The following is a 71853-nucleotide window of genomic DNA, read 5'->3' on the forward strand; positions in this document are numbered from 1 at the left end:
TATTAAAACGGTACGTCTCTGGATCTATTCATATTTATATTTAATTAATTCAGCCAAAGTAAGCAGGTACATGTATTGTAACTTCTAAGCTCTTCGAAACTTTTCTCTACTATACTCACTTAGTCACTTTAAAGGGACTGGGTAACATTGTTCAGATGAGAGATAGTGGTGCTAAGGTAGTGACTTCAATGCTAGATGTACAATTAAAGATAATCTAAAATTTTGAGTGAAAACGGACCATTATTAATGATACAAATTGGGAAAAACTGATCTGATCGATTCCTTAATTCTCCCAACTATATTATTACAATTTATTTACATTTTAGGTGAATGTAAATTGTCACAAAGCAATAAAATGGCTCTACATACCATTCCAGACCTTTAAGTGTTTTAATAGCCTGGTTTGTGTCTTTTTTTCATGGAAAAACGGTTGGGAAAATTCAAAAATGGTTGGGAGAATTTACTGTTAATCATTGTAAGAGGGTGTTGCACAGTGACGCCTTCAAAGAAAACCATAGATATCTTCATGGTTTGAGAATTTTTCAGGATGTTTTGCATGTCAGAGGGGTAGTACAGAAGAAGGAATATAGTAAGTAACATTTTGTACACAAATTAAGCAATCTTTGCATCAACCTTCAGCAATGTTACCGAGTCACTTTAATTCTAAAGTGTAAAAATCAGAAGTGCACTGAAAATTACTTTCAAATTGAGTGGCTACCAAACAGTATGACTCCAATAGACATGGTTTACATAAACATATGCAACAGTCCATAACGATATAGATCACAGATTTGGCATATTTGGCACATATGGTTACTTCAAAGCACCAACAAATTAAAGTTTTTAAACCCCCCCCCCCCGGGGGGGGATATTCAGATTTGATTTAAATGAGGGTGTGCCGCTCAAGCCTCGCCAAAGCAGGTTGTAAGAAGAAGTCCAAGAATTCGGAAAGAACCGAGTTACCTGAGAGATTATGAGAAATTCTGAGTTACATAATTCATGTCAGGTGGCCAGAAAAGTTACATAGAAAGGGAGCAAGAGTTAGAATAGTCATGCTTTTCAGATCAATATGTCACATGAAAATATGATTCAGAACAAGAAGTATGTTTAAACACAGATAAGTTCATGCAAGTTCAACAAAGTTATTCATTCTGAAGTTGGTCATTACATTGCATATGTTTATGTACGTCAGAGTATTTGTAATGTGAAACAGTTTTGAAACCTTTCGGGGGTACAAAGTGAACAATATAGAAATAGATTGTTTCATTACAGTTCATTGCATATAAGCAGTTAGCAAAAGGTTTTGGAACTTGTGAAATTTATTGAAATGAGAAATCAAAAGTTTTAGAAGTAAACCTTGATATTGGTACAGTTGTATTTACTATTCACATCTCAAGAGTTTATTGTAAAGGGTACAGGCATGAATATTAGACTTCATATGAATGCTCACGTTTGAAGTTGTTGAAGTTGCGAAATTTCAAGTATAACAGTTTTACTCTTAAAAACATTTGTTCGATCAAATCAATTTCGACAAGGCACAGCTCATTGTTATTCGTATTAGATGCATACACACAATTCAAGTGTATGCAAGGGTCTTATGTTCACTACACAGATTGATGCATATGTAAAAGCACATGGATATTGAGTTTGGATTAAACTACCAAAGCAACCACACGTGTTTCTGCAGGCTCCATTTTGTTTGTCTTTATACTTACATTCATTTAGCTTAATAGTTATTACTTTCTAACCTACAACACAAACATGAGCACAGAGATTCAGCACTCGCAGTAACACAGAAGTGCATACGATGAATAAAACTTGGACAGTTTGCAGGAATAACGAGAGATAAGCCCACTCAGAATAACCCAGACCTTAGCAGTAACACAAATAACAATGCATGGGACTGTAGTGTAAACAACTGGGCCAACAGTCATGCGACTAAAACCTGATGAATACTTTAATGTTTAATCATAAAAATGCTTTTGGAATATTTTTGAAATGACAGCAATAAATAACCTTTATGTACCGATCTTCTTTGCTTCTTCTTGGCCATCTCAATCTTAGTTTTGTCGGTGTATCGCATGTAGACATGTGCGATTATATTGCTGCAGTAGGAGCACTGTACTCGCTCCATGACAGCAGACACTGCATGCATATAAACATTCAGAGTACAGAGACTGTGATTGGTCATTTGCACACTGGCCTCTAAGACCACAGCTGTGATTGGTCAATTAAGGAACATCTATGACATCATCGTAGCAAAATGGATGTCTGCTACATACAGTGATGTTTGCAACTTAATATCAAAACTGTGACAAAATGTACACATTTTTGAGATAGGAAATTTCTTAGATATATGTTCATTAATCATTTAGGAAAAAATAAAGTACTTCCCAGAGGGAGACCAAGGAACTATGGTCCATCATACGAATCATACGAACTGAATTCGTAATTTTAACCCTAGATCAAACACTATTCAACCTTTAATCACACCAAAACCCAAATTCAGGCCCAACTGCCATTACTACCTCAACTCTATAGGAATGATATTCAATTTAAAAAACGAGCTATTTTCGTCGAAGCAAATATCGGATCACCGAAAGGCAAAGGTCAAGTTAAGGGCCCGGATGTAGTCCAGAATCTGCCCTTTCCGATATAATACACCAGTTTACAGTTGTGTGCGCCATTTTAATTGGCGAGTAAACAAAGCCAATGACCTAGAGGTCATTTGGTTTGTGCGTAAATTAAGATTGCGCCCATGCAAATTATGATGTGAGCGCACAACGCAGCGCGCAGGCAGTGATGTTATCATAATTTGCATGGGCGCAATCTTAATTTACGCTTAGCCTAAATACCACTGACGTGACCTCGGGTCATTGGCTTTGTTTACTCACCATTTAAAATGGCGCCCATGTCTGCGCATGCGCACTGATACAACTGTAAACTGGTGTATTCCCTACCCACTCGATTCAAGCCGGTGAAGATGGCGTTATCAACATAATCATAATTACGTCACCAACCCAGCCTGGCGTCCTAATTTAATGATCACGCCATCATCGGCTGGTAGCGAGTGGGTACTAGGAAGTAGCGCTGGTATGATGGGGGTCAAAACTAAATAGGCCAGATTCTGGACTTGCCCGGATGCTGTAAGTTGAGTGCTTTTCCTGAACTTACCCCAAATCTGTCAATTCATGGACCTAGTTTTTACTTTCACAGTGATATGTGTTATATTCACTTTTATCAAATTGCATTAACGGGTGGTGTCGTTTGTCTTGGTATTCTTGAATCGGTGCAAGTGAGAGGCCTGAAACCTGAAGTAGCCAGTCTTCTACACCATTGACGTGAGTAAAACTGCTACGTTCAATAACTTTTAACATTTGAGAAGATAGAATTTGAGGATTACTTTGAAAGAGGGAAAGAAAGAGTCAGTCAGATAGAGAAAAAGACAGCGAGCGACAGAGAAGATATTTATATATAGAGAGGCTTTATACACGATGCCTATATAGAGTTCAAACGTTTAGGCCAAAATTGAGAAACAATCTGCATGTTTTGATTTGTACCATGTATACAAGTCGTCAGCAGCCTAAAAGTAATTGTTTTCTACTCATTTTGTTCAGGTTCGTAATCTTCAAGTATCCTTAGGAGGATACCGTACCCATTAAGGGGGAGGGGGCGGGGTACGTGGCATCGGTCTCACTGAGAAAATTCTGCATCTATATATCTCTTCTTGAATGTTAACATATGTGAACGACATTATTTAATAAAGGGAACTAGTGGAAGGGAAAAAAAGAAGAAGAAAAAAGGTTCAAATCTAAATTTTGGTCTCAGAACCTAAATAAATCGCAAGGAGATCGAATATTTCATTCCCGAATGAAGATTAAAACTTGCATCTCAAGTCGGCTATTGAACATTAGCTTTTAACCCTTGTAAAGTGGCTGCATGACTATTTATAATCTCTAAGAGGTTTTGTTTTGTAAAGGTCTTATAATATTTATAATTGATGGCACGTTGTACTAGTTAGCGATGACACTATGTACTAGTTGTATTTCTACTTTTAAAAATTGTGCTTTGCCCAATTAGTGGTCATTTCAATGCCATTAGACGGATAGAAGAAATTATAGGAAATGCCAACAAACGAACAAAATAACATTGAAGCAGAAATTTGAAAATTTATTGAAAAATAGAGGGCCAGGCCATTTATCGAATTTTCGTTCAGCAAAGTTGCAGCGATAAAAGTCGCGAAAGCTCGCCTCTTCTTTTTGTTTGTGTGTCGTTCTTTCATTGCACGTTGATTCCATTCTGAGCAGAATTGTTCATTTTATATCTCACGGCAAAAAGGGAGAAACATGACTCAGTGGGGAACGGAGCAGATTGATTGTATTGAATCGAAGGTCCATCCAGTTCAGAATATTCCTCTCAGAGTACAATTTTATCATAACCTGGCTGTACTTGATGAAGCAACAATTATGGTAGATAATTTCAGGTTTTTTTCAAATTAACGATTCAAGCCCGAATTGTGTCGGTCGGGTACAAAAGACTGAAACATAATTGATATGTGATTTTACCTTTGGACAGTTTGTCCAAGTGTATAGAAATTGGTTGTGAGTGGTGTAACGTCTAGATAAGGCAATATATATATTGTTTGTTGGTTGGTTAGTTTTTAAGTTTTAGGGTTGCAGTTATTGATTTTAATATTGTTCTTGATAAAGGGGGGGGGGGAATTAAATCGGTTCGCGGGAGGGCAAGGTTATGTTTATTCATTAATGCATCGAATTGTCATCATGCTCTATTCTTTTATATAATAGGAGGTAAGCTTAAAGTGACTTGGTAACATTGTTGAAGGTTGATGACAAAATTGCTTAATTGTTGTATACAATGTTACTTACTATATTACTTCTACTGTACTAACCCTCTGACATGCAAAAAATCCTGAAAAAATTCTCAAACCACGAAGATATCTATGGTTTTCTTTGAAGGAGTCGATGTATGACACCCTCTAACAGTGATTAACAGTAAATTCTCCAAACCATTTTTGAATTTTCCCAACCGTTTTTTCCATGAAAAAAAAAATAAAACAGGCTACAAAAAATCTGTGAACACTTAAATGTCTGAAATGGAATTTAGTGGCATTTTCTTGCTTTGTGTGATTTCCATTTACCTAAAATGTAATCAAATTGTAATAATATAGTTGGGAGAATTAAGGAATTGATCAAATCAGTTTTTCTCAATTTTTACCATGAATAAAATGGTCCGTTTTCACTCAAATTTTCAGATTATCTTTAATTGTACATCTAGCATTGAAGTCACTACCTTAGCACCACTATCTCTCATCTGAACAATGTTACCAAGTCCCTTTAACTATAACAGAGATTGTACGATTCTTCCCATATGATATTACACACAGCTGGCATTTGTCAAGATGGCTCCTCAAATCGTCCTCATGACCGGTTGTTCGAGCGGAATCGGTCTCGCTATGGTTCAACGTCTCGCTCGAGACCCCGATCAGCGATTTATCATCATTGCCACGGTGATTGCGATGTCGGAGAAGAACGACCTCGAAGCTGCAGTCAAGGACGACCTCGGTAGTAAAGTTTTCATAAAAGAGTTGGACATCACAAAGGATGAAAACATCACTGAAGTAGTCGCAGATGTCATCAAGAGTCATGGACGTATCGATGTCTTGCGTAAGAAAACACTCCTGAATCATCTTCTTCTTCTCTTCTTTTTCTTCCTCTTCTCTTGTTATTATTATTTTTATTATCATTATTTTCTTTTTATTATTACTATTATTGTCATCATCATCATCATCATCTTAATCTTGTTCTCCTTCTTCTACTTCTTTTTATCAAGATATATTATAAAAAACAAAAAAGAGGGCGAAAACTTCATGCATGGCTGATCGTCAACAAAACGGAATTTGTTGTTTGTTGCTACAGCAGGCATCCAGTGAAAACGAATTCGTGTAATAAAATTATGGAAATGCAAGCATTACTTTAAACAAACAGACTTTGTATTTTAGGCTCATTTTTTTTCCTGATTGAGGTGTCATAAAAAGGGAAGAAAATGATCTTTCTAGAAATGTGAAAGTCAGATACATTCGCCAAATTACTTTTTGGTTCCCTTTCTTCAAACTGTTTTTAATCTCTTATGCGTAAAATATGCGTCATATGAAAGATGAGGAACTAAGCTTTACAAATATGTGTCATTTTTTAATTATAATTCTGATTAAGTTAGGATAAAAACGTAGATAATTCTTGGTTTCCTTTTTTCTAGGACACTCTGTATAATGATCCTAGATTTATTCAAACGTGGGTCTTGACTTTTCATTTCTCCTGTTTTGTTTCAGTCAACATTGCCGGAGTTGCTTTTTACGGAGTCCCCGAAAGAATCACGCGGAAACAGATTGACCTCAGCTTCAACGTGAATGTGATCGGACCCATCATACTTACCCAGGCAGTGCTGCCTCACATGAAAGAGAAACAATCGGGAAAGATTATCACCTTTTCAAGTGTTGCAGGCAGGATAGGTGAGTATTCGATGGGAAAACTTTACTGAATGTTTCTCCTATCATCAGGGACCGTGCCTGTGTATATTTACGTGGTGAACTTGTCTTCAAAAAAGGGGTTTGGCCAGCCTCCGAAACGAACCGAACCAACCAAACATACGAAATGGTTCTTTGTGTATGTTTTGTTTTCTTTCTTTTTCCAAGATGCAACTTCAGAAAAAATGTCAACAATATATGATAGTTATATACAGATGCAAAAACAAAAACATTTAATTGGCAAGTCGTATAGGGAAGCTTTGTTTGGCACCTACGCCACTCTGTAAGTAAAACGCTCCGCCTCTATTTCATATCAGAATCCTGAGGCAAAGAGACGGTTGATATAACAAAAAATGTTGTTCTCTTTCGTTATGTCGTGGTCTGTAACACGTCAGTATCAAAGAGAGAGGGGATAGTTACCCTTTTCCCCACGCTTACTTCAATGTTTCAATTGATCAGAAGGGAAGCACTATGTTTATATCGTATGCTTTACTTAAAGACCGTCAATACTCCTAAGCCAGAAGGGATTAGACCACACAGCGAGGTCACTGACAGATGGCTATCTCATTAACTCAGCTCTTAACTTACATAAGAAAAAGAGGATAATGGGGGACCAACGGGCACCGATTGGGGAAGTTTTCTATATAGAGGGAGCAAGTAGCTTCAAGTAGAACAGTGGGGCTTTAAAATTATATCAAACATTCGTCGTTTTTCTATTATCTTTTTTCCTCTGCCTTTCACTCCCCATTCCCTTTTGCTCTCTTCACTCCTTACCACTCCCGTTCCCCCCCCCCCCATTCAAACCATTACCGCAATCCCATACCCGTCTGTTCTTATTCACAACCTCACGTGACGTTGTTTTATTTCGTGGATGATAATTATGCAACAGGTTGTCCATACTCTGAAGTGTACAACGCTTCAAAGTTTGCTGTCGATGGTTTCTTTGAGGCTCTAGCAGCAGGACTCCGTGCATTCAATATCAGGTAAATTGTATTTGTATTGTATATTGTGTATGATTTTATTTTTTCCACAGTTGTGTTGAGTCTAAGATAATATCAGAATTATTAAAGGTCGTCTGTACTAGTTTGGCTAGAAGGGATTATACCACCCAGGGAGGTTACTGACAGGTGGCTATGTCAACAACTGAGCTCTCAATTAACATAAGAAAAAGAGGATCATCAGGGGACGACCAATGGTCACCGATTATCCATTGTGTTTTATATAGATGGAGCAAGTAGCTACAAGTAGTACTGTGGGGCTTTAAAAAGATCAATATTTAAAATGTATTATTCATAGTGTGTGATCCAGGTTAAGATTGACTTCAGAAAATACTAAATTCCATGGAAGATTACCACGAACCATATAACCTGCCCTGACCATAACGTTTACGTCTTCTTTAAAAGGGTGTGCTTGATTGAGCCCAGGCAAGTCGACACGGGCTTTTGGGGCGGAGTTCTGAAGCAGATTGAAGCAGGCGCTAACGATGAGACCATCACGGAAATCGACCGCCGTCAGCTTCGCAACAGGCACGCTAACATACAGGTGTCCACAATACTCAAAGTAGTCGAAGTCGTGGACGTGGTGATGACGAAGTGTCTGGACGTCGACGAACCCGTACTCAGACAAATGATCGATGGGGAATCCGGTGAAACCTTCACAAAAACCGCCGGGGAGTTGACGGGAGAAGCTGGACTGGCTGCTTTCGGACTCGATTCAATTGCAGACATTGACTAATTAATCCCCCCCCCCCCAACGAAAAAAAGGAAAAAGGAAGAATAATAATGATAATAAAAATTGTCCGAAAATACACTCTTCCTTTTTGTCATAGTTTTAAGTCACATATGAGGATGAGGAAGGGATCGAGGGCTGTATAAACATTGACCCAAAAAGCTGACCTTACCCCCCTCCCCCCCCCCTCCCCCCAACGACACGAAATAGCGATTGGCCAAATTTTCAAATGTTAAGACACAACAACAACAAAAATCGTTAGCGATAGATAATGTGGACAGAGAGGTAATAAACTTCACAAAAATAAGATATGTTGGCGAAATCGAATTTGAGAGATATATCTACTATAGCTTCACTCTCCCATTTCCCCCACCGTTTACCATCCATTGATTTTGTTTTTACTTTGTTACTGTTTGTAATGTGCTAATGATTTTCGTTTCGTTTTTAGCTTTGTTTCTATTTTGCATTTGTTGTTTTCATTACTCTGATTGTAAGGATAATTGCTGGGTTTTATTGCAAGCCATTGGTTTTTAATGCGATTTTATAGGCACAGTTTTATTGAATATTATATCTTTGTATTTTATGAAATCAATAAATTTAATTGAGTTGAATATACTTCCCATGTATGTATCCCCGTGTTATTTCAAAGTTAAAGATCAATTATAGGATCCTTCTAGTTTGTTCCAACCATTCTGTGAGTCACGTATGAGGAGTTTTTCATCCATTATTATGTAATTTAACAAAAATATAATTATTATATACAATTGTTATTATTACCATCGACCTAAGTTAATACCAAAAACGAGCCATTTGTGGGCGAAATGTATAGATAAAGGACACATGATGCTCATGACCCATTGCACATAATCCTGGAGGCCAATATATCAGCTTATTTGGTAGATCTGCATTGGCGATGTGACAGATGTTTCTTTGTATGACAACATTCCGTAAAGTCATTAGAAATTTTCTCATTTCCTTTGACTTGAAGTCAGATAAGGCCAGGACGATTTGGTACATCCGCTTTCCTTGGTGCTGGTCAACACTAACGTTTATCTACGGAAACTCTAACAATCGAACATTCCAAAGTATGCAAAGGCTGACCCGTTGATGCAGGGTGAACAGGAGCCGGGCAACCACCCCCCCCCCCCCCCCATATCAAAATAGTGAGGGAAACATGAGAGAAGAGCTGAGAGTGAGTTTAGGAGAAAAGGTAATGAGAGGGGGAGCTCGGATACGCCTCCCTTCCGCCCCGCACTCGATTGCCTTGTTTGCTCGCATTTCCTATACCAAGTTAGACCCAAAACCCTCCCTCTCAATTTTTGCACGCAGGCCCCGTTAGTTTTTTGTCTCAGATTCTGAAACAACATCCTGGATTTAGCTCATGCAATGATAAGTATAAAACTTTAGGTCAGTCAGGAGCCCCATGACGTTTACCAACCAATCGCCTGTCTGATTATCAAGATATTTATGATAGGAAATCGGAATCAAATGTTGCGTTTTCCTAACGTTTTTCATAACACTCCAGTCTTTTGGGGGAAACGAGTATGGTAAAACTGGTCACTCAAAGATTTTTACTCTTTTGGAGGCACTTCATGATCATTTTGAAGCGCAGTTGTTTTAGGGCTTCAATATTACACCATGTCATATACACTGATAACGCGTAGGACCATGCATCTCAGAGTTAACATTGTTAAACGATGCCTTTAGTATTGTTACACAAAGACACATATCTGAGACGAACATAGTTATCATATTCCCTCTTTATTGCAAGCATAGCATACTAAGTGTTAGGAAAATGCCTTACTTACCGAATGTTGAAGTGCTATAGAATAAAGAAATCATAAATAATTTTGATTTCAACAAAAGGGAGTATTCCAGCTAAGCGCCAATTGACAAGCACAACAAGAAGCAAAATTCGGCAATTAAAGATTCCTTGCGTTATAAGAACGTATTACATCGACCGGTTAGTTCTTGAGCACATGCTGCATCCATGATAATGACAGCCTTCTCCGTGAATGGACCTATGGTAGAGCAATGGACTATGAATGAATGATCTCGTACCGCATGCCCCCCCCCCCCCCGTGTCCGATGCACATGATAGAGTAGAAGGCAATTTGCAGTATAACAAGTATTTTCATAATTTATTTTAAAAATACAACACATTTTCTTCAGTGTAACAGGAATCTAATTTAAGTTACAAAAAACCGACATCCTGTTCTTGATTAAAGTTATTATTGATTTAAACAAAAAATGAGTCCTACAGAAATTTGTTAGGGCATAATGATAAAGGTTTTCTGGTTCGGTCATGGAAGGGATGGGGGCACAGTGTTCAAACATTGAACCATCTGAGCTGGTTCGTGACTAAAGGTTGCCTATATATGGTCATTATGAATATTAAAACAAAAAATCAAGATATCATTATCCTCCCGTCAGATCAAGAGGCGAAGTCGAAATCCTCTCGGGCGTAGTTGAGTGACTCCTCTAGATTCACGTTCTACGAAGCCGATCGGTCCTTTTCTCTGACAGGTATATACCAATAAAAAATACCGAATAAAAAAATTACTGTCTCCTTCACATGGCTAATAGTCTCCACCAAGGCGCTAGTACATAAATATATATATATATATATATATATATATATATATTATATATATATATATATATATTTAACTAAGTATAGTCTCTTTTGAAGTTGCAGAGGCAGAATTTGTTTTCATGGCGGCATTTGGAGATGAGTTCTGGTCTTTTGTTCAGGAGTGTCTGTTTCTCGGCGTTGATGATGGCAAGCTTCTCAATTAGGCACAGGTTGCATTTCTTCGTTTCGCTGGAGTACTCCTAAACAAAAGACCAGAACTCATCTCCAAATGCCGCCATGAAAACAAATTCTACCTCTGCAACTTCAAAAGAGACTATACTTAATTAAATATATATATATATATATATATATATATATATATATATATATATATATATATATATATATTTATGTACTAGCACCTTGGTGGAGACTATTTTGCGATACCCCCTCCCATATTTAAAATTCCATCGCATTACCTGAGCAATTACAATAGCCCCTTCACCCATGAGTAGATCTTATTGTTTTGTATTGTATTGTATTAGTTAAGCCTTATTTTGAATGTATTGTAGATTGTAGAGTAATCATGCTACCAGTTGCCTGATTATCGCTCGCAAGGCGTGAAACTCGGAGTTGCAACCATGTTCCATTAGTCTGCCTTATCCAATATATATTTTGCTCTGCCCATAAGCATTGAGCAATGTACGGAGGAATAGACCAAATCTAAGTATATATATATATTTGTTTATGTTGGCAGAGATAAAAGTAAAATGTGACTAAATCACGCTGCGAGTAGGGTTCGAACCTACGCGGGAAGATCCCATTGGATTTCAAGTCCAACGCCTTAACCACTCGGCCATCACAGCTCTACGTAAAAGAGGACAACCATATTTAAATAAAATTTGTACTTTTTCATTTAATCAGTATGGACTATATTGCACCAAATTAGCCCGTGCTGCACTGTCAACATAATGTTACATTGGATTGTTTTGTTCAAACACATGTCAAATTAGGGTTTTTTTGTAAATCATTAGAACAACAAAACCTGTAATGAATCTATATATGATACTTGGTGAACGCAATTTATTATCAAAATACAATGCAATTATCACATCCCAAAAATATTATCTTACAATAGCATTCATTGTAAAAAGAAATATTTACCAACATGACATTGACAGAGATAAAAGTAAAAGTAACCAGAACACGCTGCGAGTAGGGATCGAACCTACGCGGGAAGATCCCATTGGATTTCAAGTCCAACGCCTTAACTACTCGGCCATCACAGCTCTACTATTACATAAGAGTCTTTTTCTGTTTCTTGCTAAAATCAACCTGTCATAGTATTCTCAACTGGACCGTTAACTGTATGCAGTTCGAATTTTGTCTATTGAAATACTACTTTTCTTATCAGGTGAATTAAATAATTTGTATTGAGGCACTTCACAAAGACCTGTGTATTAAATGTTGTTACATTACGAAAATAGCCCAAGTAATTGCGGCTGACTTCCGTGTTCATCTCTCCAAATCGGTGAATACATTTCAAAGGATTATTGGGAATTATTGCTATGGTCGCGGAGATTCTTGAAACCTAAAGCATCAATACCAGCTTCTCCAGTCAAATCCAAAGCAGTTTTCTGAATAAGATCATTTGTTTCTCCAGCGATCAGGTGTCTGAGCACTGGTTTATCGACGTCCAAGCAATTCGTCATCACAGCATCTACGACGTCGTTTACAGTTAGAGCAGCGCCTTCACGTGATCGAGCCAGGGTAATACGTAGTTGACGGCGATCAACGTCCGAGGTAGTTTCATCGTTTGCCAATAATTCCATGTCTTGTTTCATTCCGTCCCAAAGGCCTGTGTTGACCTCCTTTGGTTCGATCAAGCAGACTCTGTGAATAAAGACATTATCCCTGGTTATAGATGGTGTTCGAACTAAAATGGGAATCGTATGATTATTTTCAAAGGTTGGTTAGATCCCCCCCCCCCCCCCCAAAAAAAAGAAGCCTGATTAGCACCAAGTTGCCTGAGGTATGGAGTCGTCAAACTCCTGATAGTTTTATATAAGCGTTTTGTTAACCCCTTAAAGTTCCTCTAAACATTTGTGTTTGTCTCCTGCGAATATGGCTGTCTGTACGAACTTGTTAATATTCTCAAAAAGAATAGGGAAACCATTTAAAACATTTAGTAAATGTAGGACAGATGGCAAATCTACCCCGACGAGTATGGAAGAGAGCCAACAAATTTCCTTCAATCTGCTTCTACAAGGGATATCACTTTCCCATTCATAAACTTGTATTGCAAATTCACGGTAGTATTCAATATTATTTGTTGATAATCACAAAGTTTGTTCAGCCTTCCACACAGAAACAGTTCTGATTTTAACCCGGTGGGGTCACTCTCCCTCCGCAGAGGGTGACACGTATGACCGTCACCACAAATGCAAATAACCCCCTTTAGCGGTCAATTTCAAGAACATTTTGGGGGATTTTACGCTATTGATCACGTTTGGTTTAATACCGTTGACATTGAATTCCAAATAGCGTGTATGTCAATGGTTTTATCACTACAAGTGTACACACAAATAATTAAGCAATTCGTAAGCAAAACAAAATAAGTTCACCTAATGTTAAAGCTACGTAAACCCGCAGCAAGTGACTCGAAGAAACCCTCGATGGCGAATTTCGATGCGCAATAAAACTCAGAATATGGGAAACCTGCCAGATATTAATAGAACACGTAACGAAAGATAAGTTCGAATGCGATGACGGTCAAAGAGGAGAAGAGATGGGGTTTATAATAACGTTTCTTCAATAATCTATCTATAAGAGGAGTGATGGAGAGAGTCAGATAGAGCGAAGGAGAGAGGGGAGGGGCGTAGGACGAGTTTCTTAAACGAAGAAAGACTTAAATCCAATGACTAGTGAAGTGTATCATTAACCATAGGCTTAGAACAGGTAGGTCTACCACTCACAGGAACCACCCGGTTCATGTAAGCAACGTGTTAGTGGAGGATTTTTTTTCTTCTTTTTTAATTCAATTGTTTGGATCCTCCGACAGGCCATTTTATTGGAAATAAATCTCTGAATGACATATTTGAATAAATGTACAAATACATATCATATAATACTTAAGAATAAGATAAACATGATGAATATCAACCCCAATAAGTGATTACTAAAAGGTCTCGTTGACCTCCTCTCTAGCATTTTCCTGAGGATTCACTGGACAGATATTTTAGGTTTGGTTAGCTGTCGTTTTACTCGTATTGTCAGTGAAAAGACTTACCAATTCTACCTGCGAAGCTTGAAAAGGTGATAATCTTTCCGGATCGTCGCTTCTTCATGTGGGCAAGGACTGCCTGGGTAAGTCTGATAGTCCCCGTCACATTCACACTGAAAATACGGTCGATCTGTTCCCGCGGGACTCTTTCGGGAATCCCTACAAAGCTCATTCCAGCGATGTTAACTAGGAATATCAATCATCCAAGGTGGAAAGAAAATATGAGTATATTTGAAAGTAAGATTATGTTGTTAAAAGTCACCGTCCTGCCTTGCCAAGCCCCAGGCGCGCTGCTCTAAAAATGTTTCGGGGGAGGAGTGCTTTGCCTCGGGGCTTGAGCCCGGAAGCCCCCTCCGGAACCTCTAGAACTACCAAGCTCCATAATTTTTGAAAAAGCCACGATTATTGTGCCACATGTTTTGAGAACATTAAAATGCCTGCTTGGCGTGAAATGTTTACAGGTCATTATCTTGATAGGGCTTTATTAACTGCTCTAGCGAAATGAAATGCTCGACCATTATTGTCGACGGTGTGAAAAAAAAAGATAATGCATATTTTATAATAACATGGAATTTGCAAGGAACAGTGGTGTTAACATTCCTAAAGGTTAAATTGCTCACCAATATTGACTAAATAATGTGGGTACCGAAATCGGTCGACAAACTCTAAAGCAGAGGTACTATTTGGCTTGGCTTGAGCACTTTGCGTGGTGATTATCAGCGCTCTAGAAATCATTATTTTCTTACATAATACATCAATGCGACCGTGACTGTTGATGACGTCTGCGACCACCTCAGCGATGTTTCTATCGTTTGTGATGTCCAACTCTTTGATGAAAACTTTACTGTCAATGTCGTCCTTGACCGCGTCCTCGAGATCGTTCTTCTCCGACATCGAAATCACCGTGGCAATGATGATGAATCGCTGATCGGGGTCTCGAGCGAGACGTTGAACCATGGCGAGACCGATTCCGGCCGAACAACCGGTCATGAGGACGATTTGAGGCGCCATCTTGGCAAATACCTATATAGGGTTATAGAAACACTGAAATACTATAAATTATTTATTATTACTAAATTCATATGATTTACATCACTCGCTAGTAGTTTTCTAAATGTATAATAATATTTCATACCTTTTTCCTCTTTTTTGCAATGGCTGAAGTCACCATTAAAAGAAAAGCAATGCAAAATCATTTAACGTATTTACAAATTCTACGAAATCGTCACTACTTCACAATTGTACACTATTATCCTAACACTCGTCTGCATTGTATTTAATCTTGAAGCAGAGACATTTCGCGTTGTATTATTACGATGGCTGGTTGACTGGCGTACACACACATAACTCAACAACGCTACTCACCTGCTAAATATTGTCGATATTTTCCCGATCCTATGGTAAAATAGTGACCTTATGCAATAATGCAATGGTTTTTTCATTTATTTTAGCGGCTTCTAGGGTGATCATGTATATTCCCACACAATCGCTTGGCAAATTCTAACACAGTTTATCGTATTGCTATATGCTGTGGATGAAATTCAGAATGGACCTTGGAATGCGAGTGTAATTGATTTATCAAATCGATCTTAGTCCCCGGCGCCCATATGGAGACATATCCACAACGACGTTTATTTTTCATAAAGGAAAATATAATTGGATTGCGTTTGCGGTGTGAGTGATATGCTTATTAAGCCAGTGAATGATGACATATTAGGTATTGCAAATCACTTAAACATTTTTGCTATACGGTGCAATTTCACTCAATATGTTCGATTAAAGAAAAAGCCCATCATATTCATGGGCATTACAAATATTATTTGTTAAATGCAATCTCTATCTGAGATGCAACGTTAGGATGAAAGACATTAATTCTCATTTTCTCTCATTTTTTTCTTATAATGACTAAAACTGGAAAATCATTGTATTTATACCAAAAGGGTGAATAATACCCCATTCACAGTGGTTTTGAAATTTGTAGCGGCGTTGTAGCGGAGCGGCGACACCGCCATAACACCGCTACAAATGCATTCACAGTAGAAAAGTTATCCCGCTGCAGCAGCGGGATAAATATCATGTATCCATTCACGCTGCAGCGGGTGATTTTTATTACCTCCGTAACAAACACGTGTATGCATGGCTCATGACCCGCGAGTGACCCCGATATGACCGGAAATACTTCAGCGCGTAAACATGTCAAGTTGCTTTTTGTATCCTCGATCATATTACTTTTTAAAAAAATAGCATTTTTATTGCTTCCAGTCAGAATATTTTAATTTTTTGAAGTGTGAAATATTTTTATTTGGATAATTATAATATCTACATAATAATAAAATCAATTTGAATCCACTGGTTACTTTATTTCTATTTCACTTTATGTTCCCCATTGCTGGAGAAAAGAGGTCAGTGATAGGTAAGTAAACAAATCACACGTGTTTGTCGCGGTGTTATAGCGGAGAGCCTTCACACTGAGTAAACACCGCGACAGCAGCGGGACTGTCCCGCTGCTGTAGCTAGGCGAACCTAGCGATAGTTTGTCGCGGCGTTATCGCGAGGCGGTGTTATCCCGCGATAGTTTATAACGGGTCCGAGCCTTCACACTGAAGACAACACCGCGACAGCAGCGGGACAGTCCCGCTGCTGTCGCGGTGTTTGAGGCCACTGTGAATGGGGTATAAGTAGGCGATATTTTTACCCTTTGATCTACACTTAATGCAAATAGAAGACGAAAAAAAAAACACGATTATATTCATAAGAGTGTATATATATATATTTATACAACACCTACGTGGATCCCTGTCATTTGATTGGAGGATTGTTGGTCACATGATATTCAATAGATGGTATATTGCACGGTCGTGCATTTTTGGTTATATGCGCCGTGCATTTTTGGTTATATGCAGACTGCGTACCTCTCTGCCGTGCGCGCGCGTATCCCTGCGTGTATCTGACGCGAAGGCAATCTGAATGTAATCGAGAAGGCTTGAATCCAACTTGAATTTTTCTTTAATATAAGGAGTAAAGCATAATTTGTTGATTAACGTTCTATTAGATCTTCTTCGATGTTGTATAAAACAAATAATGAATGTTTTTCATTCGTTCAATGGTGCGAATATTTTCATTCGTTGAAAATGTTCGCACTATTGAACTCATAACCATTCATTATTTGTATGATATATAATTATATTGTATGTATTTATATTGTTTTAAATAATGATTTGTTTGTATATCTTTTAATGTGTTTTTTTAAAGAGATGTGAAATAAAATTGAATACTTGAATACTTGAATAACCCTACATGGTACATTAAGTGGACATCATACAATTCCTAACCCTAACCCTAATGTCTACTTAATGACTCATTTGCACTTCAAATGTCCCTCTAATGATATAGAGATCGATATATATGTATATATATACAAAAAATGACCTTCTATGAGAAATATAAAGTAAACAATGTTAAGAGGACATCAAATTGTCCTGTAATGACAATGTCTACTTAATGACTCAATTACTTTTCACTCCAAATGTCCTTCCAATAACGCCTTTATATATCTATATATCTATATACATTATATAAACAGGTTCACGCCTGCTGCCAAAGAGATCGAACTTGGATGCAGAGTAAACATGTGGAATATGGAAAACCTGACACATATCAATAAAATAAACAGTTATAGTTAGAGATCAGTGTGGGTTCATATTATTCGTATAATTGGAGAGGGTTAGTTGTGGGGAAGTATGTTGGGAGGGGGTAGCAAGGGGCAGAAGACAAACGGACAGGGAGTGGATGAGGAATTCGAGATAGAAAAGAGGGAGATAGAAGGGAGAGATCGAGACAGGGAAATTGATCAACTGATAGGAGAAGAATATATAACAATCACACACACACACGCGCGCGCACACATACACACGCATACACCCATCTGGCCACCTACATGCTCTAAGCCCACCCTCGCCCACGAAGCCTTTTTAAAATTATTTTCATCTTCCCTTTTTTACTCTCTCTCTCTTTCTCTCTCTCCTTTTCTTTGTCTCTGTTTTCTCTTATTTTATTTGCTCCCAATTTCTCATTTCTCCCTATATATATATCTCTCTCTTTTCTCCCTTGTTTTCTTCTCTGCTCCTCTCTTTCTCTCTCTCTCTCTCTCTCTCTCTCTCACACTTTCTATATCTCTTTTTTTTGGCAATCATCCGTCAGTCAGGTATACTTTGTTTGTTCGTGAAGAAAGGTCTTTTCCTTCTCTCTCTCTCTCTCTCTCTCTCTCTCTTTTCCCCCACTCTCTCTCTCTCTCTTTCCCTCCCTCTCTTTCTCTCCCTCACTTGGTCCAGAATCTGTAAGGTGGGATTTTTATTTCGCGATCTCTCTCCCATCCCCTGCCGGGCGTTAAAGTTTAGGGATCACGCAAAAAAAATCCGCTTGCAGCAAATAGAGGCCGTTGGTGAAAAAGATTAGATTAGCTAGATTCTGGACTATTCCTCTTTATAAACTAGCGGAAACAATGTAGTTCATTTTATTCGTCCATAAAACACAACATAGAAATTTGACATAGGATTCTGTTTTATAAATCATGTTATCACATTGAAACAAAGAGAATAAGAACAATAATGATGAAATATCATTTTAATTTAAAAAATATGTATTTTAATATTCATTTTAAAGAAGACTGGTAATATTTACAAAACAGATTTGATAGATGATAGATGGAGAATGAGCAAAGCAAATCAAGGAAAGTTAACTGGGGTCATCGTCATACAGCATGCATGGAAATCTAGGACGAGATCACCTGCTAGAACCATGAGAACGTTGTATGGCCCCATATTGCTCAGAGTCGTGTATCATTTCAACAAATAACATATCGTCTAAAGGAACTGTTGGCCACTTCTTTCCTCGCTGCATGATACATATATGAAAATGAATGCCAGTAAGTCCAAATTTAGATTCCATTATCTTGCTTTATCCAAAAAAAAAGCACCATTACCCGACCTTGAATGTAATCAGAATAACTTTTAAACGGGCAGTGTCATTATTTCAACAAATTATTACTTTCCTATTGAATTTTGCATAATAGCTTGGCCGGTTTCCCCCGTGACGTCGCCCGCCGCTGCCCTAACGACATCGTGGAGCTCCTCTGGTAGAAGATGTCCGAGGACGGGTTCATCGACGTCCAAACACCCCGTCGTTATCGCATCAGCGACATCGTCTGGCCATGCAATCTCATTCTTCGTAATCGTCTCTCTTAAACATTGAAGCTGACGTCGATCAATGTCGTCGATGGACTCGTCTTGAAGTCTGGCGTCGATGGAATTATTGACGACAGTAGTAAGTCCGGTATTAGTCCCACCAGGCTCAACCAAGCAAACTCTAAGGAGGGGTCGAACCAAACATGAAAATCAAAACAATTATCGAAGTGTCAAAATCATGATGATTGTATCCCCATTTAATTCAGACTGGTGGATATTAGAAGGACATTGGTATGTAATAAATGTATTTCGTTAGTGAAAATAAATGAGTAAATACTACGAGCCGTGAGTGAGGCTTTAATCTGGTATTGTTCGAATGCTATATTATTTTACTTATATCTTGACAAGGAAGTGAAAATGCTCAATGAGGGGAGAAACTTCAGGTAGAACTAGAAGGTGTTTGCATAATTACAACATACCTTGGAAAGACCATTAAATAGTGATTAGAACCCAATGGTCTTCTTTATCAATCCACGTATTATGTTAACTTTGTGGACCTTACCAATGTTCTTGGCTACCGCTTTGAGGGTAAAATACGACTACGGACAACGCGACCGCAGTTTTCACGTGCGTGCAATATACGCGAAACCAAAACGTGAGGAGAACTTAGGTCTGTTTCGCGAACGATATAGCGCGCTGACTGTTAGGCGAGTCCATTCGTCTACTAACGATTGTCCAAAAGAAGTCGTAGATGGCGTTAACCAGTATTTGCAATGCTACACCCCCTTTAAGAAGGATATGTTTCTTCTGCCAACTTTAACAAAAGTAAACATCATATTCAAGGATCCTTACCTGACATTGAATGAGCGTAACGAAACCGCCAGACTCTGAAAGAAACCCTCGAGCGCAAATTTAGTGGAGCAGTACATATCCAAATACGGGTAACCTATGGAAGTAGTGAAAAAAACATAATCAGGATGGTTCTGGAAAAATTGGGTATGGGTATACAGAGGAGTTCTAAAAGTTATAATCGAAAAACCTCGATAGAAATTGTGTAAGTCACAAGCTGTGAGCTGGACGATAGATCATTTATTCGAGAACAAAGGCTAGAAATTGTAAAGATGAAAAAGTTGGGAGGTATTTCAGACCTAATTTTCCACCTGTGCTCGAGATAGTGATGATCTTTCCAGCTCTCCTCTGTTTCATCTGAGGTAGAACGGCTTGAGTGAGTCTTATGGCCCCGAATACATTCACACTAAAAATGGTCTCGATCTGTTCCCGCGGGACTCGTTCAGGAATGTCAGCAACACCGATCCCAGCCACATTGACTTGGAGAGACGAAGAAGAAGAAAAAAAGAAAGGAAAGGGTAAATTAAAAAAGAAGAATATAACATTGCCAAAATATTAGAGGAAGGAGGAGAAGAGGAAATAAAAGAAGATGATGTAGAAGGGTAGGCAGAAGAGGAGAAGAGATATTTGATGAAAGAGAAAAAGATGATGAAGAAGAAGAAGAAGTAAAAGAATAAATGGATATAGAAAGATCATATAAAGCAAAAGGAATAGTATTTTAGGATAGTTATATGAAAAAATGGAGAATAGGAAAGAAGGAGAAGAAGAAGAAGAAGAAGAGGACAAATAAGGGGGAAATAAGGGAGGTTCAAATAAAAAAGAAAGAATGTTAAAATAGTTAAAGGGATAGTTGAGTTCTGTTTTCAGACCGCAAATGCCTTCAAAGTGCATGGTTATTGCTCTTATTCTTATCTATGACATTTATAGTGCCCTTTAAGAACCTAAAATTGCTATGAAGGTAATTTTAGACCCCAAAATGTGTGGAATTTAGCCAATACAATCATACCAATTTAGCTCCACTTAAAACAAAAACACGGTGACCGTTAATTCATTATTTAATTAAAAATAACAATACATAAGCCGGCTAATTGTGGGTAATATAAGCAACACGAAAATGCCAACAAAAAAGCCAACATCGGCATTGGCTGAAATACGACGTAAAAGTCGTTATTTCGTTTTTTCAACGGTTTTTTCGAATTTTTCAAAATATCTAATATTTGTGGAGGCCCGGTACACAAGTATTATAAATTGTAATATTTCAGCGTCTCTGAACCGATTTTGATCAAACAAAGATGATTTTGTCATTTAAGTATTATGTTCTTCCAGATTTGACACTCAGTTTTTCATTATCTCACAAACAAATATTTTTTGTAGCACCCTCTGCAATAGAACTCAACTATTCCTTTAACAAAAACGGTCATAACAGAACACGAATTATACGTGAACCGACTTAATGTTGGATATTACATTACCGATCCCCTTTGAACTTTGGTCATAAACTAAGATTTACTTACATCTGTTGACAGACGAGTTATCAGTGTTAGCATTAACGGTAAATAAATCGATCAGTATTGGATAAGGATGTATGTTTTATTATTTTGGTATTGTATACAGCAAATAGAATTAGCTCAATATGACGTCATTTTCGGAATCCCCCCCCCCCCCTCCTCTTGTTTTATTTATTATTCTCTCTTACAAAACCATTCATACGCTCCTGACGGCCAGTATGACGGACTGATATTAGCCAAAGAAAAAGTGTACTCACTAAGGATGTCAATACATGTCATACAACTACTCAACTATCCGACTCTTTCACGCTGTAACAAGTTTCTCTGCCCTTAAATACCCCCATATGGGCATTTAAACAGCTTGAATTACTTTCTAGACAGATAAGACATATATGTGGAACACATATATATTCTGGTGGTGAAGTTTGTGTTGGAATTCTGTTGTGCTTTTGAGTGTTTTTGAGCGCTCTGCGATGACATTGAACTATCGGGTGACATACACAAATGTGCTTAGTCCCACATACGGATATACAGTTAGGAGTATATATATATCTCACGCGATTGAACTACGTTATTGGATCAGTTCCTCTTCGATTGTCAGCATCATTATCATCATGCTGTAATATATATTGCTCTTAGACGTTATTCTGGAATGCATCAATAACACTTGGAAATGAAAATGTGGAACTTTGAGATGGACTTGTGAGTAGGTATTTTGTATTTATGATCTGATAACATTTCAAAGCTCAACGACGAGAAGTTTATAAATACTGAATTATATATTGGTTATTACCATCACGCATCATCAACATTAAAACTGTTTGATAAAACAAGATTTATTTGAATTCCGTGGTTGTTATCACGCCATTTTCTACGGGGTCGACCTGTTTTTTTACATTTTATCATGTACTCACAATCTACCATCACACCGAACAATGTCGACAACATTGCCGAAAATGCAATCAATTCCTTTATCAAAGGAGAGCTTTTCTTGAAAACAATTCGCCAAGCAGTGCGTGAAGGCGTACAAAAGGAAATAGGCCTAATCATGGGTCGTCTCGACGCCCATGAAGCAAGGATTATGGTTTTGGAGAACAAGGTCGATTCTCTGTCGAAAAATATCGATCACTTTCACAAAGACCTAGAAAGAAAACAAAACAAAGTGGAAACTCTTACAAGGGAACTCAATGCACAAGAACAGTACTCTAGACGTAATTGCCTCCGTTTCTATGGTGTGCCGGAATCTACGAACGAAAACACGGATGACTTAATCCGAGAGATTGTGAACGACAAACTAAAGATCCCAATTAACAATGGAGACATTGAGCGTTCGCATCGCATCTCTTTCAAGAAAAAGGAGGGGGCCAATGCTCAAGAAGGGGTGAAAACCCGATCGTCAACGCGCACTGCCACTCCCAATCCCAAGGACTCCAAGGATCCCAGCCCACGCCCTATAATTGTGAAGTTCGTGAGCTATCGCATGCGGAGGTCAATAATTCTAAACCGTCGCGAACTCAAAGGAAAAAAACTTGGTATTGACGAAGATCTGACAAAGGCAAATGCTGCCCTCTTACGAAAAACAAAAGACTGTGCGAAGGTTCTGTCTGCCTGGACGTCAGACGGTAGGGTCATTGCCCTACTCCCTGCGTCTGGGGGAAAGACTATGAAAAAACTCATCACCTGTGAAGAGGACTTGGACTTAATTTGACATATTTTTTAATACAAAACATTAACTCCATACCTTCATGCTCCAGTTTTTTTAGGTAATGGATATTTTGATATTCGAATTAATATAATATACACGAGTAATGATGATATTGATGCATTCCAGGACTACTCTGCTCTTATTTATAGTTTCAGTTTATTGGAATCTTATCTCTCTTTTTTAATATTGTAAATTGTTTTTATAAATTTCTAATGCCAATATGTTTACTGTAATATGTTTTATGATGATTTCTTTCTTACGTTGCTCTACTATTTCCACTATTCTATGTGTAAAAAGTGTGTTTACTCGACACCATGACGGAATCTCGTGATGTCTAATAATACAAACATTTTTGGAGAATCTACATATTTCACAGTTGGAAAATTTAATGAATGTATTTCAGCATTTGATTGTAAAACAAATATATCAATTATACACCTAAATTGTCGTAGTTTAACGAAGAATTTTGACAATCTATCTCTATATTTAAATGGTTTTGATAGACAATTTAGTATTATTGCTTTGTCGGAAACATGGTTGAAAAAATCACATCCTAATCTATGTCAACTCAATAATTACTCTTTTATCAGTCAGGAAAGAGAAAATAGACGCGGTGGTGGCGTTGGTTTTTTTATCTTGAATAATCTGAATTACAGTATAATGCATAATCTCAATATAAACAATGAATATTGTGAAGCTATATTTTTGAAAATCAATGAGAATGTTATTATCGGCTGTGTATATAGACCACCTGGTCAACCAATTAATGATTTTTTGAATATTTTACAAAATACTCTCCAACATATTCCACGTTCCATGTCATGTTATTTCTTTGGAGACTATAATATAAATCTTTTATCGTCTGAGGGCAATCTTTTCAATAATGAATTCATAGATATGTTTTGTTCTTTTTCATTTTACCCAGTTATTGATAAGCCCACCCGCATAACGAAAGATTCTGCTACATTAATTGACAACATGTTTACAAATAAGCCTGATACGGTCAGGGAAAGTGGTATTCTCTTTGGAGACATTAGTGATCATTTGCCCATATTTAGCGTTATTTCACCAAGTTGTATATTTTCTAACTCTGACAATGTAAACAGTTTTAAACGTGTAGTTAATGATTATAATATTGCAATATTTTGTAGACATTTAAGGGATTTTGACTGGAATCTTCGTGTGACAAATGTAAATGACATGTTTAAAGACTTTGTGGATATTTTTCTATATATATACGACAAGTGTTTCCCTCTCAAAAAATCAAAAAATATGAACAATCGGAAGAACAAGGCTTGGTTCACAAAAGAACTAAAAAAAATGTGTAAAAAAAGACAAACTTTATACAAAAAATTTATATCACGCCGAACAGTAATTGATGAAAGAATTTACAAGTCATTCCGTAACAAATGCACAAAGGCAATACAAAAAACAAAACAACGATATTTTCAATCCAAATTTTGTGCCGTTACAGGGAATTCCAAGGCTACTTGGAAAGAAATTAATACGGTTTTAAATAGAACTAAAATTAAAAAAAATATCCCTTCCAAAATTGTAAATGACAATAATGACATATCTCACCCAAGGGAAATGGCTAACGAATTTAATAAATATTTCATTTCAATAGGCCCCAATTTACAAAAGAAACTGGATGATCCCCATGATACATGTAATAAACATTTCTCCAAATATCTTTCAAATCCTTGTTCTTCTTCAATATTTTTTCAACCGATTGTTGAAAGTGAAATTATATCCATTGTTGACAAATTTAAAAATGATACTTCTTCTGGTTTCGACCACATAGATGTAAAAGTAGTTAAGAAAGTAATACCGTTTATTTGTAAACCATTGAGTCAAATTTTTAACATGTCAATGTCGACAGGTCTTGTTCCAGATAATCTCAAAGTAGCTAAAGTTATACCAGTTTTTAAATCGGGGTCAAAAGAATGTATGTCGAATTATAGACCGATTTCTGTACTTACTGTTTTCTCAAAAATAATCGAAAAATGTGTTTTCAGTAGAATTTCCAATTTTTTATCTTCCAACAACTTATTAAATAGCACTCAATATGGATTTAGAGAGGGTCTGTCAACATCATTAGCAATTACAAAATTCACTCAAGATATTACAAATTCCATTGAAATTAAAAAAACAACAGTCGGTGTATTTTTAGATATGTCAAAAGCATTTGATACAATAGACCATAATATTTTAATGCACAAATTATATCATATTGGCATACGAGGTGTTCCCCATAAATGGATTGAAAATTATCTTAGCAATAGAAAACAATATGTTACAATTAATTCTACAGACTCAAATATGCTCAATGTTGTTTGCGGGGTTCCACAGGGTTCTATCCTCGGCCCATTATTATTTCTAATTTACATAAATGATATTCAGTGTTCATCAAATGTCCTAAGTTTTATACAGTTTGCCGACGATACAAGTATTTTTTTTACCCATAAAGATATTCCCCTTATTAATACCACGTTTAATAAAGAATTACAGAATGTATATCAGTGGTTAAAATGTAATAAGTTAGTTATAAATATGTCTAAAACTAACTATATGGTTTTTAGCAATATGAATTATAATATTGATGATATAAGAATCCATATGGACAAATCCCAACTATTACATACAAATCATACCAAATTTTTAGGTGTTCATATAGATGAATCCATGTCTTGGAAATATCATTTAGGAGATGTTTGTTCTAAAATTTCTCAAGTTGTTGGTATCCTATATCGCCTGCGCAATTTATTACCCGAAAAAATTCTTCTTACTATTTACAATACCCTTTTCCTACCCCACATATCATACTGTAATATAAATTGGGGTGGCTGTCCTAAGTCATATTCTGATAGAGTCTTTAAACTACAAAAAAAAGCCATTCGCCTGATATCAAAATCCTCGTATAACTCTCATTCTGCTCCGCTATTTCATAAGCTCAATGTATTAAGCCTATCCGATATTTGTAAGCTACAAACTGGTATGTTCATGTATAAATGTAAAAATCGCTTATTCCCTCGTTATATTACTGATCTATTTCCTATAAATGCAAGTATTCATTCTTATCAAACTCGGTCTTCTAATGATTTTCATTTCCCCAAAATACGTACATCCTATGCAAAATCTACTTTATTTTTTACCGGCCCAAAACTGTGGAGTTCTTTACCAAATGAAATAAAAAACTCAGTGTCACTCCAATCTTTCAAACGCAAACTAAAAAAACACTTGATAAATTCATACCGTAATCAACTACAACGTTAGTAAAGCTTCTTAACCCGTCCTTTCTTTCTTTATATTCAAATTTACTTTGCTTTTTTTTTTTTTTTTTTTTTTAACGCAATTATTCAATTGTTATTTAATGTATTAAGATTATATTTAATTGATCATGATGGGTGCCAACGCACTTAAGACTATTTTCCTGTCTTCCAGTTGGCTCCCTCCGCAATAATAACATGTTCTATATCATTACACTTTAATCAATCACTTATGCTCTTTATCAATGTTACTGTAAATGTTCACATTTTGTTTTGGTATTTGTTGTTGTTATTGTATATACATGTATATATCTGTTATATGTAATGTACATCTTTGTACTTTTATTATTGTGGAAAATAAATGAACTGAACTGAACTGAACAATTTTCCCATGCGTTTTGAGTGTTCCATCCACTACAGCTGTGATGTCATCGTCCTTTGTGACGTCCAACTCCTGGATGAAAATTGTTTTGTTGAGAGCGTCCCCTACGGCAGTTTCCAGATCACTTTTCTCCGATGTCGCTATGACAGTAGCGATGACGATGTATCGCCGTTCGGCGTCCAGAGCGAGACGTTTAGCTGTAGCGAGACCGATACCCGACGAGCAGCCAGTCATCAGCACTATTTGAGGAGACATGTTTTAAACTGGATTTCGTGAAAATAACCAGGGGAAAAAAAAGAAACAAATAGTCATAGACTTGACTTATTCAAAAACAAATCATTGGAATAGAACTTTTGTTTTTATACACAGTTTTCCCGTAATGAAGTCTTTATTACGAGGCCTAAAAGTAAGAATTCTTCACATTGTTTATGTTGTAGTGACAGAACGTTTTTAACAGGCTTCTCGATCTGAAACCGCGGAATATAGACTACCCAGGATTCTCCGCAACCAATAGTCTCTCAATATCATTTAATTCATAAGCCTATCATGTAATGTCAGGCATGTTCAACTGACTAAACCGTGGAATATATAAACTAACACAAATTCTGCGCAACCATATACTTATCTGTATAGACATGTAAAAGAACTTATTTATTCTCCATTTAATTGTGAATGGAAAATCATATTATAACGTTTGTGTGTGGTAGAAGCGCGGAAATGCGCGGAAATGCTTTAATGATATATTCTTAATGTAATAATTATATTCAACATAATTTGACCTTACCTGTCACACAACAGACACACCTGCATGTATAATTTTTCAGTCTATGGATCTCATGTTAACAATTGCAATATAATAATTTCCTCTCTCTCTCTCTCTCTCCCTCTATATATTATGTATATATATTTTTTTAAATAGCTGTTAAATTTAAAGATTATTTGTACTTGCAATAACTGGTTCAACATTTATTATCATCCATCTATTATCATTTATTTATATATGTATATAACTTTAGGTATGAGTAATAATTTTAACTTTATCTTTTATCATTTTTATTGTACATTTATATGATCATTCCTGTTTTTATGCACATTTTATGTAAACATTGCATTATTGGTCCCTGGACTACTGCATTGTACATTGTATATGTTGATATTAATAAACCGAAATTGAATTGAAAAAAAAATTGAATTGAAATGTCTATGAGATACACAGCGCCCAGTACATACTGTGCATTCGGCCAATGGGTTGCCACATGCACATACAATATGAAATCTCGTTATTAACCGTATTTGGTATTGTTTATGTACGGTAATATATAATGTACCTACCTGTTATGATGGAGGTTTCTCTTTTACTGATCAATCCTACAATTTCTTCCACGTTCAAATAAATAGGTCGTAAATTACTGTACAGGCCGAATGAGAAGCGATCATCGTTCATCGCGTAGGCTGCATGCAATTGACCGGTCTCTGTTTATAATACACAGGTATTACACATTGATAAAGAATAAACATCGTACCGTACCCTCATTTTCGACAACAATGCTACCCAAAGCCTTGACCGCTATCGGTCTGCGTGTGTTGAATAGTTCAAACAGGATACTAGGGGCAATAGGGCAGGGCATTCAAATAGTAGGGCATTCTGATTTCAGGCCTGTCCTTGCCGGTTCCTAGTTCACAATAGACCACTTCACGGTTAGCACATGGCTGCAATGGCCCTGAATATCCACATATCTTCAAAACATAAAAATGTCCCACTTTGTATATTTTGAAATAATCACTCCTACAGCGGTAGAGGTGCTACATAAATAACATTTGTTTCCCCTTTTCAAAAAAATACTTCCACCTCATAGAGTGCACCGATTGTGCATGAATGAATAATGATTACTTAACTTTCATGAGCACTATCCAGTATTTCTTTTCCGTGTATTTCACAATTCCTTCTGCAATGACCTTTATCTGCTCATGCTTAGACTGCAACCGTGATATAACTCAAATATTGCGTGATTCTCGAACTCGTACATCTATTGCACAAAACGAATATGTTTTAAAATTTACGAAAAATCATCCAGCGGACAATGAGGGGCTCCATCTTCGGCGAACAGCAAATAAGGGGAGATTGCGTAATATAGTCAGAACAAACCTTTCATCACCTTTATAATCATCACCCTCCCCCGCCCCTTCTCTATCTATATATATATATATATATATATATATATATATATATATATATATATATCTCTCTTTCTCTCTCTCTCCCTTTTATTAATATGGTAAGGGCAGGTTTTGAGATGATGAGAGATTTTCATTTCTTTTCAATTCGCCTAATTAATATCATCAAATAATTTGACGTACTATATATATAGCTTTAAAGCTTTCAAATCCTCACTAAACCGCTATTCGATCGATCTTCATGCCAATGAATATACACATACATGTATATCTTGATATAAGTAGTACATACCTCTTCTAGATGAACAAAATTTTATCATATTTTCTCTCATTATTGTATTGAAATACAGTATTTAGATACAATAATGAGAGATGAAATCTCGTGTGTAGCGGGTGTGATTAATTAACAAACAAAACAAATGATAATGAGTATTAATAATGATAATAATAATGGTGGAGTCTTGTATAGAGATAATGTCTGGCACATTGCCACTTCTTCTGCTTTACTCTTATTACTTGTGGTTGGGTAAGTGGTTCTTCGAGGTGAGTTCCCTTCAACGTTGTTAATGGCGTTATTTTCATTTACCTAATAAGGAAATAATTACAGAAAAACACTTCAGGTTCTGTACAATACTGAAATACTATCTACGCCACGCCTACTTTCTAAGAGAAAGTTTCGATGTTGGTAATTATATAACTAATCATCTTTAACAATACATATTACAATGCTGACAAGATACTTTCTATGCATTCAATTTTGGTTTTGAAAGGCTTCCAAGCGATATTATGTGTATGGACAGTCGATGGATCCACTTTTAAAACTATTTTATTGAATACAAGTGTATATTCCTTGTCAAACAACTTGAAGTCTTATTACATATCTAGACTAGACTAGACTAGACTGAAGAAGGCGAAATACATTTGGTTATGTTTTTTCAGCGCTCAGATCTTTGGGAACCTGGCTCTGCCGCGGAACTTCGGGCATGATTAAGCGTGATTTTCATGATCATTAACGACTGAGACTCTTATCGAGGTCATCGTTAGAAATAGATTCGACATTTAAATATCTGATGTTTGATACCTGGAGGTACGAATCAAGCAATGTGACAAATTTATTCATTTTACATCATATCGGGAACCTGACGTACGAAATCATTGAGATACTACGCCATAATAGTGACAAAACATGATGGGAAATAGATGTTTCGATGATTAGCGTGATTAGGTATTATGAAAAAATTTGAAGAAGAACAAAACTGTTCCTTTCTTCATATCGGTCCCATCCGACGCACGCACTTTACATCAGAACCTGCTTCAAAACGTCATTCTCGTCAAACACCATCGAGTTCAAGAACTAAGTCATTGCATGCAGACAATGATTAAACAGTCATTGACATACTTTACCGTCTTTAACAAATCAAAGCAATACTATCAGCTACTAGTTTGACGCCGTGATAGAGTAAAACTTTTTTTTTATTGTTCCGTAACGATGAAAGCGCATCTTTTATTGCCTTCTGAGATTTCGATTTTTCATCATTGTTCGTGACCTTGGCTCTAAGATGGTACTCATAAGATCGCAGGTGTTTTGGGGTGTATTCGTTACTGCGTTTGTCGTACTTTTGTGTGTGGATCTTGCATGCAGAGCGGAAGGTGATGTAATACTAAAACTAGCTAACGTCGGAGATGATATCGCTCTAAGCTGCTCTCGACCGGATGGTGGTCATGCTAACTACATATCGTGGTATAGAAATGGAACATTACTTGCCAACTGGGACGGTTTTGTTATCAATGATCCTCGTTTTATACAAGGTAGTAATACCTACGATGGCCGTGCTGATTCTAACGATATTTACATTTCTAACATTAGAATGAATGATTCGGCTACCTTCGAATGTATTGGGTTTTATAATGATACCTTTCAGTCGTATCAAGTACGTGTTATCAGATGTTCTAATTGCATTACAGCAAACCCTTCAGATACAAATATAATTGAAGTGATTTGTACCCTGGATAATTATTGGACAAGCGAAATGCTTCATGCATATGTCATGTTAACCGGGAATACACATGCATATCGGAGGGTAAAAATTCAAGGAAACACCTTTTCTTTTTCGATTTATGTGGGAGAACTAAACAGGCTTCATTCAGAATTCCGTCTCCATATTGAGACCGAATTGTGGATCACATGCATGTTATCAACTCAGCGCACGCCACCTTCCTCTCCTACGACTACGTTACGAACGACTTCTTTCAAACAAACGACGCAAAATAGACCATCATCAACATCATATGCAGCTTCTAAAAATGTGCCCGTCGGTAGACCTACCACAGTTTCTCAAACAAAGCACCACACACCAAAATACAAGCATGCAAAATCCGACAAATGGATGACTATGCTACCAAGGACTTCTTTGAAACAAACGACGCAAAATACACCATCAACACTATCATATACAACTTTTAAAACATTGCCCGTCGGTAGCCCTACATCAATTCCTACAACAATACATCACACACCAACAAACAAGACTGCGAACTCCGACAAAAGAACGACTACGCTACCAACGACTGTTTTGAAACAAAAGACGCAAAATAGACCTTCGACATTACAATATACAGCTTCAACGAGATTGCCCTTCGGTAGACCTTCATCAATTTCTACAACGAAACATCACACAACAACAAACAAGAATGCAAACTCCGACAAAGGGACGACTACTCTACTAACGACTTCCTTGAAACAAACGACGCAAAATAGACGATCAACATTATCATATACAGCTTCTAAAAACGTGTCCGTCGGTAGACCTACATCACCGAATCCCAACTCCGACAAAAACGAGAGAGATGTCAATATAACTATGATTATCGTCATTCTTGGTTCTGCTTTCATTCTGATATTGATTGTTATCATTATCGTTTTGCGATGTAAGCAACTGAGTGATCCAGAGTATCGTACTTCCATTAAGGAATTGAGGGAATCCAGCTTGGATCAACAAAGGGCAGATCATCCAGGAAATGGTGAAATAGCTGATGATATTATGTACGATTCTGCAGACAATATTGATGATAGCTCCATCTCACGATTCGAAGGTCCGCTGGACAACGCGCTCTATACCATGCCGGACAAAAGGGCAGCCATCAATCGTGAGCCAAATTCAACATCAAAAGTTACTAATAGATCTTCCAATACGGATCATCTCTATGGCAACAGTGTCATCATTACTCAACATTGGAAAAACAGGGATATTCTTCAGCAAGGGGACCAGTATGAGAATGTCAAGATACCAGGATCAGAGGGTGATGCAGAGGAGATTCCGCTCTATGACATGCCAGATAAAGGACTCATGTGGAATACCTTGAAGGCCAGTCCAAAAGCAGGACAGACATTAACCTTGCCTAAGGAATTAAGGGGAACCAGCTTGGATCAACGAAGGGCAGATCATCCAGAAAATGATGAAATGGTTGATGATAGCTCCATCTCACGGATCGAAGGTCCGTTGGACAACGCGCTCTATACCATGCCGGACAAAAGGGCGGCCATCAGTCATAAGCCGAATTCATCATCAAAAGATTCATCTTCAGATTCGGATCATCTTTATTGCAACAGTGTCATCATCACTCAACATTGGCAGAGCAGGGATATCCTTCAGCAAGGAGACCAGTATGAGAATGTCAAGATGCCAGGATCAGGGGGTGATGCAGAGGAGATTCCGCTCTATGAAATGCCAGATAAAGGACTCATGAGGGATACCTTGAAGGCCAGTCCAAAAGCAGGACAGACATCAACCTTGCCTTAGGATAATGCAGCCAGTGTAGATGCGTTGTATGCCAAGGTTGATAAGACAAAGAAAAAATAAACGAATAACAAAATGTTTTTCTTTTACATCATTTAAAAAAAAAATTGAATCCACCGAAGAGTTAAATGTACTTTGTTTTAACATTTCATTTTATCAAATCAATATTTAAAAAAAATAGTAAAGCAAAAAAGTAACCCGATTGCAACTACTTTCCAAAAATAAAAAAAAAGCGATTTCAATTACCTTGTAAGTTACCAGTTGGAACGTACGAATATTACAAAGACGTATGACGTATTAAAGTGAACACGATTTATTTCGGATATAACAATAGGGTATTAAATTTGCCCCCTGAGTTTGATTTTTCCAAAATGGTTGCGATCGTGCTTAGTGTGTTTTTTCACCTAAAGGCAAGTAACCTATTTCCGAATCTATAATGGAACTATATATGATTATATTTGGCAGAAGAGTGACTCGAGGTTGATTACTGAGGAAAGCACTAATCGTCTGAATGAGACGGAGGTGTAAAATCATGCTTGTACTAACACCTTAAACTGATAGAATCTTTGTGCATTACAAAACATACAACCATTCGGTAAAGAGTCTAGAAATCAGACCATTACTTAGGTGATTGCAATCACTTGAGTAGATTCGACAACTTATGTTCGTTATTTCCCCATTAAAAGCCGTTCTCAAGCCCTTTCGTTTAAAGGGAAGTTCTAAATTAGTATTTTCTTTCAAATGCCGTTGGAATTTTATCTTTTCGTTTTTGTTTTGCCTGCAAATGGGACAGAGTACCTTTCAAGTTATCTGCTGATGTAACAAGTTCAGAATATTTTAATGGCTCCAGTTAATACCATCGGTTAGAGTGTAAACAAAGTACGATTGTTTTCATAAGTCTTCATGGTGATATGAATTGTTGATTTTAAAGACAAATCGAACTAAACTATCTACTAAAGTAAGAAAGAGAATTAAGATAACACTTATTTGAACTCTGATTTCTTTTCTTTTTGTAAAATTGTTAGCATACGTCGATATCTTAGAATGCCGTGCACTTAATTTTCTGTGAACAAAAACAAAAAGGTATAATCAGATGATATATTATTCTATATTTCTGCAAGGTAAAATGAAGCGGATTGCCTGTGCTTACTTTTATATTCATAGTTATTGATTGATTGATGGTGACCTTAAATCTATTCAAGTACAACATAATTTTAAAGACTTGCAAGAAATGAACTAAAGAGTAACATTTCAGTAGCCTATCGTTTGCGAACATAAATCTTGTTTATAGAATAATATAATATTTTATTCAAATGTTCGCTTGATTTGAAAGATGATGCATTAGGCTGTTGAAAGTGCTTTCTGTAGATTTGTTCGACAAAAACAAAAGATGACTAAATAGTCCAGGATATAAGAAATATTTGTTTTCTCACGGACCGTAATATGCACACGAAAATAATATTAATAACATCTAAGGACAATTACGTTAGGATTTCAAAAAATAAGCTATCTTCTCTATCATGGCTATGGTTGTATAGGTGTTCATATATCACGCTGTTGTATGTATGGTACATACTTTGCCTTACTTTTGACTTCGCAAGAATTTTCTCAATATTCATATCCAATGAGATGTTTAGCTTTCGAAACAGAATAATCTGTATTTGTACGCAGAAAAATCGATAACGCGTTAAGTCGTCAATCACAAGATAAAAAATGATTTACATAATTATCAGAAACGCAGAATTTGTAAATATTTTCTTAAAGTTCCTATCACCAAATACTGGTACTCTGTTAATTATCAACATTTTTACCATGCTTTGTCATCATGTGATTTTTGTTAACACGCTATTACTCAATCTTTGGATCATAAAGATGTTTCAAGTTGTTATAATGATTGTAAACATGTGTGCACTAGGTAAAAAATAATTGGTTAATTTGGTTCTTTCGCCAGGAACGGAAGAAATTCGTCTTAATCCGGATTTTCTAAATCGGTCTATAAGCATGTCTTTTGAAACAATAACCCATTTGTATGGTTTTACGTATTTTGCGACCTTGTATATGAGGCAAGGAAGAAAATATTCAAGAAGGCATCTGTGAATCCTTAGTCCAGTTCGCTTATGGAATGTATACTACCTTTATTACATACTTCATAACATAATAGTGAAAAAACATAGTAAACAAATATAAAATGACACTCGAGGATCTACCTGAAATTATTCGCATCGAGGTAACATCAACTAATGATGTTCCTGACTTTGCGAATAGTTTCAGCTTGAGAATTCGTGCACTAGGTAAAAAATAATAGGTTAATTTGGTTCTTTCACCCGAAACGGAAGAGATCCGTCTTAATCTGGATTTTATAAATCGGTATATAATCATGACATTTGAAACGATAACCCATTTTGATGGTTTTACGTATTTTGCGACCTTGGATATATGAGGCAAGGGTGAACAAATTCGAGAAGGCCTCTATGAATTCACAATCCTGTTCGCTTATGGGAATTATGAGAATCAGGTTTATCAAAGTAGGGTCTACCTTTATTAGATACTTTAATACTAACAGAAAAGTGAAACTACATAGTAAACAAATAAAGAATGACACGTTTACTCTCTTAACGTTCCTGTCACCAAATACTGGTAGTCTTTTAATTATTAACATTTTTACCATGCTTTGTTATCGTGTGATTTGTTTTAACCAAGCTATTACTCAGAAGTTGGATCATAAAGATGTTTCACGTTGTTATAATGATTGCAAACATGTGTGCACTAAGTTAAAAAAAAGGTGGTTAATTTGGTTCTTTCGCCAGAAACGGAAGAGATCCGTCTTAATCTGGATTTTATAAATCGGTATATAATCATGACATTTGAAACGATAACCCATTTTGATGGTTTTACGTATTTTGCGACCTTGGATATATGAGGCAAGGGAGAAAATATTCGAGAAGGCATCTATGAATTCCCAATTCTGTTCGTTTATGGGAATTATGAGAATAAGGTTTATTAAAGTAGGGTCTAACTTTATTAGATACTTCATAACAGAAAAGTGAAACTACATAGTAACAAAATTAAAAAAAATGACACTCGAGGATCTAGCTGAATCTATTCGCATCGAAGAAACATCAACTAATGATGTTCCTGAGTTTGCGAACAGTTTCAGCTTGTTCCGAAAATGGATTATTGTATATATTTTTATCCCTTCCATCCGAATCATTCCTTGTAAAATTCTGATATAACATATACCGTATACTCACATTCACATCACATTAAAAAAAGACATACAAGAAAAATGCACGGCTCAAATGAAATTTTGAAGGATGTAAACATGTTTAGTGCTGCATTAGACAAGTGTAGTGCAGTTATCGCACGGCGTAAATTGCATGGCTTGAGCGCCGTGACACGGCTGGAGTTGGCCGTGTGGAGGCATTTGAAATCACGTACGCTCGCTGAATTTTGCCAGTTTGGGGGTAGGGGGGGGGGGCGGGAGAAAGATTTTTTTTTTTTCTAGGGAAAAGGTGAACTATTCATGACGTCAGCAATAGAAATTAACTATTCCGATGTAGTCGGCAGGAAACGTCTTTTTATAGTAAAACTATTCATTTTCTTGTTGGGTATACTTCTAATGAAACAATCTTATGATAAGGTATATAATATCACATGTAACTTCAACAAATTAAGCGTCTGTTATATGTGCTTATAAAAACGTGTATTTGCATTATTTCTAGTCAGATGAAATGATATTTCAATGATGTAAACGTATAATATAACCATTATTATCCTTGCGCAATTTGTAGATAAAATCCCAAAGGAAATGATTAAAGTTGCAAATAAAAAGTATAAAGCACGACTTGACGTTGTTTCCTGTACTTCTCAATATTGAGAAGGAATTTTAAAAATAAATTAATTTGGGAACATGTGATAGCACTTGCCCTCACAATCATAAATTGGTATGAGTACATCCCCTCCCCCAACCGGAGTGGAGATGGTGCACATTGTGTGCGTGACTGAATCACATGACCGGGGTAAAAGTAGTCTGTAGAGTGCTAAAAAGATTGAGATTATTATTAATTGTAGTAGTAGTAGTAGTAGTAGTAGTAGTAGTAGAGGTAGTAGTAGAAGTAGTAGTAATTAGAGTCGCTCCTATGGCAAAAAATATTATGATAAGCGAATTTTGCTCTTGGTATTTTCCACTGTATGTGGTTGGGTGAAAGATTCTTTAAAGTGACCTCCTATCTACGTTGTTAATAGCATTATTTTCATTTACCTAATAAGGAAATACTTACAGAACAACCCTTTATGTTCTGTGCGATACTTAACAAATAGCATTGCCACACCTACTTTCTGAGAGAAAATTAATACATTTATAAGTCATAATTTAACTAATCTTACTTACTAATATACTTTCTATGCATACAATTTCTAGCACAAAAGCTAGCTAACATCGGAGATAATATCGCTCTAAGCTGCTCTCGACCTGATGGTGTTAATGATAACTACATATCGTGGTATAGAAATGGAACATTACTTGCCAACGGGGACGGTTTTGTTACCAATGATCCTCGTTTTATACAAGGTAGTAATACCGACGATGGCTGTGCTGATTCTAACGATATATACATTTCTAACATTAGAATGAATGATTCGGCTACCTTCGAATGTGTTGGGTTTTATAATGATACCTTTCAGTCGTATGACTTACGTGTTATCAGATGTTCTAATTGCATTACAGCAAACCCTTCATATACAAATTTAATTAAAGTGATTTGTACCCTGGATAATTATTGGACGAGCCAAATGCTTTATACATATATCGTGTTAAACGGGAATACACATGCATATCGGAGAGCTATAATTCAAGGAAACACCTTTTCTTTTTCGATGTATATGAGTGAACTAAACAGGCTTCATTCAGAATTTCGTCTGCAGATTGAGACCGAATTGAGGATCACATGCATGCTATCAACTCAGCGCACGCCACCCTCCTCTCCTACGACTACGCTACGAACGACTTCTTTCAAACAAACGACGCAAAAGAGACCATCATCAACATCATATGCAGCTTCTAAAAATGTGCCCATCGGTAGACCTACCACAATTTCTCAAACAAAGCATCACACACCAAAATACAAGCATGCACAATCCGACAAAAGGACGACTATGCTACCAGGGACTTCTTTGAAACAAACGACGCAAAATAGACCATCAACGTTATCATACACAGCTTCAAACGAATTGCCTGTCGGCAGACCTACATCAAGTTCTACAACAAAACATCAAACGCCATCAAACCAGAATGCCAACTCCGACAAAAACACGAGGGATGGCAATACAATCTTGATTATCGCCACTCTTGGTACTGCTTTCATTCTGATATTAATTGTTATCATCATTCTTCTGCGATATAAGCAAACGAAAGATCGAAACGAAAATAAACACATTGACAAAGCGACGATTAATCAAGAACAGCCAGAAGCTTGTTACGAATCAGTTGAAGATGGATATCAGAATGGTCCAGAGTATGCTTCTTCCATTCAGGAATTGAGGGAAACCAGTTTGGATCAACGAAGTGCAGATCATCCGAATAAAAAGGGGCATCCTGAAGTTTATTACGAATCGGTTGAAGATGGATCTAGGAATGGTCCAGAGTATGCTACTTCCATTAAGGAATTGAGGGGAACCAGCTTGGATCAACGAAGTGCAGATCATGCAGATAAAAAAGAGCAGCATGAAGTTTATTACGAATCGGTTGGCGATGGATCTAAGAAGGGTCCAGAGTATGCTACGTCCATTATGGAACTGAGGGAAACCAATAGTGAGTCAAAATCAACATACAAAATGGTTACTGACGGATCTTCCGATTCAGATCAGATCTATGGCAACAGTGGCATCATCACTCAACACGAGCTGAAAATGGATACCCTTCAGCGAGGGGACGAGTATGAGAATGTAAAGATGACACGATCAGGAAATAATGCACAGGAGATTCCGCTCTATGACATGTCAGATGAGGGACCCACGAGGAATACCTTGAAGGCCACTCCAGAAGCAGGACAGACTTCCACCTTGCCTTTTATGAGGTAGCCAGTGTTGGCGTGTTGTATGTCGGGCTTGATTAGACCAAGGAAAAAAGGAACGAATAACTTTCGGGGTCTCTTTTTTGTGATTATTTTGTTTTAATACTTTTTGAATCCGAATGTATTCGTTGTTTAAGGCTACATTGTTTTAAACCTAAAATTCATCAAATCAAAATCTTAAAGATTTGTCCCCTAAAGGCAAGCAGCCGATTGCCGATATCAATACTTAACTATATTTGGTTACATTTTGACGATTTTTTGTTTGTTTTTAAAGATGATTATTAGGGAAGGTTTTAACCGTCTCACTATTTAAGCGATATTGTGTAGTATAAAAATCTTACATACAACATGATAGGGAAAGGGGGTTCCGAAGAGGTGTTTAAATATTTTCAGAAATCAACTGATATTAAAGTGTTAAGCATCTTTCTAGATAGCAAATGTTTTCGCCTCACCTTAAAAGGAGATGCTTTTGTAAGATCGCACGTGTACTAACACTTAAATTAATAAATAAGGAATATTGTAATGGCTTAAGATGATATCATCGTCTGGTGTACGAATATTTCCTTTAGTGTTTACGGTCATATGATATGTTGGTTCTAATGAAAACTCAGACTAAACTGTGTATCGAAATTACAAATTGAATTAAACAGACTGATTTGTATTATACGCAAATGTCTGCCTGGAATTCATTTGCCCAGGGCGCCGTACAATAAATTGGTCTACGATTTGTCGTGCTATTTTGGGGGCATCGTAGGAGTCTAAGGGCTACGGTGATTATGTTTACATTATCTACGAGAATCGTGCCATTTCTTGTATTGGCCATCAGGGGCGGGCCGGGGCAAATCCGAACAGAGGCTGCTTGGAAATTGTACGAAAATCTTGCAATGTCAGTGCAGTTGCCGTGCAGTCTCCACAACCTCCGCACGGAAATCGTGCGAAGCCCGTGCACGGAAAAGGAGATACGGGCAGGATACGGGCTCCGTAGACTAATTGCAGGCCAAATGTAATCCAGGAATTAGAATGCCGTGTACTTAAGATTCAATAAATCAACAAAAGGGTAACTTCATTTACTTCGTTTGCCTCCAGAAATTGTGTTAGAATAATATAGCACGCATTGTAATGTTCGCACAATTCAAAATGTGATGCACATGGCAATAATTGATATTGATTTTTTTCTCGAAAATCTCTACGATCGTGCTGTACAATGTCTAAAATACGGTGTTCACCTTATAATCTAGAAAATGAATAATGTCTTACAATAATAATGGTGATATGCATTGTAGCCCGGCGGCTGAATTGTACAGTTTGTTGGACAAAGGTAAGCAAAATACGCAAAATATTATCATAATAATAATAATACAAATATGCCATTGTAAATATTGTTCATGACCTTTATATGAACATAAAACTAGCATTAGTTACGAGCTGTCTTCTCTATCATGTCTATGGTTGCATAAGTGTGCTTAGCTTAGATTTCGCTTCTCAATACTGATATCAAATGACGATTTATCTTTCGAAACAATATAATCTGTATTAATTGTGTACGTAAAGCTATTTAGTACGCGTTAAGTTGTAATTTACAAGATAAAAATAATGATTGGTTGGCTCAAACACCCAGCAATTACCCCGAAGAAACTTAGTCTGCGCAAATTGGATTTTACTTCTGATGTGCTTTATCCTTTAGAAGTCGTAGTATCAATTCAATCTGTATAAAATAAATAACAAGAATACATTCAGACATTTAGCACATGTAAATAAATACCTGTGTATTGCACTTCAATTTCTGCGCTTGTGTTTTCATTTATACCTAGTAAAGAATAACCTAAGTCTGTAAATTATTTATATAATTTATGCTCACTTATCTACATAATCTATTACACTGGATAATTACTTGAGTGCTTGCATGATGTGTCCTTTCACATACTAATATACCTGTCATAATACATGACTAATGAGATCAATCTCTATAGCTACACACTTTATCCTCGTAAAAATGATCTTCCGTATTAAACGTATAAGGATTTACTTGTAACACACATGCTATATTTGTTCTCTGCGATTTTAACCGAATTAAAACAACTGCTTTCTTTCCTAAGCATCAGTGAACCACACTTGTTCAATACTTGACAACCAAAGAGACAAAACTAAGTACCAAGACCTTCTATATTCTATACAAGCAGGGTATCTAAATCACCTTTGCTTATTGAACTAACTCATGTTTATAATTATATATTCAATACCAAAACTTAACCTCTGCTTGTAATATTTAAACAAGCAAAACAAGAACTAATTATTGTCCCATTCATAAAAAGAACTAGACTCAACTTGACCTAAAAAAAGTACTCATAAATTGCCTATCAAGAGAACAATCATTTTATTTAACGCATTTACTAATATTTAAACACGGCATTTATGACTGTTTTATCTAAATGACCATGGCATTGCTTTTCCTTGTCATGTTAAACCATTAATCCAACGTGTTACACACGCCCACTATCGATAACAAATCAACAATGTGACACGTCATCCATACGCACTCTCATACGTGTTAAAGTAGACACACGAAGAATCAAATGTGGGGAAGCCTTGCTGATCAAATACAACAACTCTTTTCTTCAAAATATGTTTTGGGCCCGCAGTAATCAACTCTTATCAATGTTAGTTTTGAGATCGAGATTTTCTGCCTTAATCAGCGGTCCTCTTTAGAGCGTCAATATTTGTGACGTCACATACGGGATACGGCTGGCTAGCTGCAGACTGCTACACGGCACTGAGCTGTTTGTCCAGTGTGTGACGTCACTATTCAGAGCTCGCTACGCTCGTGTGTTTGGCTTACCTTCGGGGGCGTTTGGGGGTCTAAGAAGGGTCTTGAAAAAATGCATTTTACGCCTTTCCATGATATCTATATGATTTCTCAGCAAATTATTCGTGTTTTTCAAGAGAAAATCTTTCCATCGATATGTAATTTGTTCTAATTATCAGTTGTAAGTGAATTTTCTTTGTGTAGCTCCTTTAACTCACAATAATCTATACCGTTCAATTAATCATGTTACTATTGTAAATTAAATTGGCTAAATTTCGTCTTATATTTATACTTTGAGCAAACTCACTTCTTTTGCAGGAACTCTGTTTTAACGGGAAAATGTTCGTCGTAACAGGCACGTTGCATCTTAAGCCAATTTCTAATGGCAAATAGAAATACACGAGGGTTTCCAAACGGACAACCGTTCCCGAATGTTGTTAATATGACACACGCTAAATACATGCTAACATTGGTATTAAGCGCTATATACAAATTAAATATTATTATTATTATTATTAACATTAATAATGGTGTCTTCGAAAATACAAAGAAAACATTAAGTACGGTATCTCACAGGTACATTTCAAAGAAGTAAACATATATTAATCATGGTACTTGTAACTGTTGAACATACATGAAAGAGTATAATTTTTGTTCATTCAATAAAACAATGATTTCATATCAGAAACGCAGAATTTGTATTAAAATATAAATATATGTACACTGTATAATCTCTAAAAGTATCTGTCACCAGTAATGCTGGCACTTTTTAAATTGTAAACCTTAAGTTTTTACCATGCATGGTCACTACGTAATTTTTTTAACGAGCTCTTTTGATCCTAAAATGTTTCAATTTGTTAAGATTATGTGTAAATGTGTGTACTATATCAAACAATAATAGGTTAATTTGATTCTTTCGTTGGGCACGGAAGAAATCCGTCTTAATCTAGATTTTCTATATTGTTTTAAAATCATGACATTTGAAAGAATGAAGCAGTTTTATGGTGTAAAGTATTTTCTAAACTTGGACACACGAGGCAAAGGATGAAATATTAAAGAAGGCTTCTATAAATCCTCCTGTCACCTTTAATGATAATAATAAGAAGTACGTTTATTAGAGTAGAGCCTACCATATAAATATTTCAACAACAAAAACTACATTGTACTACATGTATTTTCAACATGGTATCTGTCTATTACATTTGTTGATAAAAAGATTATATTGATTTCTACTCAGATGAATGATATTCCAATAATGTAAACGTATTATTTTTTTTGTTATCCCGGTGCAACATGTAGATTAACATCCAAAGTAAATGATTAAAGTTGCAAATAAATGTTTGTTACAGGGCCCCGACTACAAGCAGAATTCTTCATCTTAGGGATCATAACCATAATATTGTATATTTTCATCGTGAATTGTGTCATAAAGGTTGAATTAAAGCATAAAGCACATAATTTATTTTGTTTTCTGTACTTATTACTATGGAGAAAGGAAAAGAAAATTTTGTTTAATGAATTAGGGAAACACGTCATAGTATTTACCATAGATCCTGATTGAATATGGTACAAGTAACCCCCCCCCCCGCCGAGGGGAGATGGTGCTCATTGTGTGCGTGACTTAATCACATGACCAAGGTAAAAATAATCTGTAAAGTACTTGATAAACCGAAACATATTATTACTATCATTATAAGAATTAGTACATGTAGTAGCAGCAGTAGGAATAGGCGTTGTTGCATGCGCCTGTAATCCAGCTAACAGTGGAAGTTACAAACTTATTCAGCCGAGGACGCAGGTTCAAAACTGAGTCACGTCTTTCGGATGGTGACGTTAAAAGTAGATCCCCAGACGTAAATAATCATATCTGATTGTCTTAAATCAGATACCCGTCTATAAAAACCCAAACACACACACACACAGCAGTAGGAGTAATAGGAGTAGTAGGAGTATCAGCAGCAGCAGCAACGGTAAAAGTAGTAGTAGTAAACAAATAATACACAGCAGTGAGGGCATTGGTAAGAATTACCCACACATGGTACCTTTGGAACAGGCTAACACGCCCGAGGCGATAGCCGATGGTGTTTGGACTGTTTTTAATGTACCGAGTGCGGGTATTTTTTCTACTGCCCGAACAAAATGATGTGTATTATTTGTTTTATAATATTAAGTTTTTTCATTTTTTTATAAAATGATGTTTCATAAAATAATTTTACTAATGACCGGTAATTACCATTGGATAATGACCGATCATTATCCAAATTACGCGCTAGTCAAAATTAAAACCGAGTCACGTGTACGCTCTCAACCTATCATTTGATTAGGATCCACGTCATCATCTTATGATAATAATTAATGTGGATATTGTGACAAAGAATATTATTAAACATAAACAAATTTTGCTCTCGTTATTCTTCATTTTATATCGTTGAGTGTAGGTTCGTCAATGTAAGCTAACTTCAACGTTGTTAACGACTTCATTTTCATTTACTGAACACGGAAATACCTACAGAAATACACAACATGTTTTGTGCGAAACTGAAAATATCTTTGCCACGTCTACTTTCTAAGAAGAAAGTGTCAAACCAATCATCTTCCAAGATACAAACTAGATTAATGACCAGATAATTTCTATATGTATACAATTTTGGTTTCGTTATGCTGCAAAATGATTGTCTGTGTTTGGACATTAACAAATGCTCCTCCCATTCCCCCTCCCCTCTCCCCCTCCCCCGAATATTTGCCGGCTGGCTGATTCGCCATTAAAAAAAAAATCACGAACTTGTCCCCCCCCCCCACGCCCCACCCCCTCCCCCCCCCCCCAAAAAAAAAGAGAGAGAAAAATAATAATAATGATGATAATAATAATTTTAATAATAATAATAATGTGAATAATAATGATGATAATAATAATAATGATAATAATAATAATAATAATAATGATAATAATAATAATAATAATAATAATAATAATTATGATAATAATAAAATAAAAATAAAAATAAATGATGAATAAATAAATAAATAAATGAATACAGAAAATAGTGATACAAACTCACTTGTCTATCTTTATTTATCTATAACAAGTGTGTCCTTTACAAAATAGGTAGTCATGATTTGAGGGTTGTGCTTCTTTTAAATCATAATTATAACCTCTCAATCTCTCAAACTTGCACAAAAAATTCCGCCATCATGTAATAAAATAGATAGGACCTCAAACGACACATTTCTAACATGCATGAAAAAGATTAAACGACTAGTTGTCTAAAACAAATCTTAAAAGATTACATAACATGACAAGAGACAATCGGAGATAAAAAAAAATTAAAACAACTTTCATCAAGAAGACAAATTAATACAAAGAGCACGCACCTGGCTTACTTAAAGAATAGAATTACAAAGCAAAACCTCTCATTCCTACCGATGCTTAATATTATTCATAAAAAACAAGTAAACAAGTGTATCATGTATTATGCAATATTTTATCTGATTTTATAATCATGGCATTGTTAACATGAGTAGCATTGAGTAAACATAATTTTTTTTTATATTTTACATGATTAAACCTTTGGACAATGATGGATTTAAATAATTACTCTTCTTCGTGCCATTTTGTACTACCAGGCAGACAGAATGCGGTATCATAAAGTGATAAGAATTGTCTTGGTAACAGTAACAAACACTAAACACAGAAATATGTGTATGGGACTACACAAACATGTGGCATACAAATTAGGTCCTCATTTTTAAGCTGTTACATGTCATATTTAGAATATAAGACAAAGTTACCGGATCCCTTTAAGCTTAATTTTCAATAGACTTTCTCAAGATGCCGATGACGGTCTCGCCGGTGATGTCAGCCGCTGCGGTTGGGACCTCATCAAGAACTTCAACGGGTAGAAGATGTCGAAAAACGGGCTCGTCGACGTCAAGACACCGTGTCGTTATCGCTTCGGCGACCGCGTCGGGCGTGACACCTGGCGCTGCCTTGACGTGGTCATTCAGATAACGGAGTTGACGACGATCGATGTCGTCTACGGTGTCGTCTTGGGCTCCTGAGACAAGTCCGACGTGGAATGGGTCAACGAAGCCGGTGTTTACCTTACCGGGCTCTACCAGACAAACTCTAGAACAAAAGGTAAAACCTTGGAAGTTCACGAAGAATGAACAGTTTTAGGAAATTCGGACAATTGTTATGGAAACAAAAGGGAAATTCTTAACAACCACTACTCAATCATTATTTAATGACATCATTCCCTCACAACTCATCAAATGTTTAGATATTCTATAGATAAAACAAATTGATAATACAAATAGTCAATTTTTGTCAAAGAATAAAGATTTTTCATAATACGTTCACAATACATAATAATAACTTCAACCTATTGAGATTGATTTCAGAATATCACATACAAAATACTCATAATCTCTTAATAATGTATATCATAATTATTACAAATTCATATTTTTGATGATTTCTACAGAAAAAAAGTGTTTACCATGTAAAAGCCTAAAAGGGACTCGTCAATCTGTTGTCGAAGGTGTTATGGTAACGATGTAACGATTGCAAAGACCTTCAAGAAATGTACTTAAAGGCAAATTCGTAACCGAATTGTATATACCATATATCCCCCATAGAAATCATGTTCAGATTACTTAATCTGTTCCTGTTATGTTGTATAAAAGTGTATATACTTGTTTTAAGGTGACGGACAAGACTATTGAAACTGCTGTAGGTTTGTGTCTGAAGGTATTTGCGATCCTGTTCCTTTTATCTGATTGCGATGTAGATGAAATAAGGATTATTTCCCGCAGTATTTCATTTGTTCTTATTAATCTATGAATAAATTACACAGACCTCACCTGATGTTAAATGAACGTAACGCCGCCGCTAGACCCTCGAAATACCCCTCAATTGCAAATTTAGCAGAGCAGTAGATCTCCGCATATGGCGAAGCTAAAACAGGTAGAGAGAGGTGAAAATCAATAGGATGTGAACTATAACAGTTGTTGCTGTTGCTGTTGTTTTATTTGTTTGTTGGTTTCAATGAATTTGCTTACAATATACACATTCACAGGCCAAGACAGTACATTGCAATTTGATCAAATGAACTTCACCTTCTAAGGTTAGCTCCACGTGGCAAAAATACGTTAGCTGGTAAGTACTTTGATAGAAAAATACAACATAACCAACAAAACTTAAAGGTAAGAGAGATAGAGAGAGAGAGAGAGAGAGAATGGAAAAGTGTATGCAGAGCGTGTGTTAAAACTCATAAAGCAAATAGAGTTTACTTTACCCATTTTTCCCCATGCGCTCGAAACTATAATTATTTTTCCAGTTTTCGTCGTTTTCATATGAGGTAAAACGGCCTGAGAAGTATTGCCCCGAATACATTCACGTTGAAGATCTGCTCCATACGTTCCCGTGTGACGTATTCGGGAATTCCAGACATAACTTTCCCAGCTACGTTTACTGAGAATTAAACAAAAATTATGGGGGACTATTGTCCTCAGTTAAAGCTCATTAATAGCCCATTCCCAAAAGAGATATTGGGAATCAGTAATAGGACACAGTTCTTGATTAATCAAATAGCAAGAATCAACTATTAAGTTTCAAGCTTCAAGTTGTCAAGTTTGTTATTGTTCCACATTTTACAGAAATTATAGACATACATAATTATAAAATAAAAAATTATACAATACAATTGCAGTATAAATAAGCACATCTCAATGATTCTCAATTCATATAATAGATTAATCAAAATTTGAGCTTGCATAACACATTTATATATGTCTTACGTCAAACTATTCTCTCAATTCTGGAATAATATCTGGGTCATAACTTAGACTTTCACGTATATAATTACATATTGATTAAAAGAAGTAAATAATTTAAAAACCTATTTTTATGGCATCAAATGAGGGTAAAACTCGCTATCTGTAAGAACCGCTTTTCATAACGCGAGACAATATGAATAGCGTTCCATATTAAGAATACCGGACCTTATAAATAGCGAGCAAACCTCTCAAATAGAGCCGTAGAGGGCAGGGATGAATAGAAGGAGAAAACGGGGAGATACACAAGATCAACATATTTACTGCTTTTATGCAAGTTATCCGAATTCAAGCTAAAGTGCCCTCGATTATTGGTGAACTCCTTTATTTGACCAAAAAAAAACACAATACGCCAGAGAAAAATAATGTCAGGTCATCACTCGGTGCACATTTCAAGCTAAGCGATGTTATAAACCGCCTGAAAATCTCAGAAATACTTACGAAGTACGTCGATCCTGCCATACTTTTTGAGGGCGCCATTCACCACCGTTGCGATTTCCTCATCCTTTGTGACGTCAAGCTTCTCGATGAAAACAGTTCTGCCAAGAGCGGGAAGATCCCATTGGATTTCAAGTCCAACGCCTTAACCACTCGGCCATCACAGCTCTACGTAAAAGAGGACAACCATATTTAAATAAAATTTGTACTTTTTCATTTAATCAGTATGGACTATATTGCACCAAATTAGCCTGTACTGCACTGTCAACATAATGTTACATTGGATTGTTTTGTTCAAACAAATGTCAAATTAGGGTTTTTTGTAAATCATTAGAACAACAAAACCTGTAATGAATCTATATATGATACTTGGTGAACGCAATTTATTATCAAAATACAATGCAATTATCACATCCAAAAAATATTATCTTACAATAGCATTCATTGTAAAAAGAAATATTTACCAACATGACATTGACAGAGATAAAAGTAAAAGGTAACCAGAACACGCTGCGAGTAGGGTTCGAACCTACGCGGGAAGATCTCATTGGATTTCAGGTCCAACGCCTTAACCACTCGGCCATCACAGCTCTACTATTACATAAGAGTCTTTTTCTGCTTCTTGATAAAATCAACCTGTCATAGTATTCTCAACTGGACCGTTAACTGTATGCAGTTCGAATTTTGTCTATTGAAATACTACTTTTCTTATCAGGTGAATTAAATAATTTGTATTGAGGCACTTCACAAAGACCTGTGTATTAAATGTTGTTACATTACGAAAATAGCCCAAGTAATTGCGGCTGACTTCCGTGTTCATCTCTCAAAATCGGTGAATACATTTCAAAGGATTATTTGGAATTATTGCTATGGTCGCGGAGATTCTTGAAACCTAAAGCATCAATACCAGCTTCTCCAGTCAAGTCCAAAGCAGTTTTCTGAATAAGATCATTTGTTTCTCCAGCGATCAGGTGTCTGAGCACTGGTTTATCGACGTCCAAGCAATTCGTCATCACAGAATCTACGACGTCGTTTACAGTTAGAGCAGCGCCCTCACGTGATCGAGCCAGGGTAATACGTAGTTGACGGCGATCAACGTCCGAGGTAGTTTCATCGTTTGCCAATAATTCCATGTCTTGTTTCATTCCGTCCCAAAGGCCTGTGTTGACCTCCTTTGGTTCGATCAAGCAGACTCTGTGAATAAAGACATTATCCCTGGTTATAGATGGTGTTCGAACTAAAATGGGAATCGTATGATTATTTTCAAAGGTTGGTTAGATCCCCCCCCCCCAAAAAAAAAAAGCCTGATCAGCACCAAGTTGCCTGAGGTATGGAGTCGTCAAGCTCCTGATATTTTTATATAAGCGTTTTGTTAACCCTTTAAAGTTCCTCTAAACATTTGTGTTTGTCTCCTGCGAATATGGCTGTCTGTACGAACTTGTTAATATTCTCAAAAGGAATAGGGAAACCATTTAAAACATTTAGTAAATGTAGGACAGATTTAATCAGTAGTGGCAAATCTACCCCGACGAGTATGGAAGAGAGCCAACAAATTTCCTTTAATCTGCTTCTGTAAGGGATATCACTTTCCCATTCATAAACTTGTATTGCAAATTCATGGTAGGATTCAATATTATTTGTTGATAATCATAACGTTTGTTCAGCCTTCCACACAGAAACAGTTCTGATTTTAACCCGGTGGAGTCACTCTCCCTCCGCAGAGGGTGACACGTATGGCCGTCACCACAAATGCAAATAACCCCCTTTAGCGGTCAATTTCAAGCACATTTTGGGGGATTTTACGCTATTGATCACGTTTGGTTTAATACCGTTGACATTGAATTCCAAATAGCGCGTATGTCAACGGTTTTATCACTACAAGTGTACACACAAATAATTAAGCAATTCATAAGCAAAACAAAATAAGTTCACCTAATGTTAAAGCTACGTAGACCCGCAGCAAGTGACTCGAATAAACCCTCGATGGCGAATTTCGATGCGCAATAAAACTCAGAATATGGGAAACCTGCCAGATATTAATAGAACACATAACGAAAGATAAGTTCGAATGCGATTACGGTCAAAGAGGAGAAGAGATGGGGTTTATAATAACGTTTCTTCAATAATCTATCTATAAGAGGAGTGATGGAGAGAGTCAGATAGAGCGAAGGAGAGAGGGGAGGGGCGTAGGACGAGTTTCTTAAACGAAGAAAGACTTAGACCTAATGACTAGTGAAGTGTATCATTAACCATAGGCTTAGAACAGGTAGGTCTACCACTCACAGGAACCACCCGGTTCATGTAAGCAACGTGTTAATGGAGGATTTTTTTTCCTTCTTTTTTAATTCAATTGTTTGGATCCTCCGACAGGCCATTTTATTGGAAATAAATCTCTGAATGACATATTTGAATAAATGTACAAATACATATCATATAATACTTAAGAATAAGATAAACATGATGAATATCAACCCCAATAAGTGATGACTAAAAGGTCTCGTTGACCTCCTGTCTAGCATTTTCCTGAGGATTCACTGGACAGATATTTAAGGTTTGGTTAGCTGTCGTTTTACTCGTATTGTCAGTGAAAAGACTTACCAATTCTACCTGCCAAGCTTGAAAAGGTGATAAACTTTCCGGATCGTCGCTTCTTCATGTGGGCAAGGACTGCCTGGGTAAGTCTGATAGTCCCCGTCACATTCACACTGAAGATACGGTCGATCTGTTCCCGCGGGACTCTTTCGGGAATCCCTACAAAGCTCATTCCAGTGATGTTAACTAGGAATAGCAATCATCCAAGGTGGAAAGAAAATATGAGTATATTTGAAAGTAAGGTTATGTTGTTAAAAGTCACCTGCCTTGCCAAGCCCCAGGCGCGCTGCTCTAAAAATGTTTCGGTGGAGGAGTGCTTTGCCTCGGGGCTTGAGCCCGGAAGCCCCCTCCGGAACCTCTAGAACTACCAAGCTCCATAATTTTTGAAAAAGCCATGATTATTGTGCCACATGTTTTGAGAACATTAAAATGCCTGCTTGACGTGAATTTTTTACAGGTCATTATCTTGATATGGCTTTATTAACTGCTCTAGTGAAATAAAATGCTCGACCATTATTGTCGACGGTGTGAAAAAAAGATAATGCATATTTTATAATAACAATGAATTTGCAAGGAACAGTGGTGTTAACATTCCTAAAGGTTAAATTGTTCACCAATATTGACTAAATAATGTGGGTACCGAAATCGGTCGACAAGCTCTAAAGCAGAGGTACTTCTTAGCTTGGCTTGAGCACTTTGCGTGGTGATTATCAGCGCTCTAGAAATATTATCAGCATTGCTATCATTATTTTCTTACATAATACATCAATGCGACCGTGACTGTTGATGACGTCTGCGACCACCTCAGCGATGTTTCGATCGTTTGTGATGTCCAACTCTTTGATGAAAACTTTACTGTCAATGTCGTCCTTGACCGCGTCCTCGAGATCGTTCTTCTCCGACATCGAAATCACCGTGGCAATGATGATGAATCGCTGATCGGGGTCTCGAGCGAGACGTTGAACCATGGCGAGACCGATTCCGGCCGAACAACCGGTCATGAGGACGATTTGAGGCGCCATCTTGGCAAATACCTATATAGGGTTATAGAAACACTGAAATACTATAAATTATTTATTATTACTAAATTCATATGTTTTACATCACTCGCTAGTAGTTTTCTAAATGTATAATAATATTTCATACCTTTTTCTTCTTTTTTGCAATGGCTGAAATCACCATTATTTTAAAGAAAAGCAATGCAAAATCATTTAACGTATTTACAAATTCTACGAAATCGTCACTACTTCACAATTGTACACTATTATCCTAACACTCGTCTGCATTGTATTTAATCTTGAAGCAGAGACATTGCGCGTTGTATTATTACGATTGCTGGTTGACTGGCGTACACACACATAACTCAACAACGCTACTCACCTGCTAAATATTGTCGATATTTTCCCGATCCTATGGTAAAATAGTGACCTTATGCAGTGGTTGTTTCATTTATTTTAGCGGCTTCTAGGGTGATCATGTATATTCCCACACAATCGCTTGGCACATTCTAACACAGTTTATCGTATTGCTATATGCTGTGGATGAAATTCAGAATGGACCTTGGAATGCGAGTGTAATTGATTTAGAAAATCGATCTTAGTCCCCGGGGCCCATATGGAGACATATCCACAACAACGTTTATTTTTCATAAAGGAAAATATAATTGGATTGCGTTTGCGGTGTAAGTGATAATATGCTTATTAAGCCAGTGAATGATGACATATTAGGTATTGCAAATCACTTAAACATTTTTGTCATACGGTGCAATTTCACTCAATATGTTCGATTAAAGAAAAAGCCCATCATATTCATGGGCATTACAAATATATTATTTGTTAAATGCAATCTCTATCTGAGATGCAACGTTAGGATGAAAGACATTAATTCTCATTTTCTCTCAATTTTTTCTTATAATGACTAAAACTGGAAAATCATTGTATTTAGACCAAAAGGGTGAATAAGTAAGCGATATTTTTACCCTTTAATCTCCACTTAATGCAAATAGAAGACGAAAAAACGATTATATTCATAAGAGTGTATATATATATATATATATAGGAAGCCGAATGATCGACTGCCCAATGTACACCCACAAGCTATCCATCATCAAGAACCTCCCAGCATCAACAAGCCGCCGAATAGCAGACATCTCATGCGATGAAGAGACTTTCAACGAAGCTTCCCCTGCCTACAACGATGCCCTAAAAGCCAGTGAATTTGCTGAAACCCTCACCTACACGCGCGAAGGAGCGTCCGACAAGGAGAAAGCAAAACCGGAAACGAAACATATCTGGTTCAACCCTCCATTCAGCAAAAACGTCGCAACCAACATCGGCAGATCGTTCCTGAGGCTTGTTGATAAGCACTTCCCAAAGAAATCAAAATTCAACAAGATATTCAACAGAAACACACTCAAAGTCAGCTACAGCTGCATGCCGAATGTCGCCAGCATCATCAAGGCGCACAACAAGCAGGTTTCATCCACGGACGACCACACCAAGCCGAAAACCTGCAACTGCCGGAAAAAGAATGTGTGCCCCCTACAAGGAAACTGCCAGGCCGGCAGTATCATCTACAGTGCAAAAGTCTCCGGCCCAGAAAGCCCTAAGCAATATATTGGACTCACCGAGCCCCCGTTCAAGCTGAGGTACGGCAACCATCTACAGTCCTTCCGACATGAGAAGCACAAAAACAGCACAGAACTCTCCAAACACATTTGGCAACTCAAACACCAAAGCACCCCATTCACCATCGAGTGGTCGATCTCCAGCAAGGCCCAGGCGTACTCCAGCGAAACGAAGAGATGCAACCTGTGCCTAACTGAGAAGCTTGCCATCATCAACGCCGAGAAACAGACACTCCTGAACAAACGACCAGAACTCATCTCCAAATGCCGCCATGAAAACAAATTCTACCTCTGCAACTTCAAAAGAGACTATACTTAATTAAATATATATATATTTATGTTCTAGCACCTTGGTGGAGACTATTTTGCGATACCCTCTCCCATGTTTAAAATTCCATTGCAGTACCTGAACAATTACAATAGCCCCTTCACCCATGAGTAAATCTTATTGTTTTGTATTGTATTGTATTCCTTATTTAGAACGTATTGTAGATTGTAGAGTAATCATGCTACCAGTTGCCTGATGATCGCTCGCAAGGCGTGAAACTCGGAGTTGCAACCATGCACCATTAGTCTGCCTTATCCAATATATATATATATATATATATATATATATATATATATATATATATAATTATATAACCCTACATGGTACATATAAGTGGACATCATACAATTCCTAACCCTAACCCTAATGTCTACTTAATGACTCATTTTCACTCCAAATGTCCCTCTAATGATATAGAGATCGATATATATATATATATATATATATATAAATATTTAAAAAATGACCTTCTATGAGAAATATAACGTGAACAATGTTAAGAGGACATCAAATTGTCCTCCTAATGACAATGTCTACTTAATGACTCATTTTTTTTCACTCCAAATGTCTTTCTAATAACGCCTTTATATATCTATATATCTATATACATTATATAAACAGGTTCACGCCTGCTGCCAAAGAGATCGAACTTGGATGCAGAGTAAACGTGTGGAATATGGAAAACCTGACACATATAAAATAAACAGTTATAGTTAGAGATCAGTGTGGGTTCATATTATTCGTATAATTGGAGAGGGTTAGTTGTTGGGAGGGGGTAGCAAGGGGCAGAAGACAAAAGGACAGGGAGTGGATGAGGAATTCGAGATAGAAAAAAGGGAGATAGAAGGGAGAGATCGAGACAGGGAGATTTATCAACTGATAGGAGAAGAATATTATAACTGAACAATCACACACACACACACACACACACGCGCGCGCACCACATACACACATACACCCATCCGGCCGCCTGCATACACTAAGCCCCCCGTCGCCTACGAAGCCTTTTTAAAATTATTTTCATCTTCTCTCTCTCTCTCTCTCTCCTTTTCTTTGTCTCTGTTTCTCATTTTCTTCGCTCCCCATCTCTCATTTCTCTCTATATATATTCCTCTCTTTTCTCCTTTTTTCTTCTCTGCTCCCCTCTCTCTCACTTTCTATAGCTCTTTTGTTTGGCAATCATCCGTCAGTCAGCTATGCTTTGTTTGCTCGTGAAGAAATGTATTTTTCTTCTCTCTCTCTCTCTCTCTCTCTCTCTCTCTATCTCCCTCTCTTTCTCTATCTCTCACTCACTAAGTCCAGAATCCGGACGGTGGGATTTTTATTTCTCGATCTCTCTTCGGCTGTAAGCCGAAGATGGTGTGATCCACGAATCCGTACATATAGATGGTGCAACACATTTTTTTAGCCGGGAGTAAAAGTTCAGGGATCACGCAAAAAAAATCCGCTTGCAGCAAATAGAGGCCGCTGGTAAAGAAAGATTAGATTAGCCAGATTCTGAACTATTCCTCTTTATAAACTAGCTATAAAAAACTATTCAATTAACTTCAATTCAATTTATTTTATTCATCCATATACACGACATAGAATTTAGACATAGGATTTTGTTTAAACAATGTAATCACATTTTACAATGAGAATAAGAACAATACTGATGAAAATTTCAATTTAATTTTACGAATATTTATTTTAATAGCCATTTTAAAGAATACTGATGATATTTACAAAACTGATTTGATAAATGATAAATGGGGAATGAGCAAAAAATAATCAAGGAAAGTTAACTGGCCTCTTTGTCAAACAGCATGCAAATCCAGGACGAGATCACCTGCTAGAACCATGAGAACATTGTATGGCCCCATATCGTTCAGAGTCGTGTATCCTTCCAACAAATTACATATTATCTCAAGGAAATGTCGGCCACGTTTTCCCTCGCAGCATGATAAACATATCAAAACTAATGCCAATAAGTCTCATTTGGAATCCATTATCTTGCTTTTCTCCAAATTCAGCACCATTACCCGACTTTGAATTTAAATTATCATTATTTCAACTAATTGTTATTTTCCTATTGAATTCTGCACAATGGCGAGGCCGGTTTCTCCAGTGACGTCGCCCGCCGTTGCCCTAACGACATCGTGTAACTCCTCCGGTAGAAGATGTCCGAGGACGGGTTCGTCGACGTCCAAACACCTCGTCGTTATCGCATCGGCGACATCGTCTGGCCACGCAATCTCATTCTTCGTAATCGTCTCTCTTAAACATTGAAGCTGACGTCGATCAATGTCGTCGATGGACTCGTCTTGAAGTCTGGCGTCGATGGATTTATTAATGACAAGACTGAATCCGGTATTAGTCCCACCAGGCTCAACCAAACAAACTCTAAGGAGGGGTCAAACCAAACATGGAAATCAAAATAATTATCGAAGTGTCAAAATCATGATGAGTGTATCCCCATTTAATTCAGAATGGTGGATATTAGAATGACATTGGTATGTAATAAATGTATTTCGTTAGTGAAAATAAATGAGTAAACACTACGAGCCGTGAGTTAGGCTTTAATCTGGTATTGTTCGAATGCTATATTATTTCACTGATATCATTGACAAGGAAGTGAAAATGTTCAATGAGGGGAGAAACTTCAGGTAGAAAAAGAAGGTGTTTGCATAATTACAACATACCTTGGAAAGACCATTAAGTGGTGATTAGAACCCAATGGTCTTCTTTATCAATCCACGTATTATGTTAACTTTGTGGACCTTACCAAAATGTTCTTGGCTACCGCTTTGAGGGTAAAATACGACTACGGACAACGCGACCGCAGTTTTCACGTGCGTGCAATATACGCGAAACCAAAACGTGAGGAGAACTTAGGTCTGTTTCGCGAACGCTATAGCGCGCTGACTGTTAGGCGAGTCCATTCGTCTACTAACAATTATTGTCCAAAAGAATTCGTAGATGGCGTTAACCAGTATTTGCAATGCTACACCCCTTTAAGAATGATCTATTTCTTCTGCCAACTTTAACAAAAGTAAACATCATATTCAAGGATCCTTACCTGACATTGAATGAGCGTAACGAAACCGCCAGACTCTGAAAGAAACCCTCGAGCGCAAATTTAGTGGAGCAGTACATATCCAAATACGGGTAACCTACGGAAGTAGGAAAAAAATAATCAGGATGGTTCTGGAAAAATTGGGTATGGTATACAAAGGAGTTATAAATGTTATAATCGAAAAACCTCGATAGAAATTGTGTAAATCACAAGCTGCGAGCTGGACGAAAGATCATTTATTCGAGAACAAAGGCTAGAAATTGTTAAGATGAAAAAGTTGGGAGGTATTTCAGACCTAATTTTCCACCTGTGCTTGAGATAGTGATGATCTTTCCAGCTTTCCTCTGTTTCATCCGAGGTAGAACAGCTTGGGTGAGTCTTATGGCCCCGAATACATTCACACTGAAAATTGTCTCGATCTGTTCCCGCGGGACTCGTTCAGGAATGTCAGCAACACCGATCCCAGCCACATTGACTTGGAGAGACGAAGAAGAAGAAAAAAGAAAGGAAAGGGTAAATTAAAAAAGAAGAATACAACATTGCCAAAATATTAGAGGAAGGAGGAGAAGAGGAAATAAAAGAAGATGATGTAGAAGGGTAGGCGGAAGAGGAGAAGAGATATTTGATGAAAGAGAAAATGATGATGAAGAAGAAGAAGTAAAAGAATAAATGGATATAGAAAGATCATATAAAGCAAAAGGAATAGTACTTTAGGATAGTTATATGAACAAATGGAGAATAGGAAAGAAGGAGAAGATGAAGAAGAAGAGGACAAATAAGGGGGAAATAAGGGAGGTTCAAATAAAAAAGAAAGAATGTTAAAATAGTTAAAGGGATAGTTGAGTTCTGTTTTCGGACCGCAAATGCCTTCAAAGTGCATGGTTATTGCTCTTATTCTTATCTATGACATTTATAGTGCCCTTTAAAGAGGCATGTTCCCCGTATTCCAGAGGGCGTTCAAAATACGTACCCGCTGGCGGACGGTGCTAGCTGCCTATTGACACCAACAGAATACGGCTCTTACGCAGATGGCATGTTCCGAATGCCCGGACAATACCGATTATCGCATACATGTGCCGAAGTAATGCCAATCGCAGTTCGGCTCTAAGATTCGGCTGCTGTTTCCGCCCACTTTCGTGACGTCGCGATCGTCAGCGATCAGCTGGCTTGGCGAAGGCAGGCCAGGCCGCGCGTACTTTGATTGACAGCTGTATGCAAATTAGAAGTCGATCTTCGGAACCAAGATGGCGATGACTAGAGCAGCGATAACTACACTGGCGGGAACGTGCCACTTTAAGAACCTAAAATTGCTATGAAGGTAATTTTAGACCCGAAAATGTGTGGAATTTAGCCAATACAATCATACCAATTTAGCTCCACCTTAAAAAAAAAAACGGTGACCGTTAATTAATTATTTAATTAAAAATAACAATACATAACCCGGCTAATTGTGGGTAATATAAGCAACACGAAAATGCCAACAAAAATGCCAACATCGGCATTGGCTGAAATACGACGTAAAAGGCGTTATTTCGTTTTTTTCAACGGTTTTTTTTCGAATTTTTCAAATTATCTAATATTTGTGGTGGCCCGGTACACAAGTATTATAAATTGTTATATTTCAGAGTCTCTGAACCGATTTTGATCAAACAAAGATGACTTTGTCATTTAAATATTATGTTCTTCCAGATTTGACACTCAGTTTTTCATTATCTTACAAACAAATATTTTGTGTAGCGCCCTCTGCATCATAAATCAACTATCCCTTTAACAAAAACGGTTATAACAGAACACGAATTATACGTGAACCGACTTATGTTGGATATTACATTACCGATCCCCTTTGATCTTTGGTCATAAACTAAGATTTACTTACATCTGTTGACAGACGAGTTATCAGTGTTAGCATTAACGGTAAATAAATGTATCAGTATTGGATAAGGATGTCTGTTCTATCATTTTGGTATTGTATACAGCAAATAAAATTAGCTCAAGATGACATCATTTTTGGAATTGCCCCCCCCCCCCCTCTTGTTTTATTTATTATTCTCTCTTACAAAACCATTCATACGCTCCATACGCTATGACAGACTGATATTAGCCAAAGAAAAAGTGCACTCACTAAGGATGTCGATTTTCCCATGCGTTTTTAGTGTTCCATCCACTACAGCTGTGATGTCATCGTCCTTTGTGACGTCCAACTCCTGGATGAAAATTGTTTTTTGGAGAGCGTCCCCTACGGCAGCTTCCAGATCAGTTTTCTCCGATATAGCTATGACAGTAGCGATGACGATGTATCGCTGTTCGGCGTCGAGAGCGAGACGTTTAGCTGTAGCGAGACCGATACCCGATGAGCAGCCGGTCATCAGCACTATTTGAGAAGACATGTTTTAAACTGAATTTCGTGAAATAACCAGGGGGGGGGGGGAAGAAAAAAAAATAGTCATAGATTTGGCTTATTTAAAACATTGGAATAGAACTTTTGTTTTTATACACAATTTTCCCGTAATGAAGTCTTTCATTACGAGGCTTATTAAAGTAAGAATGCTTGACATTGTTTATGTTTTAGTGACAGAACGTTTTCAACAGGCTTCTCGATCTGAAACCGCGGAATATAGACTACCCAGGATTCTCCGCAACCAACAGTCTCTCAATATCCTTTAAAGGCAGGCTTTACTACTTTAGCTAGAAGGGATTAGACCACCTGCGAGCCAGCGAGGTCGCTGTGACAGGTGGCTATCTCATTAACTCAGCTCTCATTTAACATAAGAATAAGAGGATCATAGGGGACCAACAGGCACCGATTGGTGAAGTTTTCTATTATATATAGAGGGAGCAAGTAGCTACAATTAGGACAGTGTGCCTTTAATTCATAAGCCTATCATGTAATGTCAGAAAATGTTCAACTGGCTAAACCGTGGAATATATAAACTAACGAAAATTCTGCGCAACCCAAATATCTTTACAGACTTCTCAAAAGAACTTATTTATTGTCTATTTAATTGTCAATGGAAAATCATATTATAACGTTTGTGTAAGGTAGAAGCACGGGTACTTATTATCACGTCTATGAGATACACAGCGTACATTACGAGCTGCGCATTCGGCCAATTGGTTGCCACACATAAAGTATATATGAAATCTCGTTATTAACCCTATTTGGTATTGTTTATGTACGGTAATATGTAATGTACCTACCTGTTATGATGGAGGCTTCTCTTTTACTGATCAATCCTACAATTTCTTCCACGTTCAAATAAATATGTAGTAAATTACTGTACAGGCCGAATGAACGCAACTACCATTCATAGCGTAGGCTGCATGCAATTGGCCGGTCTCTGTTAAACAGGTATTACACATTGATAAAGAATAAACATCGTACCGTACCCTCATTTTCGACAACAATGCTACCCAAAGCCTTGACCGCTATCGGTCTGTGTGTGTTGAATAGTTCAAATAGGGGCAATAGGGCAGGGCATTCAAAAAGTAGGGCACTCGGATTTCAGGTCTTTCCTGGCCGGTTCCTAGTTCACAATAGACCAGTTCACGGTTAGCACATGGCTGCAATGACCCCGAATATCCACAGATCTTCAAAACATAAAGAGGTCCCACTTTGTACATTTCGAAATAATAACTCCTGTAGCGATGGAGGTGCTACATAAGTAGCCTTTGTTTCCCCTATTCAAAGAATACTTCCACCTATATAATTATGTATCATAGAGTGCACTGCTCGTGCACGAATGAATAATGATTACATAACTTTCATGAGCACTATCCAGTATTTCGTCTTCGTGTATTTCACAATTTGTTCTGCAATGACCTTTATCTGCTCATGCTCAGAGTGCAACCGTGATGTAACTCAATTATTGCGTGATTCTCGAACACAAAAGCACAAAAGCACAAAACAAATATGTTTTAAAAATTACGAAAGAAATCATCCAGCGGACAGTGTGGGGCTCCTTCTTCGGCGAGCAGCAAATACGGTGAGATTGCATTAGTATTCAGTCAGTATTTCAAATCACCCCTATCATCATAAATTTTCATTTCTTTTCAATTCGCTTATCAAATAATTGGCGTTATATATATATATATATATATATACCTTTGAAAGCCTCACTAAACAGCTACTCGATCGATCTTCATATCAATGATTATACACATATATCTTGATATAAGTAGTAGGCCTACACTACTTCGAGTTGAAAAAAATGTTGTCAAATTTTATCTCATTAATGTATTTAAATACAGTATTTGAATACAATGATGAGAGAAAATATGATAATATTTTTGTTTGTTCTTTCTTTAACAGAAAAAACAATTTACAATTCACTCGAAATGAAATATCGTGTGTAGCGGGTGTGATTGATTAACAAACGAAACAAATGATGATAAATACTAATGATAATAATGGTGGAGTCTTGTATAGAAATAATATCTGGCACATTGCAACTCCTTGTGCTTTACTCTTACTTGTGGTTGGGTAAGAGGTTCTTCAAGGTGACTTCCCTTCAACGTTGTTAATGGCCTTATTTTCATTTACCTAATAAGGAATTAGTTACAGAAAACACTTCATGTTTTGTTCGATACTGACAATATCTATGCCACTTCACCTATGCCACGCCTACTTTCTGAGATAAAGTTTCAATGTTTTAAATAATATAACTAATCATCTTCAAAAATACATATTACAATACTGACAAGATACTTTCTATGCATTCAATTTTGGTTTTGTTAGGTTTATAAGAGATGGTTTTTGTTTCAACGGCTGATGGATACCCTTTTAATACTATTGAATTGAATAAAAGTGTCATTTCCTTGTCATGCAAGGTGAAGTCTTAACAACTCTAGATTGAAGAGGGCAGATAACAGTTACCGATTGCCATTTAATCTGTTATTTACAAACGAGATACATGCACTATGAGGTTCTTGCTTAATTGCAGCACTTTGGGTATCTTTTTCACCGTTGAAATCTTTTGGAACCTGGCTCTAGCTGCCGCGGAACTTCATGCATGGCGAAATGTGATTTTCATGATCACTAAAGAAATGTTTTTAGACTAACACATACGGGACTCATTACCGAGACGAATAAAGTGGATCTTGACTGAGATTTGTATCGAGGTCATCGTTAGAAATAGATTCGACTTTAACATTTCTGATCTTTGATATCTGGAGGTACGGATCAAGCAATGTGACAAATTTATTCATTTTACAACATATCGGGAACCTAACGTACGAAATTCAAGTGATACTACGCCACTATAGTGACAAAACTTGATGGGAAAAGATATTTCGACGATGTGTCGCAGTGAAGTTTTATGACAACATTTGTAGAAGAACAAAAGAAGTTCTCTCTTCAAATCGGCTCAATACTACGCACGCGCTTTTCAGCACAGACTGCTTCAAAACGTTTTATTAGTCATACGCCATCGAGTTCAGGAACTACGTCATTGAATGCAGACAATGGTCAAACAGTCATTGTCATACTTTGCCATCTTTAACAAATCAAAGCAATACTAGCATTTACTATTTCGACGCCGCGAGAGGAAAACTTATATTACATTGTTCCGTAACGATGAAAGCGCATCTAATTTTGCCTTCTGAGATTTCGATTTTTCATCAATATTTGTAACCTTGGCTCTAAGATGGTACTCATAAAATCGCAGGTGTTTTGGGGTGTTTTTGTAACTGCGTTTGTCGTACTTGTTTGTGTGGATCTTGCATGCGGAGGGGAAGGTGATATCCTAAAACTAGCTAACATCGGAGATGATATCGCCCTAAACTGCTCTCGACCTGATGGTGTTTATGATAACTACAAGTGGTGGAATAGAAATGGAACATTACTTGCCAACTGGAAAGGTGTCTTCATCAATGATTCTCGTTATACACAAGGTGTCGCCGACGATGATAATCTTGATTCGAACAATATATATATTTCTAACATCAGAATGAATGATTCGGCTACCTTCCAATGTCTTGACATTCATAATAAAACCCTTCAGTCGTATGACTTACGTGTAGTTAAATGTTTTAACTGCATAACAGCATCTCATTTTAATACAAATAAGATGAAAGTGATTTGTACTCTGGATAATTATTGGACGAGACAGGTGTCTACTCAAAAAATATTTTTGAAGGGGAACATAAATCGGAGAGCTGTAATTCGAGGAAACACCTGTTCTTTTTCGATTCATGCGAGTCAATTAAACATGCTTCATTCAGATTTCTATCTGCAAATTGACACTGAATCGAGGATCAAATGCATGCTTTCAACTCAGCCCACGTCATCCTCCTCTCCCACGACTAGGCTACCAACGACCTCTTTGAAACAAACGACACAAAATAAACCATCGACATTATCATATACAGCTTTTAAAACATTGCCCGTCAGTATACCTACTTTAATTTCTACAACAATACATCACGCACCAACAAACAAGACTGCGAACTCCGACAAAAGAACGACTACGCTACCAACAACTTCTTTGAAACAAACAGGGCAAAATAGACCATTAACATTATCATATACAGCTTCAACAAAATTGCCCGGCGGTACACCTACATCACCGAATGTCATCTCCGGCAAAAACCAGAGAGATGGTAATATAACCATGATTGTCGTCATTCTTGTTCTGCTTTCATTCTGATATTGATTGTTATCATTATCGTTTTGCGACGTAAGCAAATGAGTGATCCAGAGTATCCTACTTCCATTCAGGAATTGAGGAAATCCAACTTAGATCAACGAAGGGCAGATGATCCAGGAAATGGTGAAATTGTTGATGATATCGTCTACGATTCTGCAGACAAGATTGAAGAAAGTTCCATCACACGAATAAAAGGTCCACTGGACAACGCGCTCTATACCATGCCGGACAAAAGGGCAGTCATCACTCGTGAGCCACAATCAACATCAAAGGTTACTGATAGATCTTCCAATTCGGATCATCTCTATGGCAACAGCGTCATCATCACTCAACATTGGCAGAACAGGGATGCCTTTCAGCAGGGAGACCAGTATGAGAACGTCAAGATGACAGGATCAGGGGGTGATGCAGAGGAGATTCCGCTCTATGACATGCCAGATAAAGGACTCATGTGGAATACCTTGAAGGCCACTCCAAAAGCAGGACATACATCAACCTTGCCTAAGGATGATGTAGTCAGTGTAGATGCGTTGTATGCCAAGGTTGATAAGACAAAGAAAGAATAAAAGAATAACAAAATGTTTTTCATTTTAATTATTTTGTTTGAAATTCGAATCTACCAATTGTCAAATGTATTTTGCCCAAAACTTTCGTTTCATCAAATCAATATCTTAACAACTTTGAAAAGCAAAGATAGTAACCCGATCGCAACTACATCCGAAAAATCAAAGAAACGCGTTTTCAACTTCCCTGTATACAAGTCACCTGTTGAAACGTGCGAATATTTCAAAGACGTATTACGTATAGTGAACAGGATTTCTATCGGATATACCAATAAGGTATTTAATTTGCCCCTGAGTTGATTTTTAGTAAATGGTTGCTATAGAATGTTGTGTGTTTTTTCACCGAAAGGCGAGTTACCGATTTCCGAATCTATACTGACACTATAATGGTTACATTGGGCAGAAGAATGACTTAATGTTGTTTGGTGAAAAATGCACTAATCGTCTGAATATTGACGTCATATTTTGTAGAATGAAAATCTTTAATCCAACATGATGGGGGGGGGGGGGGGAGAATGAACACCATCGTTAGAGTTTCAAGCATAATTTTGAATCGTAAAGGTTCTCACTTACACCCTTAATGAGATGGTGGTTTAAAATTGTGCTTGACTCCTTGCGTGTACTAACACCTTAAAGTTATCTGCTGATGAATCATTCAGAATGTTTTAATGGCTCTAGATAATACCATCGTTTTGAGTGTACAACAAGTAAGACTGTTCTTTACGGTGATATGAATTGTTGATTCTATAGAAAAATCGTACTCAACTATTTACTAAAGTAAGACAGAGAAAAAAGTACCATTTTTGTCTTGGAATGCCTTGCACTTACATTTCTGTAACAAAGGTGATATGAGATGAAATGTTATTTCCATACGTTTCTGCAAGGTAGAAGGAAGTGGATTGCCTCTGCTTACTTTTAAAGTCTTACCGTGTGAGTCAACACAAATGTTTTCACCTAGAAAATTGCTAATTATTCTGTAAATCATCTATGAACAGTAAATTATTATACATCTTATGAAAGAGATTTTTTTATCCAGAATCACTTTGTATCATTTTTGTGTGTGATATGTGTCCAGGTTTGGATGAACAGGATAATTTTTTTTTGCGAGACGTCCAGACGTCCAACTCCTGGATGAAAATTGTTTTGTTGAGAGCGTCCCCTACGGCAGCTTCCAGATCAGTTTTTCTCCGATATTGCTATGACTGTAGCGAAGACGATGTATCGGTGTTCGGTGTCGAGAGCGAGACGTTTAGCTGTGGCTAAACCGATACCCGATGAGCAGCCGGTCATCAGCCCTATTTGAGGAGACATGTCTTAAACTTGATTTCGTAAAATGACAAGGGGAAACAAAATCAAATTGTTTGTTTTTATTTCAGTCAAAGAATTGGGTTATTCAAAAACAAAATCATTGTATTAGAAATCGCATTCTTTTTTGGGTATACATAAGTTTTCCGTAATGAAGTCTTTTATTACGAGGACTTAAAAGTAAGAATTCTTGACATTGTTTATGCTGTAGTGACAGAACGTTTTTAACAGGCTTCTCGATCTGAAACCGCGGAATATAGACTACCCAGGATTCTCCGCAACCAACAGTCTCTCAATATCATTTAATTCATAAGCCTATCATGTAATGTCAGAACATGTTCAACTGGCTAAACCGTGGAATATATAAACTAACGAAAATTCTACTCAACAAAAGACATCTAAAAGAACTCATTTATTGTCCATTTAATTGTTAATGGAAAATCATATTATAACGTTTGTGTAAGGTAGAAGCGCGGATACTTATTATTATGTCTATGAGATACACAGCATCCAGTACATGCTGCGCATACAGTATAGCATCTCGATAAGTATTGTTTATGTACGGTAATTATATAATGTACCTACCTGCTATGATGGAGGGTTTCCTATTCACTGACCAATCCTACAATTTCTTACACGTTCAAATAAATAGGTAGTAAATTACTGTACAGGCCGAAAGAACGCAAATACCATTCATCGCGTAGGCTACATGCAATTGACCGGTCTCCGTTAAACAGGTTTTATACATTGATAAAGAATAAACATCATACCGTACCCTTATTTTCGACAACAATGCTACCCAAAGCCTTGACCGCTATCGGTCAAGGTGTGTGGGTGTCTTGGGGCACTAAATAGGGCATTAAAAGTAAGGCATTCGGATTGCAGGCCTTAATTCCTGGCCGGTTCCTAGTTCACAATAGACCAGTTCACGGTAAGCAAATGGCTGCATTGACCCCGAATATCCACAGATCTTCAAAACATAAAGAGGTCCCACTTTATAGTACATTTTGAAATAATCAATCCTACAGCGATGGAGGTGCTACACAGGCGCGTACACAGGGGGGGGGGGGGTGTTTGGGGGGTTTAATCCCTCCTTTGGTATATTTTGTGTGTGTAAAACCCCCCTAAATTCCCCAACCCCCCCCCCTTTTTGATTTAAAAAAAAAAAAAAAAAAAATATTCCCATGACTGACCTAAAAAGCTGACCTAACCCCCCCCCCCCCCCCCCCCCAACGGAGCAAAATGTCAAATTTTCAAATTTTGAGACCAAAAAAAAAAAAAAAGTGTCCTCTCGTGTGCATCTCGTGTGCAGCGGATGTGATTGATTATCAAACAAAACAAATGATAATGAATAATAATAGTAATAATGGTGGAATCGTGTATAGAAATAATATCTGGCACATTGCCACTCCTTGTGCTTTACTCGTATTACATGTGTTTGGGTAAGAGGTTTTTCAAGGTGAGTTCCCTTCAACGTTCGAGGCCTTATTTTCATTTACCTAATAAGGAAATACTCAACAGAAAAACACTTTATGTTCTGTGTGATACTGAAAATATCTATGCCACGCCTTCTTTCTGAGAGGAATCATAATACAACTAATCACTTTCCAGAATACATATTACAATGCTAACAATGCACTTTCGATGCATAACATTTTGGTAGTTTAGAGATAGTTTGTGTGTGCAGTGTCGATGGATCCAATTGAAATACTATTGTGTAGAATAAAAGTGTCATTTCCTTGTCAAGTAACTTGAACTCTTATTCTGTTATTAGCAAAAGAGATACATGTACTATGAGGTTCTAGCTTCCAGCACTTTGGCTATCTTATGTTTACATAAGAAGGTGTTTGTATAATTACAACATAGCTTGGAAATACCATTAAGAGTGGTTAGAACCCAATGGTCTTCTTTATCAATCCACGTATTATGTTAACTTTGTGGACCTTACCAAAATGTTCAGGGCTACCGCTTTGAGGGTAAAATACGACTACGGACAACGCGACCGCAGTTTTCACGTGCGTGCAATATACGCGAAAACGTGAGGAGAACTTAGGTCTGTTTCGCGAACGCTATAGCGCGCTGACTGTTAGACGAGTCCATTCGTCTACTAACAATTGTCCAAAAGAAGTCGTAGATGGCGTTAACCAGTATTTGCAATGCTACACCCCCTTTAAGAAGGATCTGTTTCTTCTGCCAACTTTAACAAAAGTAAACATCATATTCAAGAATCCTTACCTGACATCAGGGGCGTACGCAGGGGGGGGGGGGTGGGGGTTGAAACCCCCCCCCCCCCTTTGGTATTTTTTTTAATTTTTTTTTTTAATTATTTAAAAAAAAAAAAAAAATATATATATATATATATATATGCCCACGGCTAACCTAAAAAAGGTGACCTTACCCCCCCCCCCCCAACGAAGAAAAATGTCAAATGTTCAAATTTTGAGACAAAAAAAAAGTGTCCTCTTACCCCCCCCCCCCCCCCCCCCCCCCCCCCCCCCCCCCCCCCGATCCCGGCCACATTGACAAAAAAGGAAAGGGTGGATAAGAAAGAAGTATTAGAGGAAGGAGTAGAAGAGGAAAGAAGAGAAGAAGATGTAGAAAAGTAGGCGGAAGAGGAGAATAAATATTTGATGAAAGAGAAAAAGAAGAAGAAAAAAATGAAAATACAATGATGAAGAAGAAGAAGAAGGAAAGGAAGGAAAGAAAAGGTATATACAAAATAAGAAGACAGCAATGCCGAAGTATTAGAGGAAGGAGGAGAAAAGGAAAGAGAAGTAAAGGAACAGAAGAAAATAAACAGATTAGATGAAGCAAAATGAATAGTATTTTAGGATAGTTATGACAAATGGAGAATAGGAAAGAAGGAGAAGAAAAAAAAAGAAGAGGACGAACAACGGGTAAATAAGGGAGGGTGAAATAAAAATAAAATAAAGAGGGATAGAAGAGTAGACAAAAACGTATATAGTAGAAAACGAATTATATGTAAACCTATTTAAAGGGATATTCAACTTCCGATCGCCTTTGACTTTTGCCATATATTATGATTTCTCCACTCCCCTATCTAATGACAGACAGTGTTGACTTGCTAAATACGGTAAATACATTTATATAGGTATTGGATAAGCATGTCTGTTCTCTTATTCTGGTACCGTCTACAGGTAGTCTAAATAGATTGGCCCAAACTACCTCAAGATTACATAATTTTCGGAAGTGCTCCTCCCCCCTTAAATAAAAAATATATATATATTCATTGTTCTCTCTTACAAAACCCATGATACGCTCCTGACGGGCAGTATGACAGACTGACATTACCCCCCAAAAAAGTGCACTCACTTTGGATGTCAATTTTCCCATGCGTTTTGAGTATGGCACGCCACAGCCGTCATAATTGGTCGAGTTTACAAAAAAAGCAGTCGAGTTTACAAAAAAGCAATCGAGTTTACAAAAAAGCAATCGAGTTAACAAAAAAAGCAATCGAGTTTACAAAAAAGCAAACGAGTTTACAAAAAAGCAGTCGAGTTTACAAAAAAGCAATCGAGTTTCCAAAAAAGCAGTCGAGAAAAAAAAAAAAAGCAGTCGAGAAAAAAAAAAAGCAGTCGAGAAAAAAAAAAAGCAGTCGAGAAAAAAAAAAAAGCAGTCGAGAAAAAAAAAAAAAGCAGTCGAGAAAAAAAAAAAAGCAGTCGAGAAAGAAAAAAAAAGCAGTCAAGAAAAAAAAAAAAGCAGTCGAGAATAAAAAAAAAAAGCCGTCGAGAATACGTGCCTTCACGGTTGTTTCATCGCAAAGCATGCCGGGACATAATTCTAGTACATTTTTACCTTCGCCGTGATCAGCTGTACCGTTGCAAACAACGGGATTCTTATCGAAGCAACATCTTAATCTTGTACATAATCCGCTATTCTGCAATGATTTTCTTTCACTCCAGTATCATTTGTACGGTAAGAAACCAAAGTTTGTGTTTATTCATTTTTATGACGAATAAAGCTGATAATACGACGTAATGAGAGTGGGCCGGGGTCCATCTTTAGTAAATGTAGGCCTAGATCTAGTCCCGTATGTTTAAATGTGTGTGCATTTTAAGTAGACTGATTGCCTTGTGTTTTAGGTAGAAGTTAACCAAATTTACAGTAAAATGAGACTTATGTCTCAGGAAATATGAATAGGTCTAGATCCTATAAACTATACATAATTAATATTGGAATAGGATCTACTAGAATGGCCGACACGACAGTTAGATAGTGATGTTTTTTTTGTTGTTGTTTTAGTTTTAAGGGCGTGTGTCATTCAATTATGAATATTTACGCTGTGGTGATGGCAAATGAATTAGTCTAGGCCCTAAATGTAAAAAAAGTAAAAAAGAGGCCATGAAAACGATAGATTTGTCGATCTGGATCTGGATATAATAGTCTGATATCGATGACCTCAACTTGAGCATCTACATGGGTCTACTTGAACTTGTGTTAAAGAAGTGATAAGGATTCTTTTGTTACAATTATTCTTGTGGTCACAAACTTAAATTTGATTGCCTTTCTCCTTTTATTTATCAGTTGCAGCATCATCGAACACGATGACCAATGAATCAGAAGATGACGTAGATGTTACTAGAGAGCTCATTTTACAATGGACAACAGAAGTGCTACGTGACTTTCTACAAGGAGGAGACTCAAGCTTGTAAACCGAGGAGTCATTATTTTATGGGTGTTCTCTGCCGGCTGCCTTGACGCTGGGGGTAGCTTTTCAGCCATCCGAGGTTAAGACTGAGAGGAACTGGACAATGGATGGATCGGGGGGGGGTAGGAATGCAGAACTGGCCTACTATGTATGTACCTACTGGATATGGACCCTCCATCACTAGAGGGAAAAATAATGAGAGACTTCAAAGAGGGGAAGGCATATAGTTATTTTGCCTTGTGAAAAAAAATTAGATTTAGCCCCTAAAAAAGCGTTCCTTCGGGTATCAAATGATGACAGGTGAAACCTCACAATTGTAGAATTATTATCTGTAATGTGATTTCCAAACCATGTGACAGCCAATGGTGTATGTTGTAAAGGTATTGTAAAAGGCATTGTTTAACACCAGGCCCCCCCCCCCACTCCGAGAACAGACGGACCCCATGGCCCGAATTCACAAAGGAGGTTTGTCGACAAACCTTGGTTTTCGTACGTCATATGACGCGTTTTACGCGTTTTTTACAACCTGGTTTGTAAAGAACAAAAGGAGGTTTGGCGAAACAAAAGGAGGTTTGAGCTCAAACCTTGCTTTGTGAATTCGGGCCCATGCGTGTTACCAAAATGTCCGGTATAGGGGTACTTTTCGTGTGACAAAGTCCGGCCCGAGAATTGTACAAAAAGGGGTGTATTAACTTTTCACCCGAGATTTCTTTAAAAAGGGGGTATTTTTTCTCTTTTTTCTCTTATCTCTTTGGACTCCTGAGAAATTATTCTGAATTTAGGGGGGTACATTGAGCATTTTTCATGATTTAGGGGAGTCTCCAAGGCAGGAAAAGCCCGCGAAAGAGGGGTTCGGAAATGTTGGCAGTCCTCAGATAGGGGGTGCTTTCAAAAAGAGGGAACAAGCATATGCGAACCCTAAATAACACCGAGTGGGGGGGGGGGGGGCCGGGGTTTAACAATGTTTAATTCGAGATTGACGTATGGCCCTACGCGCTACCAGTGTCTGCGATATTATGGTGTATTAATACTGAAGCCCTAACAAAATCGCGCTTCAAAATGATCAAGAAGTGCCTCAAAAAAGTAAAAATCTTTGATTGACCCCTTTTACCATACTCGTTTTCCCCAATAGACTTGTAGTGTTATGAAAAGCGTTTGACAAACACAAAATTTGGTTTCGATTTCCAATCGTAAATATCTTGATAATCAGACAGGCGATCGGATTGTAAAAGTCATTGAGTTCTTGACTGACCTAAAATTATCATTGCAGCATGAGCTAAATCCAGGATTTTGTTTCAGAATCTGAGATAAAGTTACCGGATCCCTTTAAATGCGTTTGCATTAAAGGTGGTACCCCCCCCAACTCAGTGTTATCTAGGGTACCCACATGCGTGTTCCCAGCACCCCCCCCCCCCCTTCTCAGCAAAAGTCCAGTGTGTAAAGTCAATACGGGCAGATCTTTTTAATTGCAAAACTCCAGAGAATCCAAAACTCTGCTGCCAGGCTCTGTTCACTTTGATGTACATGTACGGTATATGTATTGTAATTTGTAGGTTTATTCACACTTTTTTGTTTTGTTTAATAAGTAATTGTTTATCAGTCTATTTTTGTTTGTTATAGCGCTTAGAGATTTTGGTGGTAAGCGCCTTAAAAGTATCGTGTTTTTTTTTTTTTTTTTTTTTTTTTTTTTTTGTTACGAGCCAGAGATTTTGGGAACACGCATGCGGTACCTCCGTTCCCTGTTGATATTGATCTCATGATTATATTTATTTTATAAATAAAATCAAACAACACAGTGAGGGTTGTAGATGACTACTAAGCAATCATTACTGTATGTAGGACGCTGACTTGAAGTTATTCATGATTTATTCAAGAGAGGAAGGTCAGACAGACCTGATGTTTAAAATATTTAACAAAAGAAAATTCATA

The 71853-nt window shown here is 37.1% G+C and overlaps 6 protein-coding genes and 3 non-coding genes across 10 annotated transcripts; 1 reads left to right on the plus strand and 8 right to left on the minus strand.

Moving 5' to 3' along the window:
• Positions 1-3099: 3099 nt before the first annotated feature.
• Positions 3100-8884, plus strand: LOC585486 (retinol dehydrogenase 8). Of its 2 annotated transcripts, none has more exons than XM_785310.5 (5): positions 3100-3341; positions 5405-5684; positions 6347-6526; positions 7431-7524; positions 7945-8884. In XM_785310.5, exons 2-5 carry the CDS (start codon positions 5420-5422, stop codon positions 8273-8275), a joined length of 870 nt encoding a protein of 289 aa, XP_790403.4. In that variant the 5' UTR covers positions 3100-3341; positions 5405-5419; the 3' UTR covers positions 8276-8884. The 2 variants fall into 2 exon arrangements, with proteins under 2 accessions (XP_790403.4, XP_011662296.2); XM_011663994.2 differs by having other exon boundaries at positions 3101-3341; positions 5408-5684.
• Positions 8885-11628: 2744 nt separating this feature from the next.
• Positions 11629-11710, minus strand: TRNAS-UGA. The gene has a single exon. It is a non-coding gene; the product is annotated as a tRNA-Ser (tRNA).
• A 341-nt stretch (positions 11711-12051) lies between these two features.
• On the minus strand, positions 12052-12133 carry TRNAS-UGA. Its single transcript has one exon. It is a non-coding gene; the product is annotated as a tRNA-Ser (tRNA).
• A 261-nt stretch (positions 12134-12394) lies between these two features.
• On the minus strand, positions 12395-15138 carry LOC105445111 (retinol dehydrogenase 8-like). The gene is made up of 3 exons (XM_030983515.1): positions 14874-15138; positions 14134-14313; positions 12395-12780 (listed from the first exon to the last, which is right to left on the minus strand). Exons 1-3 carry the CDS (start codon positions 15136-15138, stop codon positions 12395-12397), a joined length of 831 nt encoding a protein of 276 aa, XP_030839375.1.
• A 3610-nt stretch (positions 15139-18748) lies between these two features.
• LOC115922989 (retinol dehydrogenase 8-like) lies at positions 18749-28439 on the minus strand. Its single transcript, XM_030982913.1, has 6 exons — positions 28356-28439; positions 27027-27286; positions 21925-21937; positions 20459-20638; positions 20163-20256; positions 18749-19491 (listed from the first exon to the last, which is right to left on the minus strand). Exons 2-6 carry the CDS (start codon positions 27276-27278, stop codon positions 19170-19172), a joined length of 861 nt encoding a protein of 286 aa, XP_030838773.1. The 5' UTR covers positions 27279-27286; positions 28356-28439; the 3' UTR covers positions 18749-19169.
• A 16986-nt stretch (positions 28440-45425) lies between these two features.
• On the minus strand, positions 45426-47336 carry LOC105445110 (estradiol 17-beta-dehydrogenase 1-like). The gene is made up of 3 exons (XM_011680205.2): positions 47167-47336; positions 46733-46826; positions 45426-45995 (listed from the first exon to the last, which is right to left on the minus strand). Exons 1-3 carry the CDS (start codon positions 47222-47224, stop codon positions 45674-45676), a joined length of 474 nt encoding a protein of 157 aa, XP_011678507.1. The 5' UTR covers positions 47225-47336; the 3' UTR covers positions 45426-45673.
• A 1314-nt stretch (positions 47337-48650) lies between these two features.
• TRNAS-UGA lies at positions 48651-48732 on the minus strand. Its single transcript has one exon. It is a non-coding gene; the product is annotated as a tRNA-Ser (tRNA).
• A 261-nt stretch (positions 48733-48993) lies between these two features.
• Positions 48994-51756, minus strand: LOC592630 (retinol dehydrogenase 8-like). The gene is made up of 4 exons (XM_030983516.1): positions 51492-51756; positions 50741-50920; positions 50075-50168; positions 48994-49336 (listed from the first exon to the last, which is right to left on the minus strand). The coding sequence occupies exons 1-4, from the start codon at positions 51754-51756 to the stop codon at positions 48994-48996; spliced, it is 882 nt and encodes a 293-aa protein (XP_030839376.1).
• A 3464-nt stretch (positions 51757-55220) lies between these two features.
• LOC592646 (retinol dehydrogenase 8) lies at positions 55221-60061 on the minus strand. The gene is made up of 5 exons (XM_030982914.1): positions 59942-60061; positions 58866-59138; positions 57039-57218; positions 56747-56840; positions 55221-56070 (listed from the first exon to the last, which is right to left on the minus strand). The coding sequence occupies exons 2-5, from the start codon at positions 59128-59130 to the stop codon at positions 55749-55751; spliced, it is 861 nt and encodes a 286-aa protein (XP_030838774.1). The 5' UTR covers positions 59131-59138; positions 59942-60061; the 3' UTR covers positions 55221-55748.
• Between the last annotated feature and the right edge of the window lie 11792 nt (positions 60062-71853).

The sequence above is a fragment of the Strongylocentrotus purpuratus genome, unplaced genomic scaffold (assembly GCF_000002235.5).
Source record: "Strongylocentrotus purpuratus isolate Spur 01 unplaced genomic scaffold, Spur_5.0 spur5_scaffold_13, whole genome shotgun sequence".
Classification (NCBI taxonomy): Eukaryota; Metazoa; Echinodermata; class Echinoidea; order Camarodonta; family Strongylocentrotidae; genus Strongylocentrotus; species Strongylocentrotus purpuratus.

Excerpts from the sequence above, each read along its gene's own strand:
- LOC105445111 (XM_030983515.1), bottom strand. The coding sequence starts at position 15,138 with ATGGCGCCTCAAATCGTCCTCATGACCGGTTGTTCGGCCGGAATCGGT. Across the intron at positions 14,314-14,873 it reads CGGTCGCATTGATGTATTAT|TTAACATCGCTGGAATGAGC; the intron begins GTAAGAAAATAA and ends TGATATTCCTAG. Across the intron at positions 12,781-14,133 it reads AAGCTTCGCAGGTAGAATTG|TTCGAACACCATCTATAACC; the intron begins GTAAGTCTTTTC and ends TTCCCATTTTAG.
- LOC115922989 (XM_030982913.1), bottom strand. The coding sequence starts at position 27,278 with ATGTCTCCTCAAATAGTGCTGATGACTGGCTGCTCGTCGGGTATCGGT. Across the intron at positions 20,257-20,458 it reads GAGCACAGGTGGAAAATTAG|GTTACCCGTATTTGGATATG; the intron begins GTCTGAAATACC and ends CTACTTCCATAG. Across the intron at positions 19,492-20,162 it reads TTACGCTCATTCAATGTCAG|AGTTTGCTTGGTTGAGCCTG; the intron begins GTAAGGATCCTT and ends ACCCCTCCTTAG.
- LOC592646 (XM_030982914.1), bottom strand. The coding sequence starts at position 59,130 with ATGTCTTCTCAAATAGTGCTGATGACCGGCTGCTCATCGGGTATCGGT. Across the intron at positions 56,841-57,038 it reads AAGCACAGGTGGAAAATTAG|GTTACCCGTATTTGGATATG; the intron begins GTCTGAAATACC and ends CTACTTCCGTAG. Across the intron at positions 56,071-56,746 it reads TTACGCTCATTCAATGTCAG|AGTTTGTTTGGTTGAGCCTG; the intron begins GTAAGGATCCTT and ends ACCCCTCCTTAG.
- LOC105445110 (XM_011680205.2), bottom strand. The coding sequence starts at position 47,224 with ATGAAAACGACGAAAACTGGAAAAATAATTATAGTTTCGAGCGCATGG. Across the intron at positions 46,827-47,166 it reads GAGCGCATGGGGAAAAATGG|CTTCGCCATATGCGGAGATC; the intron begins GTAAAGTAAACT and ends TACCTGTTTTAG. Across the intron at positions 45,996-46,732 it reads TTACGTTCATTTAACATCAG|AGTTTGTCTGGTAGAGCCCG; the intron begins GTGAGGTCTGTG and ends CTTTTGTTCTAG.
- LOC585486 (XM_785310.5), top strand. The coding sequence starts at position 5,420 with ATGGCTCCTCAAATCGTCCTCATGACCGGTTGTTCGAGCGGAATCGGT. Across the intron at positions 5,685-6,346 it reads TGGACGTATCGATGTCTTGC|TCAACATTGCCGGAGTTGCT; the intron begins GTAAGAAAACAC and ends GTTTTGTTTCAG. Across the intron at positions 7,525-7,944 it reads CTCCGTGCATTCAATATCAG|GGTGTGCTTGATTGAGCCCA; the intron begins GTAAATTGTATT and ends CTTCTTTAAAAG.
- LOC592630 (XM_030983516.1), bottom strand. The coding sequence starts at position 51,756 with ATGGCGCCTCAAATCGTCCTCATGACCGGTTGTTCGGCCGGAATCGGT. Across the intron at positions 50,169-50,740 it reads AAGCTTGGCAGGTAGAATTG|GTTTCCCATATTCTGAGTTT; the intron begins GTAAGTCTTTTC and ends AATATCTGGCAG. Across the intron at positions 49,337-50,074 it reads CTACGTAGCTTTAACATTAG|AGTCTGCTTGATCGAACCAA; the intron begins GTGAACTTATTT and ends CTTTATTCACAG.